The 72,089-nt window shown below is 40.7% G+C and overlaps 3 protein-coding genes across 4 annotated transcripts; all 3 read left to right on the forward strand.

Moving 5' to 3' along the window:
- The first annotated feature begins 3,913 nt into the window (after nucleotides 1–3,913).
- On the forward strand, nucleotides 3,914–5,692 carry LOC120574836 (phosphoinositide-interacting protein-like). 2 transcript variants are annotated; one of them, XM_039825283.1, is made up of 3 exons: nucleotides 3,914–4,263; nucleotides 4,361–4,447; nucleotides 4,847–5,692. In XM_039825283.1, exons 2-3 carry the CDS (start codon nucleotides 4,398–4,400, stop codon nucleotides 5,268–5,270), a joined length of 474 nt encoding a protein of 157 aa, XP_039681217.1. In that variant the 5' UTR covers nucleotides 3,914–4,263; nucleotides 4,361–4,397; the 3' UTR covers nucleotides 5,271–5,692. The 2 variants fall into 2 exon arrangements, with proteins under 2 accessions (XP_039681217.1, XP_039681219.1); XM_039825285.1 differs by lacking the exon at nucleotides 4,361–4,447 and having other exon boundaries at nucleotides 3,914–4,205.
- A 1,584-nt stretch (nucleotides 5,693–7,276) lies between these two features.
- Nucleotides 7,277–9,167, forward strand: LOC120573812 (transmembrane protein 238-like). Its single transcript, XM_039823657.1, has one exon. It carries the CDS (start codon nucleotides 8,360–8,362, stop codon nucleotides 8,849–8,851), a length of 492 nt encoding a protein of 163 aa, XP_039679591.1. The 5' UTR covers nucleotides 7,277–8,359; the 3' UTR covers nucleotides 8,852–9,167.
- Nucleotides 9,168–17,106: 7,939 nt separating this feature from the next.
- On the forward strand, nucleotides 17,107–33,966 carry foxk2b (forkhead box K2b). The gene is made up of 9 exons (XM_039824970.1): nucleotides 17,107–17,682; nucleotides 23,064–23,258; nucleotides 26,227–26,380; nucleotides 26,958–27,104; nucleotides 27,281–27,474; nucleotides 28,197–28,399; nucleotides 29,972–30,217; nucleotides 31,435–31,635; nucleotides 32,262–33,966. The coding sequence occupies exons 1-9, from the start codon at nucleotides 17,390–17,392 to the stop codon at nucleotides 32,459–32,461; spliced, it is 1,833 nt and encodes a 610-aa protein (XP_039680904.1). The 5' UTR covers nucleotides 17,107–17,389; the 3' UTR covers nucleotides 32,462–33,966.
- Nucleotides 33,967–72,089: the final 38,123 nt, after the last annotated feature.

Here is a 72,089-nt window from a genome sequence, read left to right on the forward strand (position 1 = left end):
CACCTTAACATATTCTCTCGGCCAGAAAAATCAATGAATGTTCTGTTTCTCACACTTCATGTAAAGCACATTATAATGCCACATTATTTATTCCAAAGTCCATAATGGTATTGTTATTACTCTGCCCCCTTCCTTTTTAGTGAAAAGGTATAAAATGAAGGATATTTCTAAAAAACAATGTATAGACTAATACAAAAAGTAATCCCTCTTATTCATCACTTATGACCCACTAGAAGTCTGTGTATCTGCAGAGACCCTGCACTCTGCCTGCATTTCTTATTTTGCTGTGTTCTGGACATTTTTGGGCATCAATCTCTACAAAAAAAAACGTAGCGATCAGGTGTTGTAAGCACACATCCAAGGGGAAGCTAAGAAAATGCAATGCTGAACGGCATTTTTTAAGTCTTAAGGTGTTGAGACCAAGACCGGTCTCGGGTACTACAACACTGGTGGATACCTTTTGGCACAGACATGCCCCAGTTTGACTGTAGCTATTTTTGTCATAAATGCCCTTTGAAAAGGAGGATGATGTCTCATATTTAATGATGAGCACATGAAAACATAGTCAAAGAAAAGTAGGTGTTTGCACGTTAAGGGCAACTTTCACGGACCTGCACTATGGCCAGAAGCCTTCAGACTTTTTGCTGTTTATGTAACTATTTTAGACCATGTGACAGTATTTCTTTAGTTTCTTGATGATTTGGTGTTTTGGGGTTTTCTGTTCCTTGTTTCATTCATTGTTTGAGTTTGAGTTTTCTGTGCTTGTGCTTACGTATGTGTCCCAGTAGCCTTGCCCTGTACATCTTCCCTTGTACACCTGTTTTGTGTCTCGCCAGCCTGCCTTTGTGTTGTCTTGTTACCACTGCCACGATCCTGGGTTTTGTTTAGTTTCCTGTTATATTTTGAAGTCTCTGTTCCTGCCTTGTGTGTTCCTAGTTACTACCCTCACTGCCTTGTGGATTTAGTCTGTGTGCTCCCTTTGTCTGGTGTCAGATCGCCATCTCTCTCTGTGTAATCTCTTTCTTGTGGCTTAGCTTTTCTAGTGTTTCCAGTGTTGGATTTTCTGATAGATCTTCTAGTTACTTTTGCATGATTACCTGCCTGCCTCAGGATACCTTCTGTTGAAGCTGTTTTTTTGTTAATAAATCTTGAAGTTCTTTCTGCTGCTGCCTCCTCATCTCTACAGTCTGCATTTTGGGTCCAAACCTGATATTTCCAAATCATGAAAGTAACCTTAGGAAAAACTGACAGACCAGTGGTATTGAGCAGAGTAAAAGTATCAATGTTTTCCTCTTAGAGTCATAGTTTGAGGGCTAAAAGAGAACTATGAGCATCACACATCTCTCTGCATTTCCATGGGTCAAAGAACCTTTATGCTATGGTTGACTGCATGATTTTCCCCCTGGGATTACGCAACAAAAAAGCTGTAAATATGCAAAGCAGATTAATTAGTTTCTCAAAGTCACCTGTACAGAAAAGGGCTCCATGCGTTAATATGTGATTTGTCTGCAGACGGGTGAATATCTGCAGATGAGTTGCTGCACGGATTGTATTGATATTTGCTCAGGAGTTAACGAGGCTCTGTGCGAGGCTTCATTTGGCCAAAAAGTATTTCTGTTTAATCCACCGCCTCGAAAAACCGCAAAGGTTGGAGTTGTTAGAGCATCTTAGTTCTGGTGGCTTTAACCGGAGGGTGTGCTCACTGCACCTCAAAGTCCACAGTTCATTTGAATCCGGTCTTAAACCCCTGCCAACCCAACAAACTCAGCATGCCGACTCAAGACGAGGCTTATTAGCTCTAATCCCTGGCAACCCTCTGTGTTTGTATTATCAAATAGGATTAAACTGATACGTGTATGTCCATTTACCAATATATTGGCTCCACTTTTAACTTTATAACTCTGACAAGTCAAATAATCCACCTGTGATGTAAAAGCTTTTTTTCTCTTTGACTACATCTGTGAAACATACAACTGCATTTTAATTGACTTTGCACATAGTTTTTACATTTTTAACAGTATTATTTAAAAAAAAAAAAAAAAGACTTATTGTATGTTAGACTTTGTCCTGACCATTTAGTAGATGATAAGGGATAGTGAATTGAATAAATGAGCATAAAATATCAACAACGAGATGGCTTCAAAAATATCAATATTATTATTATTATTATTATATTATTGTCTTCTTATTAGGGCATCAATAACATTTTTGTTTTCATTATTGAATGATTCATCTTTTGGTCACTTAAACTATAGGTATCAGCCACAGTTTCCTAAAGCACAATGTTTAGTCATGAAAGTCTTAGTATTTTATAATCACAGACAGAAGACAGAAAAGTGTCAAATCCTCATAACTGAGTAGATGAAACGTGGAAATATTTCACCTTTGCTGTCCATCGTCTGGTCACTTAATCGACACATTGTTTGAGCCCTTCTTTAAATCGCCATATCAATCAAACCTTATAGTGCATGTGTCACGTTTAAGGTAGCCTACAAAATGGTGTCCTGCATGTTACCAAAAATGCTTCAATGTATTTATAAGTCTTTCCCCTGATGTAACACCACATGTCTGATGTCTATGTCTGATCTGGATCAAACACACATTTATATGGAGTTCTGCAGCTCCACCTCATCCTTTAGCGGGTTTACTCAGCAGTATTAAATACCCTCAGATGACTATGATAAAGTGAATGGGATAGAACCCACTTAAATGGATCATTAAAGAGAATTAGGCACATCATAATCGCAAGATACTGCACCACATTACATGGAATGGTTAATTAATTTCTCACGTGGATGTAAAATAAAAGGCTTTAATCCATGAGGCACGTTAGAATGAACTGAAGTCTATGGTGATTACAAAAATACTGAAGTAACAGATTAATTAACTAATCCGGAAATATTTCAAAAGATAATGATACAACTTAACTGAATTAAATCGTTTGCCCACGCACCAAAACACATGCTGGTACTGCCCTCTGTTGGATTGAGTGACTCCTCGCAGGCAATAACAGGTTTTCATCATATCAGTGTTGCACCACAGGCAGAAGTACTCAGATCTTTTACTTAAGTAGAAGTAGTAATACTACAATGTAGAATACTCAGTTACAAGTAACAACCCTACATTCAAAATCTTATTCAAGTGAAAGTATTAAAGTATTAGCATCACAATTTACTTACAAAACGTCAAAGTACTCAATATGCAGAAGGGCCCATTTCAGAAAGTATATTAGCCTATATTATTGGATTATAATTATTTATGCATTAATGTGTGCTTGTAAAGGTGGAGCTAATTTAATTAGTTTATATACTGCTGGGTAACTTAACCCATAATAATACAAATGTATTTATAGTTACAGTCCACCGCTGACCACAGGATTGTACAGTGGTGCATTTTAAACATATACTGCAGTAAGGTAATGAGTTCATGCAGGATCTTGAGTGTTTACTAAGTAAGTACAAGTGGCAGTGCTGACGGGCCGAGTGTAATTGTGTTAAAGGGTGAGATCATGTTCAGATCAATGGCGACATACTGACACTTGTGTCTTCCCCAAAGAGCACACAAAGCAACACGAGACACAAATGTAATATCAGGGCTGTTTAATGGAAGCAGGAGTGTCACGTTGCAGAAACATCCCTCTTGTGTCTCTCCCCCCCCCCCACCCCGTGAATCTGAAGCATGACATTTTAGAATCTGAATAACAAAATACAATTTGACCAAAATTCTATATGACTTCCTTCACTTTCTGAGGGTTAATTATGCTGCACGCATTTCATTGATCTCATGTTCAGCGGACAAAACTACAACTTGCAGATAATTGCTCCGGGGTACTTTGGGATCAATACTGTTCCAACATATCAGGCTGTATTGGAAAGTCTCTGTATGGGTGATTGCTTGCTACATCAATCCGGCTATAACAGAGAGCCATTTCCTAGTTGCTGCCCTGCCCTGCTGCTCTTTGTGTGGGAAGAGTACAAGCCAATTGAGGCAGAAATTTCCCTTTCGTTGTCCAGTCCTTTCAGGCATTTTTTAAACAAATGCAACACCCAAGCTGTTGGTAGAAGTTTTTTGAAAATCCTTTCACAGGCCAATGAAGGCTTCAGCCTGTGTGGTTTGGGCTGTTTGGTTACCCTCTGGGGACCGGAAGGCAAGCTTCTTGCCATGGATGCAACATCAGGAGTGAGCGCCTGTGATGGTAGATGATGGTAAGGGAACGGTGGTGGTCACAGGATTCTCTTGAGGAGGTGGAGATAGCAAAGGAGGGTGGGTAGATGGTTGTTTAGTGGGAATCTGTAGCACTGCATTTGAGTGGTTTCTCTGGTTGCACGGTGGGCGGAAATCTTTGTCGCGTCTCTTTCAGATTTCTGGATGTTTTCTGATGGTTAGATGTAAACTTAATGTTGATTCTCTTCAAAAATTCAGACAGAAACTTGATCCAGATTCAAAGGTGGGTGTTTGTCTACTTGTTTACTTCTATTTGTCTGGTTTGAATGGTTTTCCAGTGGAAGTAGCTGCAATTTCTGTTGGAGCTAGGTGCTTCAGGAAAACTAACAAATGCAGCCCTGACTTTATCAGATAGAAAATGTGTTATTCAATAATGCTGATTTGAGGGGAAAAAGTCCCCATTTTAAAAACACTAATTTGGAAATATTTTTTGTCCTTTTAACATCAGTATGACTAAAGTGTTAAAAATTGTCTTCCTGACCACAGTTTTGCACTTTTTATGACATATTTCACTCTATTTACAGAAAAGGATTGTATCCATTAGTACTTTCTGGATTAGAAATAGAGACCTCAGAGAGGCATGTCTTCTCTGATAGATTATTATTCCACGTTGCTTTCACAGAGTCATCCTGGAGGCCATGCACGGCAGCCCAGAGAACATCCCCCTGGGAGAGTGCACCCTCTCCCAGTCCAGGGACCAGCTGACGCCCCCGAGCCGCACAGAGAGCACCGTGTTCAGCCTGTCCCGCAGCGAGTCCCTATGGACCGCAGAGACCCCTCGCAGCAAGTGTGAAGAATTCTGGTTCGCCATCCACCTCATGTCCACCGGGGGCAGCTTCCTGGCATGCGGCATCATCATCAGCGGCATGTACTTCGCGGGCCACTGCAGGATGTGGACCAATATCCTGGGACCGGCCCTAGTGTCCATTGGGCTGATGGTTTTTGTGGTGGGCTTGGTCCTGGTCCCCATCACCAAGGAGAACAGGCAGCAGTCGAATAAGAAGAAGCCTCTCAGCAACTACAGGCCTCCGATGTTCAACCTGTGATCACAAAACGTCATTGTTTGGAAGTAATTTATCATGAGAAATTTTTAAGTTTTCAGAGCACACTGGATTGAAATGAACCTTTTCAGCATGGGAGTGAATTATTAAAAAGACTCTGCGTGGTGACATTTATTTTTGTTTTTACGAGGATTGCCAACACTAAGCTCTTATCTCAGTCTCAAGTGTGCATGACGACATTTGCATTTATGGCCATGGCTGTGGAAAAAGAAGGTGAGAGCACAAGGACAACAATGTGCTGTATAAATTGCAATTATCCACACACAATTTAGCGAGAAGGATACTAGAAAGCAAACTGTCCTCATGAATGTTCATGACGGTTAAGTAGACAAGGGGGATTTCCTAATGCTGTGTGGTACAGTATATGCCAATTCATGAATAATTAAAGGTTGTGAGAGCTTATAATTGTCAGTTCCCGGGGTTTACTTTGTTTCGTTGCATTCGCTGAAGTCCTGCATGCGGAAGGAGACTTTGAATCTGCATTCATCCTCAAATATATGTAAAGAACAAACATTTGACTGCTGTGACCTGAAAACACATTTTCATAGGATTTAAATATTATGTGGCACAACATTTTTAATTCACCCCTTCAGACCCAGCGTCTATATTAAAATGGACAGGAAATATTTATTGCCATTGAATATGCAATTAAAATTAGACTTTGGCCAAGCAACTAAGCAGCTTGTATTTAAAGTTAAAGCAGCTAAAATAATCAGTATGTAATGCATCACATGAACTTGTGTCTCAAATTCAAATAAGCTTTATTCGCATGAATGTTAAAGTTAATGAAAGATTATTGTTGAATTAGACTACATATTGTTGGATTATTACATTTTACACAAGAAAACTAAATAACAGAACAAAGCAGAGCTAAAAGGAGAGTTATTTGACTTACATGCATCAGGTGGACACAAACATGATGCTAAATCAATGCAAATGTTGCTCTGTATCTGCTAGATGTGTAATTAGGCAACTGTCAACTTAATATGTCAGTGTTGGTGTTTAAAGCTTGTTTCTCCGGCCCCCAAGTGGCCAAAAAAAAAAAGTTTATGCAGATTTAAGTAAATGTTAGTCTATATCCATGATGTTCCATTCTGGGATTGCTCTCGTTCTGCCGGAAATTTTGCCCTATGTTCGTTTTTGGATGTCCCGTTACCTTCCGCTTTCTTTGTGTTGGCATTCTAAACTCTGGTGGATTTATGAGGACTATGGTTAACTGCTCCTCAGATCTCTGCAGGGTAAATCTAGACAGCTAGCTAGACTATCTGTCAAATCTGAGTTTTCTGTTGCACGACTAAAACAACCTTTATGTACAAGTTCCTTCCCGAGGCTATTTTGCAGCGGCTCCATGGCTCCACTCGGCGCTTAGCGCATCTCAAAACGATTGTGATTGGTTTAAAGAAATGCCAATAAACTAGAGCACATTTTTCTCCCATCCCGGAATGCTGTGTGGACTAGCCAGACCCTCCTTTGCAGCGCTGTGGAGGAAGGTCTGGCAATGCGAGACAAGTAAATGTAAAGTAGTGAGGTGACACAACACCAGCAACTTTTTAACCTTCATATCAACAAACTGTAGGCAGGAGAAAAGAAATTTACTGCACACTGTCCTTTTGCTTGCATTAACTTTATTGAGAAATAAAACATTTATTGCAAGTACAAGGACAGTGTGTGTGAATTCTCTCTTCTCTTGTCTTCTCATGGACATTTCCTCCTATACACACTTGTCTACTGTATAAGAAGTGTGTGCATGAGCATACACAGTCAATATCGACTAATTAAACCCATCATATTAAAAACGTTTTATATGGAGAACACAAGATTATTTTTTTAAATTGAATGTCCATTCCCATGGACATCAGGATATGATATTGGCTTATGACAACTGTAATCTGTTTTAATGTTTCAAGTTAGTTTTTTTTAACATGAAATACAAATGTTAGATTATGTCAAGTCAATATTCAATTGTTTTTAGGTATAGAATGTTACATAAATCAGGCTGTGAATGATATATGAGCAAAGCCTGTTGCAAATACGTTCAGAATATAGATAAGAATGAAACTGGAAGGTGTGTTGTATGTAAGTGCTACTGAAGTGGAGATTTCTGGCTCAGAGTATGAGAAAGTATGAGGAAAAAACGTTTGAAAACAGCCTATAAATACATGAATTGTAAAATTCCGTACACTTTGCTAGACATTACAATAAGACAATTATTCTAGAAATGTGTATATTTATTAATGCAAATGAGGCATCATCTAAATTTAGGACAAATCTACAGACGCAAATAGACAAAGAGTAGTAAAATAAACTATAAAATAACATCCAGAACATCCAAAATGTTTTCACTAGTCTGAAAGCAAAATCCAAAAACTCAAAATTGAAAAATTATGTTTTTGCCTGTTCTGTCTCCCCTTAAGACGTGTGACAGCCTCAGTCAAAACATCCATTTGAGTGGGCATGCAATAAAAGGAAAACATGTAATAAAGACACAAGTTTATATAGAAATGTTGATTAAGCCTCAATTGAAAAATAGAAGAAATAGAAGAAAGAAAGTTAAAAGAAAATCTTTAAAGTGGAAAATAAAACGGTTAAGCTCCCAAATAACCATCAATTAACAAATAAAGAGTTGTTTATAAGAGCCTATAGTTGTCTGAACAAACAGAATAAAGGCATCACATAAACAAACAAAAAAGGCTGAGTCATGATGAGCTGAGCTCTGTTCACCTAAATATAAGTTTGAATGGCAAATTATATGTTAAAAGATCCTGCAAGTTCTGTATCCTTTGCATTATGGCAGCCAGAGCATTACGGTGGACTTTAGCTTGAGTTGTGGGACGGTCCGGTTGTTTTTAAAGAAGGACAACACAATAATGACACGACAGTCAGGGTGTGTACACTGTACACTGTAGCCTACACTGGATACCACGCCTGGGGAAATAGGCGACATTGTTTATCTTCACTTTAGGGGTGGGGCGTTTCTCTACAGGTGCGCTCCCTCAGCTCAGGTAGCCTACAAAGAATAAAGCATCATCCTCCCGTTATACAAGCTTAAAGCAAGCAGCTGTAATGTTCCCACCATGGAGCTGAAAAGGTGTATAGGAGGATGCGTGACTCCATTTCTGATCGGCTTTCTATTTGATGTCCTCGGTCTGATTCTGCTTTTCGTCGGCATATTCGCCAACGTGCGCATCGGCGACCGCTTTTACGGCGACTTCTTGATCTACTCCGGCTCTCTGATCATTTTCTTCAGCCTGGCCTTCTGGTTAATGTGGTACGTGGGGAACGTCCAGGTGTCGGAGGACGACGAGGGCGACTGGAAGAAGAGCAGCAGTATCGTGCAGCTGGCCAGGAAACTATCCGAGAGGTTAAGCCAGAAACTGAAAGGAGAGCCACGCGTAAAATGTGTTGAGGATGATGAGGACGGCAGCCAGGTGGGACCGCACAAAGCCAGCCGGGTGACATGGGGCCGGTCCACAGCATACCACAATAAAGGCTACGACGACTGCCTGGACTCCCCTTCTATGGAGAAGAAAGTGGAGCTAGAACCAGAGGAGAAAACAGAGATGTGAACTTCCACCTGATGCCACGAATGGGTACCTTAAACAAATAGTTTTGTGGTCATGTCTGCTGTGATACATTTCAGAAATTGGAGGTGTGCATGAGCCTGCACAGTCAATATCAACAAACTAAACCAATCATATTTAAAGTAAATTTGAACGTTTTTTTTATGTGGAGAAAATATGTATATCTCTATGAACATCAGGATTTAAAATTAGGTTATGACCACTGTAATCGTTTTTAATATTTCAACTTAGCACATTCATTTAAGTAGTACATTTTGGGTTGTGGGTAGCATACCAAAATAAAGGCTATGAAGACTGCCTGGACCCCTTCTATAGAGAAGAAAGTGAAGATAGGACCAGAGGAAAAAACAGAGATGTGAACTTCCACCTGATGCCACCTTAGTATAAAAAAATAGTTTAAAATGTGGTCATGTCAGCTGTAATATATTTCATTATTTGCTGCAGCAGGGACTTTATGGATGATATACTGCAAATAATATTATGGGTGTGGGCAGCTTTCTCGGCCAAAACTAAATGGATAAAGAAGTGCACTCTGATATAACGTTAGAAAAGGTGTTCATAGGCTGGAGACCAGGGGTTTCAAACTCAAATGAAAATCACAACATGTGTATAGTTTATTGACATGCTTTTATCTAAGCAAAAAGTAAAATATCTTTGACTGTATTACTGTATGTCTCATATAGTCTCCTCACTTACAGATTGGTCGACATAAAGCCCATCAAAGAGTTGAGCAAATCAAGCAAAATAATGATTACATTTTCTTTAAAGCAGGCTACCACACAGCCGACTCACAACAGCCTGTTTCACAGCCTAAATATTCAAACTCTCTGGTTCTGTGGGAAATTCTGCTCTGGGTGTCGCGTAATTGCAGTTTGAAAACAGTTTTCTGTCTTTTTGATTTGGCGAACAACTAGATGGGCCGAAATTTATTGTAAATCTAAATTGATATGTGAGCCGGATCAAGATTTGCGAGGGGCCAGGTTTGGCCTGCGGACCTTGAGTTTGACACGTGCTGTAGACTGTATAATACTGAGGTCCAAGGCACCTTAATGCACTCCCCACACCCCTCAGGACATTTGGAGCTGACACGAAAAATAAGCTCTCTACATTTCTGTAATTGTTTTCATTTTCAGTAACACTTTGTCTCACAGATCTGTACATTTCTTGGAAAGTGTGGTAGCCTACTGATAGGAAAAACAAATAGAGAGTTCTCTCTATCTCAATGACTCATTTCCTATTAAGTGTTAGTCAGTTCGCAACAGGTCACCTCAGCATGCAAAAATGTGAAATTGGTCCACAGACAAACATACAATGCAACACACATTAACAATTTTAATACGTTTCCATTAACAACTATATTTGAATGAATATTTTCTGTTTTAAATGGAGCAGTTGAGGAAATTCTCTTTTCCCTTAAATTACAACCACATTTCATAGTTCTCTCTAAGAAACTTTAGAAAGTATGCACCTGAAAAAAAGCATCACTATTTTTTGTATTTTATTGTATTTATTGAACTGTTTAGTTGTATTTTATGAATATTTTATTTCCAAACATCAATTTCCAAATGATTTCAAGGCTGGGTTACCAACCAGATTAGCAAAATGGGCGATTGGAGCCCCAGACTCTTAAATGTCCAGGTTATTTCATTAATTGCAAATACAGTTAATATAGTACTTTCCACTGAAGCACATTCTAAACTTTAATGAGAAGGAACTAAAGGCAACACCTTCATTACTACCTAAACATGAGGTCATATTTTAAAGGAGTCCCAGGTTAAAACCTAGTTTCATGGCTTTAATTGTTTCAGTTTGTATTGTGCTTATGTGGTGCATGTAACTTAAATCATTTCTAAATACAAACCCAAACAACGAGAATGGGAGAAAAATGGGGTCAGAAGCTTTTTGTCAGCGCAGGGCTAGTTGATCCTAGCCTGGCTCCGCCCTCCTATGTACTTCTGCTCAATTTTCATTTTCCTTCAGTACTCCATCTGGGTTTGCAGTATATTCTTGGGTTTTCTCCGACCAAATGTTTGGCAGTCCAATCAGCGAACAGAGGGAGTGGCTGAGAACGATGACGTTGAGGTCGTGACGTGCACTAGTTTGAGTTATAGTTCCGTAATGGCGGTGGAGAAAGATGCGGTCCATTGTGGCAACACTGCCGAAAATCCAGAAGTTAAAGCCCGAACGGGGCAGATCCAATAGTTTTTTAAACTTCAACAGAGTAGCCGCCTTCAAGGAAGTTAACACTTGTCAATGGAGAGTGGCCGGACTCTCTGTACAAATGAAATGTACCAGAGTCTGGTAGGACCAGGCTAGGTTGATCCGGCCATGCTGCAGGAATATAATTCCACATACTGTCGCTTTTATTTCATTTTTCTTGGGTCCAAACGTATATTGATATATAATGAATCAACAAAATAGTTTGCCTTCTCAAAAAGTCTCTTTTGTCCATCCAACAAGGTGAAATGTCCCTGTGTTAATTATCCTCCATTATTATATATTATTATAGTTTTATGTATTTTTGCCACATTCCAAAGACATTTAACTTTATATTGTATACAAGTTGTAGCTGCTACTAGAGTAAAGTGATTTGCTGTCAAAGCAACATAAACACCGGTCAAACTGGTTTGTCTTAGTGGTGTGGTGTTGGTTAAACAAACCTGAAAATCCTTAACAGAGTATTGTGTGTGACTGGGGACCCTGTGTAACATACTGCATACCCAAAGAGATGTACATAGTGTCTACTAACCTCATTTGGTAAACATTAGCCTCAGGGACTGATCCACAACTTGGAGTCCCAATAATGCCACACCTTATGCAAATGTCACGGCTCAGAACGGGTTTTATTTTTTTGAAACTGAAACAGCATTTGAATGAATGACTGACAGCTTAAAGCACTTTAATCAAACTCACGACAATGTTACAGTCAATAAAACATCCTTCATCCTGTGCTGTGTACACCTGCTATATGACAGGCCAGACAGTACTTTAAAGCTGCAGAGCAGAGACAAATAGTGGCAGCATGACTGGTCAAACAAGCTGCTCACTAAGAATATTCCATTGCATGTATTTCCTCTTTGGGACAGTCGCTCTCACAATAGGTGTCATTATCATAGAGATGCACGAACCGTGGATTATCAAATATTTAGGGTAGGCTTGAATGCAATGTATCCACCCTTTTGTGAGATACCTGGATGTTAGCTCTGTAATATAGTGTAATGTAATTTTGTTATATAGATATTTTATTCTTGGGTTTTGTTTCCTTGTTTTGTTTTATACTTGTTAGAGTGCATTATGTTCATTTTATTTTCCTGTATGTGTCATGAAATGTTGTAATTTTGTCTGATTTAATATTGTCCAATTTAATGTTGTTTTGGACCCCAGGAAGACTAGCTGGTCGTCAAGGCATCAGCTAATGGGGATCCTTATAATAAACTTAAACTAAAGGCCTAAAGAGCTGCTCCCAAGTTAAATATGAAGGGTGAATGGGGTAAATCTCTGAAGATGCAACACACTGAATCAGCCCCAAATCAAGTTCACATTCAATTAATTATAGCAGGCTTATCGCTGTGTGTGCTCAGTGTCGGCTGATTATGAAGTATATGTGCATAGACAATGGGTTGATGTGTCACATTAATGGCATGAAAGTTGTAGAACCAGTCAGCTGTGCAAAGGAATGAAGATGGACTGTGGGGCTTTTCAGCTGCTGCTAATGAGCAGCACAACCCATTGTTGTGGTTGGATACCAGTCTTTCCACCAAGTCGTGTGCTATGAAAGAAATGTAAGGTGTGCTGAGGTGAAACACACAATTATCCAGAAGACAGGAATCACTTTTCTGGAGAGACTTGCTGCCAATCCTGTCAGACCTTCAGCCGACAGCCACCTGTCCGTCTCACCCAGCCCCGACTATGGAGCAAAGGAAGAACACCATCGTCTTCCTGACGCTGGCTGTGGTTTTTGACATCGTCGGCCTCATTCTCTTCTTCCTCGGGATCTTCGCACCTTTGAGTTTCTGGGACTTTTTTGTGCTGTCCGGACCTTTGCTGATTTTCTTCAGCCTGGTGTTCTGGATATTCTGGTACATGGGGAATCTCGTTGTGCCTGAGGAGGAGCTGAACCTGACTAAACAAGACGTACTGTAACTACAGTATGAGGGACGCTGGACTGGAGTCAGCGCTTGGCCGAGCTACTGGACTCCTTCAACCCAGCAACATGGTGATGGGGAGGGGACTGGCAGGACAGATTGCAGAAGCTTCATCAAAAATCATGAATTTGTGAATCTGTGGCTCTCCTTGGGGTTTTGCCTCAGTGACGGATATGTGATTAGACCAAATCCGGGCACGACCAGGAACACATTTGACTAATCCTAGGAGATAAAAAAAACACTTTTCCACCCTTCCACCCAGGGTGAAAACAACTTGTTATGTTGTATATGGACAGCAGTGATTCCTGGATGTTGTTGAAGTGGAAAATGTATTTCACAGCACTTTAATTTGGAGGAAGCTTTAAAAAAATAAAAGCACCATCATGATACTGTAAGCCTTATTTAAGTCGTTATTATCACACATGGACATTATGAGTTGTTATTTTTGTTTCACCATGTCGATGCACGTCCGTGTAAAGATGGAAATAAGTTTTGAAATAAGTGACTAAACATGTTTTAAAATGACTCTTGTTGTGTTCTTTGTGAAGCCTCAATAGAAAACTGGCCAAACAGGTACTGTGGGCTATTTTAGTAAGATCCACCCATTGCAGAGTTCAACAGGAAGAATATGCATCACTCTCATGCAGGCAAAACAACTGAGATATGTAGCGAGACGGAAAACCTGTTCCTTTCCCAAAACAATGAAGCTCCGGGACCTAATGTGCTAAAGATTTTTGCTAATTAGCAGTTTTTTCCTCAAAAAGGAAGTGCTATGCGATCGGTTCTTCAGTTTGTTCACCACAACAGCCAGCGAGGAGAATGAAACTAATACTCCTCCTCCACGCCCAATTCTTCCCAGGCTTAATCAGCACTCAAGGCACCATTAGCTCCCTCAGACATGGGGAGTCTTATTAATGTGTCCATTTGGTTTCTGCCCCTGAGAGAGGAAATGAGGCGTATGGTGCTTTTTTTTTTTTTTTTTTTTTTTTTTTTTTTTTTTTTTTTTTTTTTTTTCTCTCTCTCTCTCTCTCTCTCTCTCTCTCTCTCTCTCTCTCTCTCTGCAATGAGATGAAACCCTACTGCTAAGCCTCTCTTCCCCCCCCCCCTTTCTTTTCTTTTTGGATTTCCCAACCTCACTTTGTTTTGTTGTTATATTTTAAAATAATAAAAAAAAACACTTTTCTTTTTTCCAAAAACCATTTTCTTTGAAAAAAGCAGATTTTTAAAGGGGGTGTTTTTAGAGCATGTTTTAGTGATTTTCACGCCAGGCTCGAACATAGCCTACATCCTGGTTGGTTGCTGCCTAAATCGAATAACACGGCAGCATGATGAAGCATATCCTCTTTTTGTAGGTAATGCTGAGCAGATATTAGGTTGTGTATCCCAATTATGTGGTTTGAGAGAGCTTTGGCTCATAATTTATTCCCATTAGCTGTGCCACAACGCTCACTACTCTAAATGGGACTGGCTGTCACAAGTGAGTGTCTACCACAAGTACACAGAAAATACAATAAGAAACACAGATAGAGAGAGAGAGAGAGAGAGAGAGAGAGAGATTTAAAAGTTTAAATATATCAGACGTGGCTTCATTAAATAATCTTGATATGACTTGTAGTATCATCAAATACCGGTACTTCTCAAAGCAATCAATCTAATGTATGTGTGAATGCATTCCCAGATAAAGATGGGTCCCATTAGGCGGTTCATATTGATATAATCTGCACTCTACAAATGCTGTTATTAATAACCAGATAAATGCTGGTACTTCTTATCATATCATATCTTTGACTGTGGGCAGATAAATCTGTCTTGAGGCAGGTGATGAAGTGATGATACTGTGTTCATTGTTTGTGAACACTTCAGCCTAAAAGCTTAAAATGGCTGCATGGTGCGTTCATGATGTCATGTTTGGAGAATTATGATGGTGCATGTCTCCCTCCAGTGGTTGGTAGAGTTGAAGTTAGAGCTTGATGTGACTGATTCTTATGGGCCATTCAACTATCCCCTATTAGAATATGCCAGAATGACCGATTTTGGACAGCATTTGCTTTTCTTATACTTTGCTTGCAATAAATGAGTTGTTAACAGTCGGTTTAAATTACAAGCAGAACTGTCTAATCTTCCGATATCAAGGCTCATATTCCTGTCCATTCAGTAGCACAGTCATCAAATGTGTGTTTTAAAGGAATCACCCTTTTAACAACATTGACAGCACTGTAGTTAAGTATTTTTTTAGGTTAAGTATTTCAATTTTATTTTACTAATACTTCTACTCCACATTTCAGAGGGAAATATTGTACTTTTTACTCCACTACATTTATCTGACAGCTGGAGTGGTCAGTTTACAAAATGTAGATTTTAAAAAACAAACATATGATTAGTTTAAAAAAATATAATAGTGTGCGATTAAACTATCCAGTATATAAAGTAGTTAAAATGTACTTCACCTCCACCAAATGCTACTTTTCTTCCAATAATATGATATATGTAATATAATAATATAACTCTCTGCCTAACAATTACTTTTACTTAAATCCTTTTAGTAAATGTTGCTGTTAATAGGCTACTTTCGGTTGGTTTTTTTACTTAAAGCGCCTGTCCTCGAAATACTGAAAAAAAAACGTGAGCTGGGATTGCCTCCACATGGCTCACACAAACTGTTCCCCATGAGAAATACTTACGTTTTATAACAGCCACATGCACTAACACACACGTGGCCGGACCGAGAAGCTCAGATTACAACACAGATTGATTGTGATTACTCCACTATATCTTTACATAGCAAATATTTGTTTGCTGCTATATTAATGTTGTGAATATTGAGTAGCCTACAGCCCTTTTTAGTGAAATATTGAATGCAGGACGTTTACTTAAAGAGTATTTTTACTGAGCGGTATTAATATTTTTTTGCTTAAGTAAAATATCTGAGTACTTTTTCCACCACTTTTAACAGGTGAGATGCTTTGTTTCAAAAAATAAAAAATAAAATAAGATGTAGTAATGTTAATAAGAATAAGATGCAATAAGAAAAAAAGGCTACGGAAATAAAATACAGAACAGGGAAAGATAAAATTTCGGTATTGTTTATTGAAAATTACAATAATGTATATGATTTGATAACTACGTATTATACACATTGTTGACCAATGATGATACATATTTAATCTTATATCAAACTTCATCAAGTTGATATATCTGTTTCTCGTGAAATGATCAGCAAGGATCATTGACGCACCATGTTTCAAATCTTTGCAGTTGTAAAGAAAGACTTCTGTATTTTCGCTCAATGCAATACAAACCTTTTGATCATTATTCTTATGTTAACTAACCTTGTTTTTACATCGATGCTGCATTCAATGAAAACAATCTGTTAACGCCTGATCATTACTTTACACCTTTGTTAGGGGTGTTATCAGAGGCCTGTTCGCAAGCGCGTGTACGCACGCGCACACCCACCACTTCCACAGTGTTTACAAACAAGTGGCCTACAGATGGCAGGGTCACTCACCCTGATGATAACAACGCTTGCAGACAGGACAGCACAGGATTACAAACCTGCAGCCCCAGCAGGGAAATATTAAGTCTGTCTGCCTGCCTGTCAAGGTAACACGATGTTGTTTGCACTGGTTACAGACTGTACGATGATCATTTAAAAGATAGCTACCTCATATTTACAAAGTAACAAGATGCTGCAAAGGGGGTAACGTGCCAAACCAGCCATGGATTCTGTAGTGGAGGAGGAAGACCATCGTGCACTGTGGCTTTGCGCTTCTTCGACGTGGAGTCAGAAGGGAGATGGATCCTGCAAAATGATCTCATACATGTGGTAGTTTATTGGTTTGGATACACGATATGTCGGTGATATCGATGCATGATCATGGATTATCGATAATCTTTCGCTGTAGTGATTATTGTGACTGATTGCACGTGTTCAAACCGGTTGCTCCACTCCTTTCCTGTGCGGTGCATAATGACCACTCCGCGTCTTACTTCTCACTAAACAGTATACGCGCTTATTGCTACCCACCAACCGACCTTGAAAGTGTCCTCGGATTAATTCTTACGCGTGATTGGTCGCAGTCGCGGAGCTGCATCGGCTTCCTGGTTTCTCATTGGTGGAGCGCGCTGTCTGTAAAGTCATATCCGCCTCTTGCTCTGTTTGGTTGGATCTATCTGCTACCCTTTCTCTCGGCGGTGGGTCGGAGCCGCTGTCCCTGGCCTCGCATGTTCCCCTCTAAATTCCTGTTTTGAATTCGATGCCCCTATTGTAGATTTGATCCGTTTACACGCCTCTGTAAGGCCACAGTCAGGCGTCCATACACCGGTGTTTTATTTGTCCCAGTAACGTTATTTGTCGTTTAAAGACTTTAACCCGAACATGGCTGTGGTGAGCGGATCGTCTGGGCCGGTTGCCCGGCTTGAGGGCCGTGAATTCGAATACATGATGAAAAAGCGCTCGGTGACCATCGGCCGGAACTCGTCTCAGGGCTCCGTGGACGTGAGTATGGGCCACTCCAGCTTCATCTCCCGGAGGCATCTGGAGATATTCACCGCCAGCGACGACGGAACCGGTAGCGGGGATTTCTACCTGAGGTGTCTCGGTAAAAACGGGGTGTTTGTAGATGGAGTGTTCCTCAGACGGGGCGCCCCTCCTCTGCAGCTACCACGAATGTAAGTTTCCCCTCTCGGTGAACATGTGGATGCTAGCGCTAAAGCGCTAACAGTCAACAACATTGGGTTAATAGTGGCTGGCTAGCAGGGTTGAGAGGACCACGTGTTTTAGCATGTTAGCAAGAACTCCGCATCCTGTTCTCTATGCCATTTTCTTTGTTGACATTCGTGTTAGCAACAGTGTTAATTATCCGCCTGCCTTCACTCCACATTCCCTCCGTTGGTTATCTTAGCGTTAGCTGCAGTCCACCGTGTCTGTATTGGAGCTACTTAGCCAAAATAACAAAGTTAGCTCATAGCTATGGTGACGCTATTATTGTTGATATTGACAAGGCAGTTTTTCTTTCACGTGGACACTCTTATGTCAGAAATATAAATCTGGTGATACTGTAAACATTGTCCTTATTGACATGCAAAAATGTTAGCTAGCAGGTAGCTGCAACTTCTGTATAGTTGTGAATGGAGCTCTTCTCGACCCCTAAACGTAAACAAACCAGCCCATCCCCGCCCTACCGGCTCACAACAGCAGAGCCTGCGGGACCTACTCTCAATTCAAATCAGCCGAAGGCATACTAGCCGATGTATTTCACTAATAATTTGCTAATATTGACCAATAAACAAGAATTTGACCCTCATACTTAATTTTAAAATGAAACAAGACGTTTCTGTAATGGAGGTTGTTCGAGCTTTTAAGAAAGTTTTGTTGTGCAGGTTGTAGCCTGCACCGATGAACAGAAAACCAATCTACCATTTTAATAATCAATTTATCATTTAAATTTAAAAGGCAAACCTTATCTTGTCCCAACTTCTCAAATATTAAGATTTGCTGTTTTATACCATTGTAAACCAAATGTCTCTGTTGGTTGAAAAAGCAATTTGAAGTAGAGTGAAAACAAGTATTCTATTAATTGTTTAGCTTATGGACAGGAAGTTTATCAACAATTTTGCTAATTCATTTAAGTCATTCATCAAACAAAAAAGTCAAACGTGATACTTTACCCATTTACATCATTGTACATGGAGTATTTTTAGGGTTTCGGTCTTTAGGTTGTATACAACAGGAAATTAGATGATGTCAGTGTGGCCAGTGAAATGAAACATACGACGTTGAATTTATTGCCAGGTACGTAACACTTTCAAGGAATTTGCCTTGGTGGTTGTTGCATACAAAAGAAATAAACAAAGAAAAGTGCTGCAACAGACAAGAACATAAACAATAGAGTAGAAATATTACAAAAATAACTTATGTAAAATATACAATAGCCTAGAATAAATATGTACAATATAACAGTTTAACAATCAGAAAAGAAATTGTAATTGACATGGACTAACAATGAAAATATGTCTTAATCCCACGTCCAGAATTGAAACTACAAAACCAGAATGGGAAGATCATCTCTGGATGAAAAAATAAAACCTCTTGTTTACATTTTGTACTTTTGGGATTTTTAGCATGCCAAAAAGTGGTTGCAGTTTATTCACTAAAGTGACTTGTAATGTAAACAAACCTACCAGCCTCTGCCAACACTGGCAATTCTTCCCACACTGCTCTCAGCTATTGTGCAATCTCTCAATGTGAAAACATGTTTTTTTTTGTACTGCACAAAGAAAAAGCTTGTTGTGACTTGGTGCAATTTCTGCACCACTAAATTGTCCTTTTGCACAAAAATATTGTCTGCATCTGAACATGTTTTTGTTTAGAGGTTGATAATTAAATCAATTTCTGCATGGCTGTTAGCCACATCATGCATATACCAATGCATTTAATTAGTAGGCAGCACAAGGAAAGAGCAGCAGTGGTTTCAAGTTCTCATATTGATCAGGCCGACTGCCATTAAAGATCTTTTCATCAGCAGCAGTCTTCACAACATGGTTTAATAATTAAGACACCTAGCCCGGGCCCACATGGTTTACTGTAATCCTCAAACTGGAGAAGACACTTAGACAACCCTCACTGTCCACAATAAGACCGCTAAAGAAGCAGATTGACAGCATTAGCGAACTCGCAGAGCTGTGGCCCAGGGGACAGGTCGGTTGTATTCCAGGGATTCCTCTTTGGTGATGTAAACAGACTGAACAGAAAGGCACAGCTACCCCCTTTTCTCCCTCCCCTCCCTGTCCTCTCCCACACCCGCAAATCCTCTCCAAGTTGGTGCTCTTTCCTGTCTTGCTGTCTTCTTTTGTTTACATTCTTTTTTGCAGTGTGGGTGGGGATGAAAAACAAGCTTTGTTTGTTGCCGTCCTTACAGCCTAGCAGCATAGCAACTGTGCATGTGAGTTTTCGGAGTTCAGGCCTCATTGTTCATCCAGGAGAAAAATAGGGTAGATAAAGAGACTTCAATGAATGCATGCTTTGAGGGGGATCCTCAACAACGTGGACACAGTTTCCCACACCGTGGAGCCCCACTCACTTATAATTAAAAATGACTAATTATTATGCATGTAGTGCTGAAACTGTTTGTTAATCAAGCAATTACATGATGGTAAGGCTACATAAGGAACCTATTTGCCTTGTATTGAAAGTTGGCATTGAATCCCTGGTCAGATTGGAGTTTTTTTTAATTCGCTCATTGATCAGATATTTCCTAAATTAAGCTCTTTTGACCACAGTATGTCGGACTATTCCCTATATATGTAAATATTTTGGCAATGACAAGTTAAAAAAAAAAAAGCATGTCTGTCTTCTTGGAATTAACATCTAATATGTTCAGTTATCAATACTCGGCCACATGGTCGAACAATTTTGTTGTTCAAATGCAAAAATGCAGAACATTGCTGGTCCACGCTTCTCAAAAGAGAGGTTCTGTATGATCAATTCAATCTCTTTGGGTTTTGAGCTGTTGGTCGGACATTTATAGACTAATTTATAGACTGTAATGATTAATTGGAAAAACAACCAACCTGTTGATGATCTGGGTGGGCTACAATGTTTGCCAAACAATGTCCGGTCAAAACGGACCAAATATCTCAGGTGTGAAAGCGTCCTAATATACTGTACACAGTCATCATTATTCAATACTCCCTGTTCAAAGTTAGGGCGCTAATGGTTTACAGCTCAATAAAAGCACGGTGAAATACAGACAAGAACATAAAGGAACAGGATTGTTTGATATTTTGTTATTTGTTGATATATTTAGATATCAATGTCCCCACTCTGTCAGCTCTCCACGGCTGCTACATATTGAGAAGTGCTCTGATGTTATTTAAGGATCTTCCATAACTTTGTCTGATCCACAGTGGAGTGTCTAGGCTTCCTGAAAGGGTGTTGAGAGGGAACATGCACAATGAAAATGGTCTCCCCTCACCAGTCTGGCTCCAGGAAGTGTTTCATTCTCCTCCTGTGAGCGGCAAAGCTAATTTGAGATGTAGGTGTCAGGGATACAGTTCTCTCAGCAGATGCCAGCTCTGTGAGGACCTGGCGAAAAAAGTGCTGTGCCTGGCACTCTTTAACTAGATGAAAACCAATGTGTGTCTGCTCCGTCTCCACGGTGTTGCGCCGCCTGAGCCAAACAGTGATTCAGAAGAGTAACTTCTATTCACTGTTGTCTGTGAACGTTTGAAGATTTCCGGTGACAGTTTCCCCTTCATCCATCATAAATAAAAGTACACCAACGATGGGTTTGTTTTAATCAAATACGAAATATTTTAATTACAAATAATCTGCCCTAAAGCGTGCTCAGTTTCTGTTGGCAGTGTCCCTGCATTCCTGAGTCCATTTTGTTGGTTGTTGTAGTTTTTTATTTTTTTTATTTTTTTTTTTGTTATTCCACTGCATAGCAAATGGAGAAGCAATAATAGAAATGTCTCACTCGTTTAAAACAAGTAATTACCGTAAGTAACATGTAATTCTATGAGAGAGAGCGGTCACCTTTTTAAAAAAATAAAAAAATAAAAAAACAGAAGAAGACTGAATGAGAACTGACACACAATTCATTCAAATGAGTTTAAACCCAGCTCATGTCTCCCAGACCTGTACATTGTGCTGTAGAAATGGCGTGGTTTGGTTCCTTTTGACAAGCTAATAAGTGACTTGTATAGGCAAAGAGATAATGGATGTTTGAGGCACATACCAATATCAATGTTTTGAGTTTTTACATCTTTCCAGTCGTATGTCTTGTTATTTATCAGCCAACGTATACGCCGTTACTACATATCAGTGATTAACTTTATTGGCCTAACACTGACCTATTGACCCAGCTCCAAGATGCATTGTGGTTATGTTTCTGTTAGGCTTTTATTGAATGCACCTTTTATCCACGAGTTATTACTTCTCGGATTGTTTGGTGTCGTGACTATCAGCACGGTTCGCTAGTTTCCTCAATTTTGCAACAATGATGAGAGCAATAATCATTTAGTTTACTGAGGGCAACAGGACATGCAGTAGATACGCCCTAGAGACAGCAGAGATGCCACATTTTGTTGCAGGCCACTTCGTTGGACCATATTTCAATGCAGCAACAAGGCATGTTGCATGTAAAGGAAAATGGAACAAGTCCTTACCCTATTTTCTGCAGTGTGCTGAAAGTCGCTGTGGAAAATGTGGAAAATGTTCCAAGGATACTTGGTACATCAGAAGAGTAAAATACGTTTCACAGTGGTTTGGGTCTTAAATAACAGCTTTGATTTCAAGATTATTTTCATTATAAATTAATAGCCACCCAATTATATTTGATGTATAATTTTGCCTACAACTGTCCGATAATGGCAAAAAGAAGGACCATTACCTAAAGTTAATCAATTCACAATGATATTAAACAAAAATTCATCACATTAAAGAGCTGGAAGTGGTGCATATTTACCACTTTATAATCGATAAATCACTGTAATAATTAAAAATTATTGTCAGTTCATTTTCTGGAACAGATACTGTACATTGACTGACACATTTTTTTTTAAGCACTAATGATCACAGAAGAGAAGTGTCCATTGCCAATGGCTGCATCTTTTCTTATAGTTGACGTGGTGCTGAGACCTGTGCATGTCTTTATATTTACCACTCGGCCTAATTTAGGCTTGTCCCCCGGTGAGGCCACCGCTCCCCCCAGAACAGTCGCAGCAGAGCAGCTTCAGTCCTCTGCAGTGTAATATCGCAGAGCTATCTGTGATAATGCTCTGGTTTTTGCTCCTTCCAACATAGATTTTCAGGCAGTGTGGTGAAGGGAGGCGCTTCATCGAGCCTTTGCATCAGTATTTAAGTTTAACTTATTTGTTGTCTCTCTCGGCTAATTAAAGTCGGCCAGAGAATCTACCACTGCTGGGGTTTATGTGTTGTTAACGAGTGCCCAGTAATTTGATTTGCCTTTAACAACAACAAAAAAATGCTTATTTCATTGACGGTTGCCTTTTCACTTTTTCACAAAAAAAACTGTTTTCTTTTGCAGGTGCACTTTCAGGTTCCCCAGCACAAACATCAAGATCACTTTCACAGCGCTGTCCAGTGGGAAGAAAGTGAAGCGCGAAGCTCCCGAGTCCCCAGTGAAACCAGTACAGCCCCAGATCTCCCCCCTGACCATCAACATTCCAGACAACATCGCTCACCTAATGAGCCCCCTGCCATCGCCCACTGGCACCATTAGGTACTTACTTCTGCTGCAAAGTAATATGCATTCACTGGCTTGAAGCAGGCCGGAGGTGACTTTATTTCCTTGTGTGTGCTACAGGGATTATTTCTCTCAACACATTAGTATCTAAAAACTATCCTCACCTGTGATGGTTCCTCATGCTGCAAAGTTTATATTTAAGATGTATTGGAATTTAGCATTCATTTACCCCTCTGGCTTTGGGCTAGTTTTGAAGATGAATCCATCAATTGGATCAGGTTGGAGTTAGTTTTAGTTATTTCAACCTAAATTGTAATTTCCGGAAGAAAAGTAGCAACTTTTATGTAAACCACGATAAACCAGAGAACTGGGCTTCATCAATAATAACAGTACCTGCCTTAATGTGTCAAAAATTATATCAATATTATATCAACATTGATATGAGGCTAGATATCATCTCAGATTTAGGATATCATAATATTGTGATATGAGTGTTAAGTGCTACATTACAGTAAAGTGTTACAGTCATTTTCTTAATTTAGCAGACTGTTCTAGCTGTTCTATTATAGTCATTATATCCACATTACTGATGTGGATTATGTATCATAAAGCTCATTGTGTAACTATTTTGTGAAAGCACCAATTGTCAACCGACTATATCTCCGCAATATCGATATTGAGGTATTTGGTCAAAAGTATTGTGATATTTGATTTTCTCAGTTTTCGCCCAGCCCTAATTTGCGTTAACGCAATCATGCGTTTACTTTTGACAGCCCTACCATTAACCAAACCAAATATCAAAAGTATTGCTGTATTACTTTAACTTTTGCGGGAAAAGGAAATGCTAAGTTAAGGACTTAGGATATTTCCATCCGTTCTTTTAAACGTACAGTTTTCTGAATCGGAGATCCCTCATCAGTGCAGGGTGGGAGGAAAACTCCCACAATGCCTCCAGCTGACCTTGACGTGTCAGCGGACCTTCACATGGCCTCTAAAGGGTGATCAGCTTAGGCTTAGTTCAGCGGCTGCACAGCTCAGAGAGGGAGGCGCCTCCATCTCAGACTCTTAGATCCTCTCACCTCTGATCTCAGCCAGATGGCTCCAAAGCAACCAGGTTTTCTTCTAGGGCTGCACAATATATTCATTTTTTTTATCGTCCTCGCGATGTCAACTGGCGCAATTAACACCAGAGCTGGGACGATGTGCTTTTTGTCCCAATTCAATTCTTTCAGGATGCATGGGGTGCCGATTAGATTTGTATTGCGATATTTCATTTACTGCGATTCTAGAAGTATTGCTATTAGATAATATTGAGTATTCTTTTCCTTTTTTTTAACAACAACAAAAGTTGAATAATATACCTCTAGAGACATTTCTAAAAGCAAATAGTTTTCTAAGAAGAATGCCCATCACATGTCAGTCAGTCGGTGTGACATTTATTTCATTTATTTATAATTTATTATATTCATTAATTTATTTATTTAGAAGTACATAACATGGATTTTCTGCTTTGGGTCTGTTTTGCCGGAAACAGATATGATGTAGTCGTAAAATATTTAGGCGGGTCGTTGGTAAAAATGTATACAAAAATATTGATTCTAGGGAAAAGAATCGATTTGAAAAAGTAATCCCAAAAAAAATTACGATACATGCGATTTTTCAATATTTTCCCCTCCACCCCTAATAAACACAGCACGAAATGCTGCCACATATTGCGAGAGACACTCTGAGTTTTTTGTTCAAAAGGGGGTCCGGGACCACTAGGGGGTCCTCAGAGTTACTGAAGGGGGGGGGGCCTCCAACTTATTGATAATTTTTGGAAAGTTTTTTTCAAAAATGTCTTAACATGAATGCAACATGTTATTAGCAAATATAAATCCCCACTGATGATATGCTTACTGGCCTATAGGTAAGGTAGTCACTAAGGCAGCCATCCACAGATACAGTTAATCCTAAGGATTCACTGTGCCACATGTATGTTTAACAATAAAAGATGATTTATGAAATCATGCCGACAATTATTATTTTAATAGCTTTGTATTCCATGCAAAAAAGGTATGTATAAAGGCTTAGGCTTCCCACACGTTATTGTAGTCCCAGTTTAATATGCAACTTAATTGTATACAATATAGTAGGGGGGTCCCTGCTCGTCTCTCTTTCAGTTTAGGGGTCCTAGGCCTAAAAAAACGTTGAAGACCCCTGCTTTAAAATATAACTGTCATTTATTTTTAGTGGTGCCTTTTTATATTCAATTCAGTGTTCAATTTATTTAATAGAAGAATGTTGGAAATTATTTCCTTTCGTTTTAAATTAAACAAGCAATTTGTATTTTCGAAGAATACTGAAAGCAGCAGTAAGGCAGAACTGAGTACACTTTAATATCTTTTTATTTATCGCAAGTAATGTCGTTGACGCGATATTCAACACCCTTATTGCATATTTTCCTCATATGGTGCAGCCCTAGTTTCCTCTGTCATACAGGTCCCGTTTGAATGTTCTATGATAAAATGTGTTTGCAAATAAACAGTCCGCATAATGAAAGAAGCAGCAGGTGTAGCTTCTTTGTTTGTTTGTGTGGTTTACCAACAACGAGTCCCCCGAGTACCGAGAGACATTAAATATGGAAATCCTCCTTTACGATAAGTCTCTCTTCATCACCCGGTTATTCAAGTCCATTACATGGATAAATAGACCTGATTCAAGATTTGAATGTGTTGTTACTTTAGGCCTGAAAATGGCTCCTAAAGCGACTGCAGTATTTCCAGACAGTCTGGGAGGTAGGGCTATTTGCATAGACGTCTGCCAAAAGCGTGTCACTGCAGCACAGACTGCGGAGAAGTGAGCCAGGCAACCCATCACGCCCCTTTCTGGGAAATGCCAGGCTAGTTATGTTTTAGTGTAAGCACCTAATCCAAACCTATTGTTTATGTGTTGCTGTAGTGTAAATGATGTTTACAGTAAGTTTCCTGGCAGCTGACGGTCATGTTGTCGTGTTGTCCTGCAGTGCTGCTAACTCGTGCCCCTCCAGCCCGCGGGGCGCCGGCTCTTCAAGCTACAGGATGGGCGGGCGCATGGTCAGCTCTGCAGAGCTGCAGCTCATGAATGACAACTCCCAGCCTGAGAACGACAAAGACGCCTCTGGAGGAGACAGTCCCAAGGTGAGAGCAGGACTAAAGTCCAGGCGCCCTACCTTCAAAACTGGCCCTTAGTTTATGATTCTGTTCAGCATTTCGTTAGTTATTTTACTTCCCCTGTATCACGGCCCTCTAAAACACACCCACAGGGCACTGAGTTCTTTCCAGTAAATCCCACCCAAATTGGTTCATAATGTGTGTTAAATATTGCTGTTGGAAGTATATTGAAAGATAGTTGGAAAATACGCCTTTTTCTACTGGTTAATATCATTAAAATCCAACTCCCACACACTAATATATGCTACATTTTGTCATTTCTTTTAGTAAAACCTTAACGCCTGAAGGTTGTCGGACTAAAACTTAACACAATGGATATTTTTCTGTTTTTATATCCCCTAAAGCATGTTTTTTTTAATCTCCACAGATGCTCTTATGTTATTCATGTAAAAAATAAAAAAAACAGTTTTGCGGTGCTCTGGCATAGTTCTGGCAGTTTGATTCCGTGTCAATTGACAGCTTGAAAGATGTCGTGAAGACTTTTTGTTTTCTGGGTGTAGCCGGGACCCGATTCATAAATATGCATTTCTCCTCTGCTCCACAGGATGACTCAAAACCTCCGTACTCCTATGCACAGCTGATAGTCCAGGCCATAACGCTGGCTCCGGACAAGCAGCTCACACTAAATGGCATCTACAATCACATCACAAAAAACTACCCCTACTACAGGACCGCAGACAAGGGCTGGCAGGTGAGTTCTGGCCTCATGTTCGTCTGTCAGAGCGCACTTTGACTGTCACCGTGATGGTACAAAGATGGCAGACGTGCTAAAGAGTCTCTGCACCAAAACGGTCACAGAAATAACCATTTAAAACCTCAGTAATACATTCACAACACCCTTAACCACTCGTCTCTCCCATGTCGTAGAACTCGATCCGTCACAACCTGTCGTTGAACCGTTACTTCATCAAAGTGGCGCGGTCGCAGGAGGAGCCAGGCAAAGGCTCGTTCTGGAGGATAGACCCGTCCTCGGAGGGCAAGCTCATCGAGCAGGCCTTCAGGAAACGAAGGCCCCGGGGCGTGCCCTGCTTCCGGACCCCACACGGACCCCTCTCCTCCAGGTCTGCTTCCATCCTACTGTCACACACTGCTGCCTTGATTCATACAGAGTCGTTCAAATTAACACCGTTTTACCACAGCCTCCCAGATTGTCTTGTTTATTTTTGCACGAATGAGCTCATACACACTATAGATTTCAACAGCCTGTCAACTATAGAGTTTTTTTGATTTACCGACATGACTGTTAATGTATCCCTTAATGGTTGTATAATTTTGGTCTTTAGCAGCACTTGCAGTCATTTATATTTCTCAAATATAAGAGCGCCACATGTGCATTGGTTGCATTTATGCCGGCAATGTTTTGATCCTACTGGGGGATCTGTAGGGCCGAAATATCATAAAATGAGAATGGGCAAGAAACTGAAGATAAAAACATGCTCAAGATACATTACATTAAGCATTAGTTGAGGCATTTAAACATGTCAAAAAACAGCCTAATATGACAACATTGTACAAGATTCAGGACTCCATTCAAAACCAGTTCCTTGAAAAACCAAGAAAGGAACCACAAACTGATCCCAATAACAAATATTGCTCTAATTTCTTGCAGTGGATGACCTGTTTCTTCATTATGTTTGACTGCAAAACACATTATTTTTGACTCTCAGCCCTCAAATCATTGATGTTCATTCAGTCACGGACACAATTCTTTTCAATATTTAATCAACTTGAATACCAATCTTGCCATTGGTGAGTTAACCCGACTTGTCTGTCCGGCCCTCAGGAGTGCCCCGGCGTCTCCCAATCACTCTGGGGTTCTCTCCGCTCACTCCAGTGGCGTCCAGACCCCCGACAGCCTATCACGAGAGGGCTCCCCGGTTCCCCTGGAGCTGGAGACCTCCTCGGCTCCTGCCCCGGCGTCCACCACGGTGGTCCAGCCCAAACTGGCAGTCATCCAGGAAGCACGCTTTGCACAAAACACACCAGGTATGACACCCTCCCTCTCGGCTTTGTATTCAGGGTTTGTAGATTTCAGTCTAGCTGCTTCAGCCTCTGTGGCTCTTGATCCTGGCTTCTGTCCCAAGTCTCTGCCACAACATGCTCTTCTTTTTTTCAAGTTGATTCTAGTCTGCTATTCTTTTAAGGGGCACTCCCATTTGAGGTTATCAGATTGGTTTGGAAGTTAGTTTTTAAAAGTATTAACATAAGATTTTTTTTTTTTTTAATGGGATCAATTAAAAAGTAGAGATGCACCGATCCGACTTTTTCAGTACCAATGCCTGGGCTTTGTGTATCTGCCGATACCGTTGTATTGAATTCTTATTTATTTCTACACTCAACTCTTCCAGCATGCGACACACGTGCGACAGAGGGGGAAAAAAACTAATAAAACTGGATCTGCCCGTGGATCTGTTAATTTTTCCAATCCCCGATCCAGCTATTTTGTCAATATCGGGACCGATATCCGATCTCAACCCTTGTGTGGTGTTCATATTTTTGTTACGCAGCCAATGTTCCTGGGTCTTGTGGACCCACCCACATTATTAGGCTTTTAAATCAATACCAGCCATAACAATTTATTTAAAAATACTTAATAGATGTTTACTTTAGCTCAATTACCATTGATATATACATAATTTATGGTTCATATTTGCCATTTACCACTGTAAGATCACATTTATGATCATTTTTGGTTTTTGTGAGAAAATAAGGAAATTCAATTAGAAAAAAAATAGAAACAAGAATTTTGATCATTATTGGTGCTTATTTCTTGGAACTTAATCAGAACAGGTGAAAGTGCTTGAAATGTAACAATTTTGTAACTTTGTGTGGGAATAGCGGTTTCAGAAAGACAACCTAGTTTCATAGCACCTACATTTAAATACATTTGGGCCCAGTAGACCCGAACACCTCATACGTAATAGTTATGTGTAGGTGGGGTGTACCATGTGCTGTCATTAAAAATAATTTGTATGCTCTTCACAGAAAATGAGCCAAGGCCAGTGAGTTTGAGTTAGAATAAATAATAAATAGCATATTTTTTCTTTTTAGTAAACCTTGAAAATGGCTCCCGCAGACCCGAACACCACACAAGGGTTAATATCGGATCGGTGCACCCCTATTTAAAAAGTCACAAATGGAAGTTGTACGTCACAAGTCTCATCAGTAGATTTCCCTATCGTTAACATTTTATTGCCACTCACATTATTTGTAGGAACACTTTATTGTGTTCAGTTAAAACCATTACAGGCCTTGTTAAACTATCTGGTTTGTGGCCAGTTTCTGAACAGCAGAGAAGCCTAATTTGATAGTATTGACTTTGAAAAAGGCCTCGACCATTTCATTACCTGGCATTAATGGAAGTTCAGATAGATCCTGCTGTCATTTCAACACGCTGTTGCAAATCCTCTGCACAACCTGAATGCCCAAGAAAATGTCCGTATATTTCACATTTGTCATGTTTCTATTATCAAGAGGATAATAATAATGAATAAACCTGCACCATTCCTAACGTCTTATGTTCTTTATATATAAATATCCCTGTGTGCTCTGTTCCAGGCTCGCCTGTTAACAACCAGCCGGTACTCATAGCAGTCCAGCGTCAGTTACCTCAAAACATGAAGCCAGTGACCTACACCATGGCCTCCCCAGTGAGCACCAGCACCTCCCAGCCTGCTGTCCAGACGGTCCACGTCCTGCAGCAGATCCCGGCCGGGTCCCTCAGCTCGGCCGCCGTCATCGCCCAGCCAGCCGCCATCATCAAGAGCGAGCCACAGGAGAACGGAGAGCGCACAGGGCTCAAAGGTGAGGCAGGGAGCATGGGAAAAATCTTGTTAGGGGTGCAACGGATTACAAAACTTGCGGTTTCTGATCGGATCACGGTTTTAGGTCACGGATCGGATACATTTTCGGATCAGCACAAGGGGGGGCGGGTGTTTGTATTATTTTAAATGCTTTCCATTTATTACTTGAACTGAAAACTCAACAAGCCGGGGAGCAGAGTTAGCTCGAAGGTCTTTCACCCAGGAAATGCTTGTTCCTTGGGAGAGTTTTTAATCCAAACTTGATCTTTTTCCTAAACTTGGCGTTTTGGTTTATAAACTATACTGTCGGGGCGACCTCTAGCTCACCCAGTAAGAGCGTGCGCCCCATGTAGACTGAGTCCTTTGCAGCAGCCCGGGTTTGAATCCGACCTGCGGCCCTTTAGTGCGTGTCGTCCCCCATCTCTCTCCCACCTTTCCTGTCTATCCACTGTCACTGTCAAATAAAGGGAAAAGTAATCGCTCACTTTTTGTAGCCTAAACTTAATAGTGACATAATGTCACAACCGGCAGCTCGCAGTGCCCTGTACCCGGCTCAAAGCCCCCTATTCTCGGGTAACTCAACTGCCGCTGATACGACGGAGCTGTAGCCAGCGTCACGGCTTTTTGAGTTCTTCCGCTCCTCCAGTAGCCACGACCGTCTGTCAACTGATTTTAACATGCCCCGTTCACGTGGACAGTTGCGATGCCTGTATCTTACACTATTATGGTTAAACTTTGCAATGAATCCGCGGTTCACATGCATTTGGAATCTTAAGTGTTGATCCGTATGGACCATGGATCAACTTTGGTCCGTTGCGCCACTATTTGTTATCCATCATCAAGGGCATCAAAACCTTTTTGATTACCGTCCAAAATGCATAGCACATAAATGAGTATTGTAAATTGGCATCGAATGCTTGACCAGTTCTTGGTCTGTTACTGGCAAAGTATTGTATCCAGTATCAAGGCTCTCATATTTTATTGGTGCATCAGTCGTACTGGCATCAGTAGCGTTCAGAATTATTGGTTATTGCAGTTTTAGTTAATTGTCGTCATTTTTGAACTGATCAGACCATGCCTGATTTCATTACCCTCAATTTATCATCATATTGTTGTGTAGTAGGCATAAGTCTTTTTATTTTTATTTATTTATTTATTTATTTATTTATTTATTTTTCCCCCACTGAAGTCATTGTTGAAATGTTTGTGTCCTCTCAGTCAAAGTGGAGACGGTTCCCACCATCACCTCTATAGGCGGCTCCAGTCGCATCATCCAGACCTCCCAGTCTGGCACCGCCCTGCAGACTGTTACCATAGTGCAGCAGGCGCCCATGGGTCAGCACCAGCTGCCTATAAAGGCCATCACACAGAACGGCACCCACAGCATCACCACTGCCATCCATGGACCCGCCAGCTCAGGTGAGAAGCACAGGAACCGAATGAAAAGCAGGCCTGTAACCCAGTCGTTCTCCAGTGAGGGAAAACAATGTTTTAAGTCCAACAATAATGGACCAAAAGTGGAACAATGTGGCGGTTGTCACATTTCAAATATTAATGATGTTCATTGTCATCAACATTTGTTTTTATGCATTATACTGGAATAACTCCTTGTGTTTGCAAAACTGCAATAACTATGCTTTTTGATGATTAAATTTAGGGCCGCAGCTAAAAAATATTTTGTAATGGATTAATGTGCTGATTTTCTCGATCAGACAATGGTAATCCTCACCATTTCCCAAATCCCAAGGTGATGTCTTCATATTCCTTGTTTTGTCCTACCAACGCTCAAATTCAAAGAAATTCAATTTACAATCATAGAAGACGAAGAAAAGCAGCAAACCTTCACATTTGAGAAGCTGGAAACGGAGGTTGTTTTGTAATTATTGCATGCAAATGTATTTGAAATGATATTCAAAATTGTTGCAGAAGAACTAATTGATGAATGGACTACTCGTTTCGCTTCACTCATTGCTAGCCCAAACGATTCAAGTGAAGCACAAGTTCTCTGCTAACCCGTCTATTCCCCCCCCCCTGTGTCCCTCCAGCTGTGGCGAGCCCCCTCCACCTGCTGGCAGCCCACGCCTCGGCCTCGGCCTCCCTCCCCACCAAGCGACAGAACGGGGACCAGGCGGCCAGCGAACAGCCCGACGCCAAGCGCATCAAATCAGAGGAGGAGGCGGCGTCGATCCCTGTCACCGCGGCGGACTCGGACTCGCCGGCAGCTAACGACCCAGGCCTCAACTAGTCTGTACAACCACACACCACACAACCCTGCCCCCACCACCACCACCACCTTCTCCTCCCCCCACAGTTTTTCTCTCTCTCTCTCACTTCCCCCGGTTGTTTCTTTTGTTTCTCCTCCTTCCTACCACTGACTCCTGAGGTGCCAAACGGAGAGGATTCTTTTTAGTTTTTTCAGTTTGGATTTATCGGTTCTAGAACAACACAAGAAAATGAAAATAATGTCCACCCCTTTAAAGACTGGAATGTGGGTTGAGAACAAAATAAAGCAACGGGACAAAGATGAACTTGAAGGTGTCCCCTGTGAGCCACTAAAACAGGAGAGTGACTAAAAAAAAAAAACCAAGACCACAGGAAGCCTTAACAACAATTAACCCTTAAGAGCTGACCGTTATCGGGGAGAGGCGCTGCCTCGGCTCGGGCCGGGCGCCAACCTTTCTGTCGTATCTACCTCAGCAGATAGGAAACTCTGGCAGCCGCCGCGCCCCCACCCCCGGACCTGTCGGGACGGCTCTGGACGATGTGACCAACCGGGCAACGAATACGTAGAGCATTCAACGGTTAAAATAAACGACAACAAAAAAAAAATCAAATAAAACCAACGGTCAACGCATTCAGAAAAGGGATCAACTCGGAGCCAATATTCCTGAAACTCTGGCAGCTAGCCTCTCACAATACTGACCTTCCTTTATCGCAGCTGTACGTAGATATGCAGTATTTTGTTGTTCAAATGTGGAGCATAGGATTCATTCTTTTTTTTTTCTTTTTTTTTTTTTAAATGTATTTTCACTTATCTAGATAAGTAATAATTTAATTAAAAGGAAGCGTACAAAATAATGAGGTCGATGACATTTCGGTAACTAAGTTAGAATTCTCACCTTTTTTTTTATGTGGACTTCCTTTTCTGTTCGGTGATAATAGTTTTTCGTAATATTTGTTTCTCTTCCCCTCGTTCTGACATATCCGTATGAAATTTGCTTAGTTATACCTACATATTTTAATACTTGCACAGATAACCGATATAAGCATATGAAATCTCCATGTGTAGTTCCAGATGTTGACCTTGCATGTATCCGACAACACAGGAGTTGTTAACTGTAAATTGAACAGAGGGAAAAATAGACCCGCTTTGTCCAAACCAGACCTGCACTTGATTAAATGTTTGTGTTTTCATTTCCCTTCTTTTTTTTCCCACCCTTCTTCTTCTTCTTCTTCTTCTTTTTTCCCCACCCTTCTTCTTTTTTTCCCCCCCACCCTTCTTCTTCTTCTTCTTCTTCTTCTTCTTCTTCTTCTTCTTCTTCTTCTTCTCGTCCCTCCCGGCTTTGTTGACGTTGTGGTGTTGGCAGACCTCCCCTTTGCTTGATTATTTTACTCTGTTCTGGCAACCTGGCGAGTCTGTTTTCTGATTGTACACGTTCCAAACAATAGCAAAAGAAGAAAAAATAATCGATGTTTGTTCTGCTTCAGTGGAGAAATGCTTTTTTTTTAAATAAATTAATTTAAAGCCCTTTTCTGTATCTGTACATTTTGCTTCAGTATCAAACTGTCAGTGTAAACACTGGTTGTAGTTCCACCCTTGTCCACAGGGGGGCAGTATAGGAGCCTGATAGAGGCTCTCGGACGGTTAGAAAAGCAGCAGATTAACTTTGCTCTTTAACACAAGATGCCTTCATCTTAACACACGAGTGGATTTTTTTTTTCTTCAGGTAGTAGGAGATAGATCTTCATTACACATTCATTTCACATAGTCCATCTGTTTTCATACAAACAAACGTTGCCTCTTATTGTTAGGGATGCACCGATTCAAACTTTTTCAGTCCTGCTACCTGGGCTTAGGGGGCGGGGGAAGCGAGAAAAATGCAGTACAGAAATGCAAAAAATATGTTTGAGGTCATTTAGAAAGTGTCTACGTTACAGATTATCTCCCGAGAAAGTACTGGCTGTTTGTCTATGAATATCTGAATTGGCCTCACTGATCCAGTATCGCTCGGGCTATAATGAGCATGTCTGATATAGCAAATAAGTGTTTTAATATTTCTGCTGCAGCTGCAAAAAAAAGACAAAAAAAAAAAGCTCCATTATATTTACATTTCTGAGGTAAAAAATCAATAATGGGAGTAAATAATCAAACAAGTAACTTAATTCTTCAGCACAGAACATTGCAGGGATCTTGACCTTTTAGTATTAATAATTGATGCTGAGGAGTTTCCATCTACATCCTCCATCAGTTATCTAGCTGCAGTGTGACAGAACGGGCGGGGAATGAGCCAGCACAGCCTGTAAAAGGTGTTTCTCAGCGTTGATGTTTTAATGTGTTTTGGGATAAACAGACGCCCAGCAACAGTGAAACAAATACCTAGTTTGCACCCTGCCGAGGTCCAACATTCCTCCTTTTGTGTTGGAGGAGCTAAATAAAGCTGCTGTGTTGAGGTGTTTCCTCATTTCCGCTGCCACAGAAGATTCAGTTACAGCTGTGAGGCAGTGTTGCAGTACTTGAGACCGGTCTTGGTCTTAAAGGTCCAGTGTGTAACGTTTTTAGTTGTTCATTATCAAAATCTGTGTTGCCTGTTCACAAACTTGTCCTTTTTCATGAATGTTTACCACCACCATCAATTCCAAATATTCCTTTTGGCTTGAAATTTTACGTTTGCGTTGGCATGAACTTAGGTAGACGCTCCATATTCATGCGCCATCTTGAAACACGTTAGCCGGTAAGGGACATACTGCTCCGCCTTTCGCGTTTTCGCTGTCACATGATAAACTCACAGGGTGCTGCTAACGCTGCTAATGGGTATCGTAGCTTCCTGGCCCCGGCAAGTTTGAAGAAGGAAACGTGGAAGACCACACGTATTCAAAATCCAAATTTCAGGAACAGGAGTCTTCTTCTTCGCAGGGAAAAAGAAAAAGGACATTGAAAAGAGCAAGAGACCGGCTTTTTGAAGCGTGAAGGCTACCGTAGCTGTAATCCGTGCTTTTGAACTGCGTGGCGCGAGAGATTTGATTGCGATATAAGATCTCAACGCTAGATGGGAGAAATACCTACACACTGGACCTTTAAAGCCCGAGACACACCAAGCCGATAATCGGCCGTTGGACAGTCTGGCGAGATCAGTGACTCGAGTCTGTTCGGTGTGTTCCGTCCGTCGCCCATCCGATTGGCCGTCGGTCTTCATTTTGGCCGATTTGACATGTATAATCGACAGGACGGGCACTGCCGGCAGTTGGACTCAAATGAGTCATCTCATTTGTAGAGTGCTAACCCTGAAACGGGCGGGACCAGAGTCTCTCAAAATCTGACAAATCTTTTGAACTGAGTTGGTCGATCTGAAATGAAACCGATCCACAAAGTTGAAAACAGATTCAGCAACTGCACGGCCTATTTCTCGCTTAAAATGTTTTCAGAAACACGTTTCGGTGAACTATTTTAGTACACCGTGAGATCTTATTCTGAACAAGCCGCCATGACAGTCTGTCTTTGAATTTCCAGAGAAACCATGCTAATTACCTTAATGATCCTTGGGGGGGAAAACTAAGCAGAAGAGAGAAAGCACTTATACAGTAGCAGACCGTTAGTTAAAGTCTCCTGGGAATAACACTAAATATAAATAAACATAAAGCATCTTTTGCTGACATTAACAGGGCGGCAGCTCATTAGCAAGTGTTTACTCAGGTACTACAAAAACAATATCAGAGTATAGACAAGAAATATAAATTGTTTTATATTAATTGCAAATAAATTATACTTAAATTGGTTATCCTGCTTTCCATAATTATGTTAGTATACCAAAAATCTCACATTATAATGCAATAACCCAATCACCTATTATTTAATTTATTTTTACCTATTATTACAAATAGTTTTAGGGGAATTCTCTGTAAGTAAGCTAAATTATGTTTTTTTACTTGATAATGTAGAGGAGTTGGAAGACTATTATTATTTATTTTTTTAAACTCCTGAGTGTGCAGTCTTCCTCCCAAGCTGCACACCGCCCCTACAACTTCCACCAAGATGGTAAGGCAGATTGTATGTTGCCTGGGAAACAAAGTGTGGGGCAAAAAAGGCTGTACGACGTGGTTTAGGTCTTTTAGTGAATGACTCAAAGTGAAACTGTAAAAGTAAAGGAACGAGTGCATGTGCCACAGTGTCTTCTGTGATATGACCTTTCTTTTTGCTGTTGGTAAGATAATATTGAGCAATTTGAAGAAATCACCAGAAAACAATACTGTTTTACAATACCTTTTATATTGAGAAATAACATGTTTTCTAACAAAATACTAAATTTATTTAAAGTGCTCATATTATGCTTTTTGGCTTTTCCTCTTTCCTTTATCGTGTTATATATCTTTTTTTATGCACGTTATAGGTTTGCAAAGTGAAAAAGCCCAAAGTCCACCCCAGAGGGACTTACCATCTCCAACAGAAAACACTGTTCACAAACTGCTCCAAACAGCTCTATTGTAGTCCAGCCTTTACTTTGGTGAGGAACTTTGTACACACGTTATAATGCTCACCTAGCTGCTAGCGTAGCACTCCCTCATGCTCTGCGACTGACAAGCCAGCAGTACTTACTGCGCATGTGCGACTCCCAACAAAGATTTAACAGAAGAGAGATGTCTCACTCTGTAGCTAAAACAGAGAGCTCAACACACAGGGTGAAAAGAGGAGCCGCAGCAATGTGCAATACAACAAATATATGGTGTTTTCTGAAAATTAAACCACGTAAACCTATTCTGGTACAACCTCTAAATACAATTATGAACCTGAAAATGAGCATAATATGAGCACTTTAACAAATTAAGCTCAACACAAGTTGCTGTACCTAACTGCGAAATTATGATTTAACTAATCAAAGAGTAAGCGTACAAGATTGCCAGAGGTTTGATGTCGGCTTTCAGTACTTGACAGTTTTTGATCCTCTGTGACGGGGCTCTGACCTCCGGGTCCGGGAGAGCTCCTCTGTATGGAAGCACACACACACACACACACACACACACACACACACACACACACACACAGTACAAAATGTTTCTGCACACACATCAGTTGTACTCATAGACACCAGTGGAAAGGGACTAACAGTGGGAAGAAGCAGCAGCAGAATGAAAAACACTGGAAGAGACGGGGAGGGGAGGGGGAGATGGGCTTTTATGAACACACTGTGTAGGCGGAGTCTCCATAGAAACCAGTAGCCTGTTGTTGTGACTGCCTGGATTGAATGTTGCTTCTCTGGAAGCTGGTTCAGAGAGATAATGAAGAGTGTGCTGTCTACCCAAGAAAAATCTGCTCTGCATGATTTGTTCTCCTTCAAATGGTTCTCAGAATGATCCCTTCTTTTCAAGAACGAAAGAGCTAACCATTGAAAGACACCCAAAACCTGCGCCTTATGTCCTTTATTAACCCGTCTCCCGGGTCATGAGGCTGCTTGCTGTTTGTATTCACAGAGGGAAACTCATCCAGGACACTAATCCATCCTGATAATATCTGCTCTCTGCATGCTGACCTGCTGCTCCTTAATGCTGCGGGTTTTTTACATTACCACAAGAAAAAGAGCGCCGAAGCTTAATTCTGGTTACACAAAATCTCCACGTGGATTTTCTCTTGTGATACAGCTATTTTCAGAGACTAAATCGAGTTATTTGGTAACTATTGCCATCCCTATCAAACAACAAGCCTTTCAGTCTTTCAGCATCACAGCACCATGTTTTTAGTGTTTGTAGTACTTTATGTTGGCCTGGTTTTTCTACTGATGCTCTTTCAGCTGTTTTCTTGAAGGACAACACAAGGTTTAAGTGGATAATTTAAAGGTTCTTATTTTTCTGACTTTGGTGGAAAGCATTGTTGCGTTGCATGGACTGATTCTTGTGAAGGACTCATGCAGGGTAAACACACCACTTTATGTGTTCTGGGGGGATTTTTCAGAATAAAGACCTTCCTATCCCTGAGCAGCAGATAGAAAAGCAATCAAAAACTGTCCACAGAATAAATTATGTATACTTACAACAAATACTTTTGTGTTACAGAAAATAACAAGTTCTTGGACTCTAAAATCCACCACAATTAGTCATCAAAAGTAGAAAACTGACTTTTGATTGACATGAAAAGTGCTGCGGATGATCAATTTAATCATCTGCTGTAAGGCTTCAGTCCTCCTACTGACCAAATGATGGCAGTGCATAGCAAAGCATGCAAAATAGCACATCTACAAACACCCCACAACATAATCACAAGTGATGCACCTGAACACACTGCAGTGCGTTCACAACAGTGAACAAGTGCCACCTATATCTATGACTTAAGTTTTTTTTTTTTATCACCGTCTCAGATTCTCAAAGGGCCTGGCAGCCATTAATGTAAGCAGCAGAAAGGGAAATGAGGACAGAGGGATGAGAGCACGATGAAGACAGTGAAAGAGAGACAGGGAGAAAGAGAGAGACGTGGGTGGTAGCAGGAAGAGAGGAAAGATGCTCCACTCTGGGAGGCTGTGTGGACGTTTGTGTCACAGGCAACACTGCAGCTCACTGCTAACACTCTGTGGAGGCTGTAACCTTGGGTAACAGCTGCTCCACACCGGATCCCATAGACCCCAAACATGCAGGACTCCCACTGATCTGAGCGCTTTTAAAACCCCTCTCACAGCAGCAATAGGATGCTAAGAGCACTCAGAGGCATTTGACTGAGGCTTCGCATTTCTAGGGCTTCACAAACGCGTCTGGCGGACTGTGAGGGTGCAATTTTATGTTTAATGTTGCCACATGATGTTTATTCAATCAATCAAACTTTATTTAAAGAGCACTTTAAAACCAAATTGCTGTACAGAAGAATAAGTAAAAGACAATGTACATGACTCCCACAGGCATAAAATACAAATTCAGAGACATAAAACATGAGAAGACATCCATACGATAAAACAATAAAATCAAAAATGGTCAGGTGTCAAAGGCATATGTGTGTTTGCAGGTTACTAATTAGAGTAACTCAGCTCACCTGGGTCCCTGAATACCCACACAGGTGTATTCAGTTAATCTGGCTGATTAGACCCCCTTCCTAGGACTGTTTGGGTGTTTAAACTGATTGACTGACATCTTCCTGAGCCTCTTGTTATCTTTGTTGCATCAGTCATCCATCCATCCATCCATCTTAGTCCGCTTATCCGGTTTTGGGCCGTGGGGGGAGGAGCAGCTGCAGCAGGGGACCCCAAACTTCCCTTTCCCAAGCCACATTAACAGCTCTGACTGGGGGAACCCGAGGCGTTCCCAGGCCAGGTTGGAGATATAATCCCTCCACCTAGTCCTGGGTCTTCCCCGAGGCCTCCTCCCAGCTGGACGTCCCTGGAATACCTCCAGGTATAGGAGGCCCAGCACCCGCGGCGCTACCATTGGGTCTGGGTGGGCCTGGGCTGCTTTGCTATGCACTGCCATCATTTGGTCAGTAGGAGGACTGAAGTCTTACAGCAGATGATTAAATTGATCATCTGCAGCACTTTTCATGCCTGCATCAGTCAGGGCACGACAAATGACAGCTTTTTTCATTCTTATTGGTAGAAAAGATTTGTGACCTAAAAAGGTCCAATCTAATGCTGCGTTCCAGGCAACCCGTAACTTGTGTTTTCACAACCTTCTACCCGTGAAAGTGCCCTGGAACGGCAGTCAAACCCGTAACTTAGTACCCGTGAACTGGTACCAGGACCCCTGTTAATGCTGTACAGACTTAAATAGACATAAATAGGCAACTTAAAGTAATTCCGCACATTGTAATCAAAACGATACACATAACGATTGTGTACTACTACAAGTTATGTTTATTAAATGAAGCCCAAAATATGTCGCCGACTAGAAATCGCTAGTATCAGCTAGCGCTAGCTAATGTCAACGTTAGGTAGCTGCTGGCACAATGTTTAGCTAGCCAGCTCGTGACTTTGCCTGGAACGCTACCAAGTCGTGAATCGTGACTTGAAGTCGTAACTTACGGGCTAAAAATTGTGTCTGGAATAGAGGATGGATACCCAAACCGAGCCTGTCGGGACCCGTCGGGACGGGCCAGGTTCGGACATATAGAAATGATGTTCGGGTTCGGGTTGGGCTCGGTCACATCAGCGTGATAAGGCATTGAACATTTCAAATTAAACAGCTTATTAACGTGCGCTTTTTTTCCCCCCATGTGTTCTGATGCGCTCATCTGTTGACATTTCCGAATGCCTTCCTACAGTTGCTTAATTAAAGCGGACTTTCCACACAAACAAATGTACATGTGTCATTAGTATGAGAAAAAAAAATTTGATTTTAACTGTGTCTGGCTCGGGTCGGGCTTGGACATAAATATCTTAATGCCTGACGGGCTCGGGCCGGGCTCGGTTACTGCTCTGTCGGACGCGGGCCGGGCTCGGATATAAAAATGCCGATCCGCACTCTAGTCTGGAACACAGCATAAGCTTCGGCTTCAACCTTAGCCAAGGTCTAATCAGCCACAATAACTGAAATCACCTGTGTGGGTGTTCAGAGTCTTTAAGCTGCAGTATCCCCTCTCTCTCTCTCTCTCTCTCTCTCTCTTCCCCTTTGTCTCCCCTCTGTCTCCACAGGCACACCAAGGTTTGGTTAGGTTATGTTTGGTTATGTTGTCGTAGGTTTGCCTTTTGCTGAGTTTAAACTTTACAACACCAACACACACTCACTCATGCACACCCTACACCACTGTCTTCCACATCCCATTCTGTATATAGTTAATTTAGTCTAATTTGGTTCAATTTGATTGATAAAGTATTGTTTAAACATTTAACATGGTGTAGGCTCACTGTTTGTTATGACCACTTGAGCCTGGCTCTGTCTCTATGGCCAAGACTTTGACAAAATATGAGCACATAAAAATAAAACTGTTTCAACTGATCTACATTTTTCTGTTATGACCTGTGTTGATAGAAAAAAAACTTCAGAGAGGTCCTGCCAGTCCCTCCTTCATTTTGTAAAAAGTTGCCAGCCTTGTCTCAATACATTTCATTTGCAAGGGCTTCATCATCACCCCACCAACCCAAATATAATTATGCTGCTTTTATTCTGTTTTTAACTCTCTTGTGTATGCATTTGCATTGTATTTATTTATTTATTTATTAATTATGGGGAACTGTGTGGTGTATATGAATGTGTGTTTATGTGTGTGCTGCTGGATACTCAAATTTCCCCATGGGGATGAATAAAGTATCTATCTATCTATCTATCTATCTATCTATCTATCTATCTATATATCTATCTATCATAACAGGCTCCATCATAACAACACCACTGTTATGTTATAATATGATATAAAAGACCTGCTGAAGAGGCATTTTTTCCTTTCCTTCTTGTCTTTTGTTTGTGGTTAGAGGCCTGTGTGTTTCTTTAATCACAGTAGTTTACAAAACGCGATGATAGCAGCTTTAAATGTCTTTGGATGTGTGCATTTCACAGTTTATTATTATTTTTGTGCTTTAGGTTTGAAGTTATTATGGTAATTACCATCCACAATAAAAGTACTGGTCACAAGTCAAATGAATCCAAAAGGAACAACTGCTGGTGAAGACTGATTAAGGGAGGCAGGTGTTTACATAGATATACAACTGTTTTATATCTATGGGCGTTTATTTCGTCAACATTTAACTAAGCAGAACACTTGATCTCATGTCTACTTGGCCTCTTTACAATAATCCATGAAACCAGAACACTGTATCTCAGTAACATCAAGTATTACCATTAGTGAGTGATGTTTCCTTTGAGAATAACCAATCTGATTCCAACACCCAAAATGAAAACATTTGCACTGCTTTGACCTGGAAACCTGCATGCTGTATGTGCGTGTTCAGCTTGTTTCCAAATCAAAATATTCAAATCAATAACTCAAACTTCAGGACCACAAGATAGAGCAAAGGGTTTTTTTTTTTTTTTCAGTGATGTACAGAAAAGCTTTGTATGTCTTTGGTTAAGGTTGGAAGGAGTCAATCGCATAATATTGAGTGTGTCCTTTTAGCATCTGAAATGTTCTGAACCTTTCTATAACTACCAATGGAAACATTCAAATTTTAATTTGTAAAGATATTAGATTATGATTAGATATTCATGGTTCCCAGAAGATGATTCATTAGGATTTTCTGGGACTCCATTATTGTTCTTCTAGTGCCAAAAAACACTTTGGTCCATGAGGATATAACAATAACTAATCACTAGATTCATATTCATGGTCCTCAGATGATAATACTTGTGTTTTTAGTTAATCCATTAACCTTTTATCCAGTGCCACAATCTGGACAAAATGTTCAGTTCTGCACAAACAAATGTCAAGAGCTAGTGAGTGGATTTCTGTGAAAGTTACCCAGCACGTAGTTGCTCCCCAGAGGATAAACCCTGCCTATTTTGGACACTCAATGAGCAGGACAAATGTGAAGATTTTAGAACACATTTTAAAAGCTAAAACTTGATGGATTTAAAATGAAATGTGCTGTGAATACTGGTTGTCCCCAGACGTATTGATTACCTGCTGACCTTTTTTTAGCACAGCCATTGCAGCAAAATCTAAAAATGCAAACAGGAAATCAATCCATTCACGGGGCAAAAAGCATCCACATTTACTGAGCACATTGACTCTTTCGCCAGAGAAGAATGTCTAAACTCAACCCCCTCCCAGAAAAGCCCAGTCTGCTCTTATTGGTAAGTGTTTCAGGGACTCCCGCATCTGCGCTATTGGCATCTCTGCATCATCATTGTAGTCGGGGAATGACTGTAATGGCACTGTAGCCATAGAGAGGCAAAATTCCCTCTCTTTCCGGTGGACCCCGTGGGACCTTATTTCGGAAAACATATGTATGACAGTGAACAGGGAGAAACAAATAATTTTTGGCTCCTGTTTAAATTGAGCCATGAGTTACATATATGATGTTTGTCAATATAAAAGATAATTTTGCAAGTGAAGAAAAAGACAAAGTTTGTCGTAGGTTTGTTGTAGTACTACTTTCACCCTGCTTTGTGTGAAACCACTCAGGGAACTACATACCTAGTCTCACACAATATAGGTCACCTTGATGCTCGGCCTGCTTGCTATCTAGCTAGCTTAGCTATGTTCCACAACACATGTAACGTTATCTTACCTGGTGTGTTTTATCCAGCGTCTTTTTATCAGCCGAGAAGCGAAAGAATGAGCAAGATCCGTTGCTTGTGTGAGTAACATTACATCCAGGTGCACACAGCATCATTGCTTCAGCGAGACATCATCGACATCACATGCGACTTTGAAGTGAGAAGTCTATATTTTTACAGTCCATTTTGATACTTTCACAGTATTATTACGGCACCTGGACTTCCTTTATAATACAAAACAAACGACATGACAATTTCACTTTATACAATATAGGACCTTTAAGGGCAGGGGAAGATCATGGTTATGGTTAACAAGAAAGTAAATGTTAATTGTCAATCCGTGACAGGAAGCAAACTCTGGCCTCCTGCGTAAAAGTCAGACTGAAAACATTCTTTGTTCATTCTTACTTTCTGCTTGGCAACTTAACGGTCACACCACTTTCTACTTTGGCACTTGACATACATTGTGAGGTTCAGAATTGTCCAAATAGTCAAAATAAATGTATTCCCGACTGGTTAGTTGCAATGAAATCCCAATACAGCTTTTCCATCAGCACCTTCATACAAGACAAACAAAATGGCTTGTATGTTTATTCCGTTTAACAGTTTTACGTCACCGTGTTTAATGAGTATTAAATCTTCCGGGCCACTAGCAAGGCTTTGGGCACTTTCTCTTGTGTTTGCTTTTCTATGCTGACGAAAGTACAGTAAGCCATTTCTGCAAACTCGTAAAATGTTAATAATTGATGTGTACATTCAGCTGTGTCAAATTAGATAACTAACGTTTTCAATGTGACACCTGTTTGTTCATTCAAATGATGATTTATGATCTTATATCATCTAACATTTGAAAAAAAGGTGATGTGTGCGCCAAAATATGACTTTATTTTATTTATTATAAACCAAGTGTCCCTTTTACCTAAATACATCATAAAAAGTCTAATTCCAAAACTCTAATTCAAGAAATAGACTTCAGTCCGACAGTAAGAAAGAAATCCCAAAACATGCCACGACTGCCAATTAAAAGAACATTATAAGAGAAATTCAAAGAAAATGTGATGAAGATGGGTGCACTTAATAATTTGCTGTCCTGCTTTGTAATTGCATTCTTCACTGAGATGACTGAAAAGGCTCTTGAGGATAATTCACCAAGGCCATGTGATGTGAGAGCAGCAGTAGCGGCGATGGCCCACTCGTCTCCTAATTGGTCAGTGTCATTCTCTCCCAGCACTCCGCTCAGAGATGGAAAGCCTCCTCTCAGTTCCCAAGGAAACAACTTTCACACTGCAGCAGTTTTTTCTTACAGCTCCTTCCAGCGTAGCATTTGTGGGCTTTCACATAGCCAACACTGTGTTTTAGTCAGTGATTCTTCTTTCTCAGTAATTCATTTGGTTTCGACTGAGCTGAATGCACTGCGGCTTCATGAAAACCATCATCGTCATCTTCCAGTTCTTGCAAAAGATCATATCTCATGCCGTTCCATTTCGTAACACTTACTTTACAACATGATATCAGCGCTCAGTTAAACCCACTGCATCATGTATCCAGGACTACAAATTCTCTAATAACAGAGCCTTTCATAACACACAAGACCACTCATATTTTCAAGGGAATACATACCTGCACTGCAACTGTGGCTGGCTGTAAACTGTGTGGGCAAAGCTCCACTGTTGTTCAAAAACTATTAAAAACACACGCATGAGCCAATCTGTTGCATGGGGTGACATGTCCATTCATTATCGTTAACAGACACACTGTAGTTTATTTTGAAACAATCCCACACACACCGTCCTGCTGCCCCAAATACTCACTAGAGCACCAAATGTGGATGAATCTGCCGCTGGAAATAGGCACAAACAAATGTGATCTTTCCTCCTGTTTGACTAACATTTGTTAGAGTGACCAGCCGATTTAAGACATGCTGTGCCTTTTTTGTTAAGATAAAAAAACTATCATTGTATTTGTGACCTGTTTTCTGAGACTTACGTATTCAGTAGAAACCAATTGGCTTGGAGCTGATCTAGTTTGATCCATTTCTAATCCAGTTGTTTATGCACACATTGGAAATGTGCATCAAACCAGGTGGATGGCAACGCACTTCAGTGTCCCTGCTGGGTTTTGGTGTGGGACAACATTTTAAGTGTTGAAGACGCTTTTAAACCAACCATGAAATATATGTTTTATACATATTTTATTATTTTTGACCAAGTCGAAGGAGAGAAAAACAGAAGAATATTACCATTCCACTAGCTGATGAGGACAGTGAGCTATTAAGTCAAGGGTTGATTAAGTGGTCCTTCTGAGTTAAGATTATTTTGATATGTAACGTTTTAATGTGAAATGTCTTCTGTGAAAACAGCCTATAATGGTTACTTCTTTATTTCTGGGACAACAGAAGCTGACCTGCTTGTGTACGTGCAGAGGGGGACTTACACAACCTCTTCAAGTCGACATATATACATCAAATGTGCACACAAACAGGTGAATGGAAACACACTTCAGCATCTCTGCTGGGTAAAACAACGTGTGGGACAACTTGTGTTTAAGATACTTTTAAACCAACCATGAAATAAAAAAATAAAAAATGTTCATGATTTATTATTTTTGACCAAGTCTAAAGAGAACAAAATGACCTACATTCTGGACTATACACCTGCCCATTGCACATACTTGATCTTTTTTTGCTCATTCTGCACACAATCCATTCAGCCTCTTTTTAAACAGCTATGTTGTATATATTTGTTTCTGTATTTATTGTCTATTTTATATTAATGTTCAATATGTTTGTTTGTTTGTTTGTTTATGCGTTTATACCAAGGTTTTTGGCTTTAAGGATACAGTGGTGGAATCAGTGTTGTAAAATCTGGTCTGAGTTATAAAGGTCTGTTTTGATGAGAATTCACTGTGTCTATAAAAGTTGTTTCTACTTTACCTATAAAAGTTGTTTCTACTTTACCTAAACAAATTTTGGTTGAACTGTTGATCCCTCTCAGAATTATGATCATGTAACATTTTCTGCAGGTTTCTGGGAATTGCCGCGGCTGGGTGGGGTTTTCCTATGGCTATAACGGTTTTGTACTTTAAATGTGCACCAACCACCAAGGCAAATTCCTTGTAAGTAATGTACTTACTTGGCAATAAACCTTTTTTTTCAGATTTTCAGAAAAGAATTTAACCATTTCACTAGCTGATGAAAATCAGTGAGCTATTAAGTGGTCCTTCTGAGTTGAGATTATTTTGACATGTAACGTTTCGATGTAAAATGTCTTCTGTGAAAACGGCCTATAGTGGTTACTTCTTTATTTCTGGGACATCAAAGGCTGACCTGCTTGTGTACGTGCAGAAGGTGACTTACACAACCAATTACGAGTCGACATGTAACATTACCGTGCCTGATAGCCCACAGCGACCACTAAAGACAAGAGGTCTCCTCAGAGCCGCTCCGATCAACACACTTCAGTGTCTTTTATTTTGATTGAATAATAGTGATTAGAAGCACAGAGTGTTTCCTTCCCTCGGTGTATGTAGGGCACATTACTGTCTGATCCAGACCTTCACTGGGGTTTTACTGACCATTGTTTTACAAAATGTTTAACAAGATGAGTTTTCTTGTTTTTTTTTAGCAGTTTGATTTGATTTTGTTTCTTGTTTCCAATGTCCTTACTTTTGAAGAAAAGTAGCATCAAATTCTTACCACCTTTAGTGTTAAATGGTGGCTTTAATGTGGTATGTGGTTGTATCCTCCAGCTTGGATTAATGTCTAAAGATAACAGAATAAACCTTTCTGAGATGTGTCTAATAATCTATGTTTTATATTATAGAAATAACTCTTGAAGTTGTGAAATACTAAAGCCAACCAAACCAAAACAGTCAGAGTGAACACGCCTATAAAACATATTCAACCACCCTGGAAGTTTTCACATTTTATTGTCTCATAACATTGAATCAGAACAGATTTAATACAGTTTTTTTTTTTTTACACTGATCAACAGAAAAGACCCTTTAATGTCAACGTGAAAACAGATCTCTACAAAGTCATCCAAATGAATTTCAAATATAAAAGTTTGCAGAAGTATTCACTCCCTTTTAATTGGACACACCGGACTCTTCACTGATACTGATAATTAGTTACATAGAGATCACCTGTGTGTAGTTAAGGGGTTTCAGTTGATTCTAGTATAAATACACCTTTTGCTACGTTTATACGTGGCCAGCTATTTTCATAAACGGACATTTCAATCTCTCAGTTTTCAAAAATAACATTGTGCACAGCTGTCAGTTTTCAGAACAGTGTTCTTCTATCAAGAGCATGCCAAACCTGTAGGTGGCAGTGTAACGAGAAGCTCAAGCCCACGTTAGCCCATCAGAATCCCAAAAATAGCAACAACAGCAACGAATCCCTTCCTCTCTCTTCTCTTTCCTCACTTCCTTGGCTGCCTAAACCTCCGTTTGTCTCAGTTTACATGCAAACGTGCAAACGAAGTTTTCCAAAATCTCCACTCCGGCCGGATGTTTTAGAAAAGACTCGTTTTCAGAGGCGAATTCTCCATTTGTGTGTAAACGACGGTCACAAACGTTATTTTGAATTTTTCAAAATAACCATGTACGTGTAAACAGGGCCTTTATCTGGAAGGCCCAGCTTTGGATGAGTCAGTATTGTGGCAAAACCTCCACCATAAAGACAAAAATTTGGAAAATGTTACCAAGGTATTCCTTTTTGTGTGTTGAGAGTTTAATTTGAGAATACATTCAATATATTTTTACATAAAGCCTTCAAAGATTCAGACTTTTCAAAGTAATGGACTTCATTTTGATCAGGTTGAAACACATTAAAGAGTTAGGGTTTCATTTGCCATCGGACAGTGCGCGGAGTGCCAAGCGCTGGAGCTGATGCGTTGCAATTTTTTGGATCACTTTCTCTGTCCACTATGTGGGGCTAGACAACACGCACTAAACATGCATTATGTTGCTCTATATCAAGTTAAGACAGCACAATGTCAAATGAATGTAAATCAGGCGCTATGAGTATCAGTCAACAGTGCATGTACATGTCCTCAAGCCTGGTCTCTGAAAAATGTCTCCGAAATTTAGGGCAGATTGGACGATGTACATTAGAGTTACAACAACTTCCTATTTCATGACGTAACGTCGTAATTCGCCATGGCCACGCCTTTCAAAGCAGGCTCACAACCTTCACAACAAAGCATCATCAAAGTATTAAGGCTTTTCTGAGCACTTTGGAGGTGGATCTGGTCAACCCGCTAGGAGGAGCACATTAAAGTATAGTGACTGTAACTTCCTGTTGCCAGTATGTGGCGCTATGACTGTGACTTAATATTGGCATGTAGATGTCCTCAGGCCTGGTCTCTCATTAGGCATGAGAAATTTGGGGCAGTCTAGTTACAAACCACTTCCAGTTTCATGGCAAAACATGGAAATGTGACGCCTTGCAATGCCCACACCGTTGGACGACCACTCAAAAGCTTAGCAGTTTAGCTTTGCAAACGTCTTTAAATTGTACTGACCAATTTTGAAGTCAATCGGGTAAAATTAGTAGGAGGAGTTTGTTAAAGTACAACGCCTGCAAATGGTCAAAAACATAAAGAACATGCACAGTACATTAAATATGGCTGACTTCCTGCTGGGTTTAGAGGATGGCTCCAATAGGCTTTTTTTTTATAAGTCTGGACATGATGCCTACCAAATTAAAAAAGTAAATCACTTGCAACGTATCAGAGGTGAAAGACCAAATTTGGTCCAATGTATTGACAAACCCCTGTCAACTTCAATAACTGAACTGATTTCAAAGCCGTTTAAGTTGGCATTAGTCACCATGACAACTGTCTTATTTAATTAGCAAAGACAAAGCTGAACGTGTTTCTATCCCAACTGCCCAGCCTGGCTGTTGACAGCAAGCGGTGACAAACTTGTGTTACTTGGAGCCTCGCAGCACTGTGAATTCATGTCTGTTTGCACTGATCTATTTTTACCAGCCAGTGAGGCCCACTTATACCTACTGCTGCTGTGTTGACCTAATGTCCCACATTTCCCTCATAGATATACCGTACATATACCTCTGTGCGCTGCTTAGCATGACCGACTCGATCTCACTGTCAAAGGAGAAGCAGGAGTGTCAGTGAGAGGAAACGCTCTCTGAGGCTGTCAGGGATGAAGAATAAAGACTTTATGACTTTGTTTGAAAAAATCCACACATGCAGGTTAATGGTTTAAACCAGGACAGTTAAAAAAGTAATTGTGTGCACATCCCACCTTCTGGCAGGTGCAGGACAAATGAAAAATACTAAAGTGAAAAAAAATGTAATGTCCGCAACACTGCTTTAAACTCCCATATTTAATACAAAAGCAACGTTTCGACCCTGCTGGGTCTTCTTCAGGCAAATGGTGGACACATTTGATGAAGGGCTATATGTAGGCCTTACAATCAGCTGATCCACCATATGACTTCTATTAGTTTGACGAGGTCTAAAAAGCCTAATAGCCCCACTCATGACTCAATTAAGAGAACACTTTCATACAGGTTTTTAACAGACTTATACATCTCAAAAGAGGGCTTTAAAATTCAATATCCCCAAAGGAGGACATAACATGAGCGGCGACGGGACTGCGCTCATCCCCTGTTCTAATGGTACTTCTGTGCTCACTGATTCTGGTCCGTAGCGCTCTCGTTGTTTTGCCCACATATGCTAAGCCACATGGGCAGCGAATTAGATAAATAACATATGTGGTGCTACATGTAATGACACCGCAAATGGATGTTGTCTTGCCAGTGTGTGGATGATTACAGCATTTGCATTTATGTGTGGACGAGCACTGGGCGCAACTGCATACTTAGAAAGAACGTAATGGGTTGCGGACGTGTATCATTTTTAACTAGGCGGTCTCTTAAGTTAGGGGCACACTTAAAAAACAGCTTGGGTTTTTCTGGAAAAACTATTAATTTTAGGGTCTGAATCAACAATGTGCCAATGTTTGTAGACAGATTTTCTGAATTCTGACACAAGTGGGGAATATTTTTACGCAACATAAAGGGGACTTATTTGGATCTTTTGTGCGCTTTTTTGATCGAAGACACTCCTGTTGTGTTGTCTGATCAAAACGTTTTTTGGCCGAATCAACCCAGTCTTGTTTATAACCTCAATTTAGGAATATTTTTGTCAAGTCTGCAGATGGCGTTGAGTAAGATGTATTGTCGCTGCATATTCTACGCACACGGTGAAAATGACTGATCAGAAGACTTTTGACCAATGGCCTGGGATATAAACTATCCCCATGCAATATAGTATTGCAATTCGTGGGCTTGCGAAAACGTTTTTATGGGCGTGCCATCTTTGTATACCTGAATATCCAGGAAACTGATGCGATGTTTATCGTATTCCAAAGTAAATTTCAAATGTTCATTACAAGAGTTAAGATAGTCATGGAAGCCCATTAATTCATCTACTGTGCAGTCAATAATCTTCAATAAACCACTTGTAGAATAAGATCTTAGGGTGAAATGGATTTCTCTGATGCAGCACAAATTGGTTTTGAGACCCATATATAAGCAGGCATAGTTAGGAGCCATTTTACTTCCCATGGCAGTGCCTTTCTTCTGTATATAGAACTCATATTGGAAACAAAAAAAGTTATTGGTCAAAACTATATTAGCTAAGTCTAATATGCACTCAGTGCTGGGTTTTGGCTCAGCCTCATTTAAAGAGAGAAAAGTGCTTCAAGGCCACCGTCATGTGGAATATTTGTGTACAAACTCTGAACATCAAAAGTAGCCAACAGCAAGATATCAGAGGTAACATCAAAGGTTTTCAATGAATTAATAAAATCGATAGAGTCATGTATATAAGAAGGAAGCGTGACCCCTTCTGATTTAATAAAATAGTCAACATAAGCAGATATATTTTCCGTTAGGCTGCCGATCCCACTGACAATAGGTCTTCCCTTCAGAGGGATATCTAAGTCCTTGTGTATTTTTGGGAGTGTATAAATTACAGGGATCACTGGATGTTCAACCTTAATAAACTCAAAGACATTTTTGTCAAACTCGCCATTGTTGAAATGATGCTCTAATTGGGAATGTACCCAGATCTTCAACCTCTTAGTAGGATTTTTTTCACTTAAACCAGGACAGAACATCAATAATCAGCCATCACCATGGCTAAAAAGTTGCAGTACCACTAACCAGAGATGCTCACAAGTCCCTGAGCTAGAGTCCAAGTCAAGTCTCAAGTCACTAACCAGAGATGCTCACAAGTCTCTGAGCTAGAGTCCAAGTCATGTCTCAAGTCACTAACCAGAGATGCTCACAAGTCTCTGAGCTAGAGTCCAAGTCATGTCTCAAGTCACTAACCAGAGATGCTCACAAGTCTCTGAGCTAGAGTCCAAGTCAAGTCTCAAGTCTCAGAGCTAGAGTCCAGGTCAAAGGGTACGTAAATCAACTACCACAAGTTTGGCAAACAAACAAACACTCATTCATCTTTTCATAAAATCTAGTGAATGACAGATGGAGTAGCTAAATCAAGAAGCAAGCTAACGTTAGATGGCCAATGCTGAGCTCTAACATGTTTGCAAACCTATCAAGGTGCGTGTTCAGGTGTCTGATAAAATGAGATGTTCTTTCGACTTTGGTGTGTTTATGAGCTTAAGTTGTAATGTGGAAACAATATGGATGCCACAAAAATGTGTTGCATGTTATTGCTCTGAGTGTTCCAGATTTGTTGCTGCACCAGTACATTCCCTAAAACTATTGAAATATTGCTTTACCTGATTACTTATCAGGGTTAATGCTAATAAATGTTCTGATAACTAATACACTTTTTTTAACTAATCTAGGTCATTTTACGTGGACAGCAACAAACGGTTACAAACTAATACCATATTACAAAGTACATGTGAGCAACAATTTGATATGCAATACGTGAATTAATAAAAAGCTTCTTACCATCCACCCAACATTTATCGTCCTCCATGTTTCAGCATAATATCACTTAGCAAAATTTACACAGACTTTCCGAATTGTTGTTCTGACATGTTCACATGTATTTTCCCAGTTGGAAACTCATTTTTGTGATTATTCCTACACTACATAAATGCCAGGTTTTGACAAGGAAGAAGAATGTGTAGAATAAAAAAGACAATATCTCTGGTTCTGCTGCACAGATTTATTTAACCTTTTGTTTATCTTTACCTCGGTAGTCCGTGCTTGGTGGTGCACCCTTTTTAATCTTAAAAAATCGGACAAATAGCGACAGGAAAACTGCAACAATATTAGAGATAAGCACGGATATCTGGATTGATGCAGCTAGTTAAGGGTGTTGAAAGTCAACTTTCTCTGAAATGTACTTTTCTTCAAACAACGTGAAAACATGTTAATTGCTCGTAGCACTTGATACCAGATTCTGTGTTGACGAAAAATTATACACTGGATGTATTGCACATTTTATGTGTTGTTTTCTTTTTGTATATTGTGAAATTGTATTATATGTTTGGTTGTAGTGTCTTATGGACACTATCATAAAGTTTGTTTCTGTTTGTTGTACCTGCAGGTGCAAGAACAATTTCCCTCAAAGACAAAATTGAAAGTTGAGTTAAGCCATGGGTCAGTGCTTCAATTAATGTCTGTCTACAGTATGTGGTTGGGCAACTTTTGCTGCAAGTTTGGGCTCCAAATGTCAGGAAAAGTCTGACAATGTTAAACTTTAGTACCCAAACAGAAGAAGAGTTCATGTTTACCGACCCAGAACAGTCAGTGATGACTAGGAGCAACAGATAAAGAGAAGCAAACTCTTGAATTTCCCCTTGGGGATCAAGAAAGTATCTATCTATCTATCTTCAACGGCAATTGTGGAGCAGTCCAACCTATAACACATTAGATTTTTTTTTTTTTTTGCAAATAAATGTATCTCTTTAATCCAGTGAGAAACTGTCTCTTGCCTAAAGGCAGAATTTATGTTTTCAGCCTAATAGACCGCCTCAGATGATTAAAAGTAAGGATGCACCGATACCAATGCCAGTATCGGGTATCGGTCCGACGCCGTGTGCATGTACTCATACTTGTAGTCATAAATTACTCTGATACTACCACACCTGATACCACCTCATAGCAATGTGATAATAACTTCTGCATCAAGCAGGTATAGGCGACGGAAGAGGAGCAGTGGCAGCCGTTTGGAGATTTTTGGCTGTAAAAAAAATAACTATGCTCTTTCCCAATACAGGACTGCACTTGACGACCAGCCATTGTCAGCCGTTAATAATACTGGGTTTCGATGTCTTCTCAGTGTATTAGAGCCGAGAGATTCCCAGCCGTCACCACAACACAGAAACCGTATTTCCAAAGCTGCTTTGTGAAAAAGCACATCAGCAGCATGTTGCCCGTAAACTTCACCACTGATATTTGGAGTTGCAGCATCAGTCCAATGTCTCTCAACAGCTTAACAGGCATACACATGAAGAAAAGCGACATTTCAATCTGCTCTGTCTGCATGCAGTTTCTATACAGCGCTGTTTTAACAACCACAGTGCTACTCTGTAAATAGCATTTGTTTTTCACAAACAAGCCAAAACGAAAGCTCTTGGTGTTTAGTCTAACTGTTTTAAATGTTATAGTTTGCCACAAGTCTTTAAATATGGACAAAATCTTGTGAACTTAGCTGCTGGCGTAAACAAACCATCCTCTCCGCTGGATCAGTAAATCCACATGGGTACTTAATATGCACGGGGCTAACGTCATTGGACTTTGCGTTATTCATTCTTTCTAAACTTCACTCAGTATTTTAATATCAGGAATTATATGATTTATTTTATTGACACTAGCCCGGGGAAATGTCCAGGCCCAGGCACTGAGCTTTGAATAGAAAAAAGGCATGGTACTTTGAAAATACTGCTTTGTTCTAATTGACAACAATATCAGAGAAGGCCAAAATCATCTGTGTCTGAAAACACCCTCGGACCCCAGAGGGATTATTAAGTACTCGTATCGATACTCGTTATCGGCCAGTAGTAGTAAGTACTTGTACTTGATCTTAAAAAAAGTGGTATCTTTGAATCCCTAATTAAAAGTCATTAGATGTTGACGTACTTATTAAAGGTGCACTGTGAGTTCCTGCATGACTTTATGACTTCATGAGCTACTTCTGTTGACGTTCCAAGTAAATACCAAACAAAACAGAGCAAGCTCGCCCCTCCCCCCATGTTTCCGTAACTGTCATGACTAACTGACAAACTCACTAACACCCACCCCCCTTTGTTGTATTTTGTTGCACAGCCTGTGCCCCTAGTGATTGGTGTCGTTTGACGCGTTTACGACCCCTGTGTTGTCTCCCGAGACCGGGCTTTTTCACACTGTATTTAGGGAGCAGGCAGCTAGCGGATCAAAGAGAGATGCCTACGATTTGAGACAAAAATGAAATCGCGCTGAAACCATGCAGGAACTCCTAGTGCACCTTTAATTACTCTCATTACAAAACATGACCAGCCCTGATCCACCTGTGATTAGCAACCATAATTGCTATGCGGGATATTTTAAATGTCTGTAGCAATAAATGAAGGCAATATGATGATTATGAATTTGGTTGAGACATTGAGGGGAAAAAATGGCTTGATTTTAAGTGTGTATTTAGGTTTCCTATGTGTCAGTTGTCCACATAAATGATGACGGAGAAGCAAAGAATGCCCTAACAAGTGCAGCACTACTTTATACCTGCAGCTCCAGACGAGATGAACTTACTAACAACAGGTAGAAAATAGCAGGAATGCAGAAGGGTGGTCACAGGGTCAGAAAGTGTACTCTGCCCCGATTGATGTTGTGACACGTGTGAGGCCCCGTTTCTATGAACTGCATTCCTTGTGCAGGGAGGCCTCCAGCATAGTGGCTTGCTGCAGTATATTTGTGCCTGCCCGTTTAATCACATTTACAGGAGGCCGCAAGTGGCGGCCGGGGACCGCCAGTCCGTCTGGACCGGACTCAGGAGCTCACATGGCACACCATGTTTACTGTTCCCGTCTGGTACGCACAGGCACGCCTCCTTACTCCCAAATCGTAACAAAAACCAATACCTAAACCCGTCAGTCAACGCTCCCCCCGCCTCCTGATCTGCCTTCCGCTCCTCCCTCAGTCCGCCTCCCTGCCGGATTCCACTCCAGGTCTTCTCTCTAGCTTGTTCCCTACTTCAAAAGTAGGTCACTGTTTGCTTTGTATTATTCAGCAACTGGAATGATTGTGCGGTGAGGGTTCTTGACTGTGATCTGGGTGACATGCAGCCAGCCAGTGGTGTGCAGAGCAAAAGAAAGAAAAAAGAGAGAGAGAGAGAGAGAGAGAGACAGAGAGAGAGAGAGAGAGAGAGAGAGAGAGAGAGAAAAAGAGAGAGAGGAACCGGCCAGGCAACACACCTCGCCCGGTTGATTAAGATCATGTTTGGCACTGGAAAGCAAAGTGAAACTTACCCATCGGTTTGGCACTCTCACGCTTAGACTGCAAACTGAGTGACCTGTCTGCCAACATGTCATGTCACAAAGGACACAGATGGATCCTCAATGAGCAGTCATGAGGAGGATGGCGAATAAACAGTAGCTGTGAGCTGAAGTGAAGGGAGGTCAAAGCAACAAGGGTTCATGAAATGCTTTAACATGGAAGAGCATTAAATGCAATCGAATGAGGATTCTGCAGAAACAGACACTCATATAGACCATATGAACTCACACTGAGTTCATTTCATCTCACCACAGCCTGCAGTACACTGATAGAATCTGGAAGAAGTTTGGTCTGTGTGTGTGTGTGTGTGTGTGTGTGTGTGTGTGTGTGTGTGTGTGTGTGTGTGTGTGTGTGTGTGTGTGTGTGTGTGTGTGTGTGTGTGTGTGTGTGTGTGTGTGCAGGTATACACAGCATATTTGTGCCCCTTTTTGATATGAAATATCTTTTGTTTTTTTGTGCTAAATGAATCCGTATTCAGTCCACAGGGGCATTAGCCTGGGCTGGGATCCTACATGGAATGCAGAGCTGTTACGCAAGACAGAGGACTTTGGATCATCTGTGATTGATGCACTTTGTGGCATGTTTTTTGGTACCAGCTCCATCTGACGATACAGCAGTGGCACACACGCACAAAAGAAGCACACATTTAAAAATTATTGGTGGCAGTGTTAAGCTGTGTGTAAAAAATTGTTTTTAAATCAGTGAACTTGTGAATTACCATCTGTTGATGCACAGATATGTTCTGAGAATGTATCAACTGTCATTCTCTAGTTAGGGAACGTACACAAGTGATTCTTTTTGCTGGAGAGAGGGTTGCCTGACATCTTTGAAAGAGCAGGGGGAGATCTTTTCAATTTTCTAACCCCAGATATATGTTTTTGATGTGCACAGAGCTGCTGCAGCTCTACCCAGCTTTACAGAGCTTTAAAGTGATTTTCAGCTCATTGTTTATCTGTCAGGCCCAGAGTCCAACTTTACTGTTTCGGTTCACTCGCACAGCTCTCATAGCGTCATTTTCAATGAAAAAGCTCTAAAAAACCACTGTACACTACCTGCCCAGCAGCAAACAGCAGACAGACAGAGACGAGCTGGTGAACATAGTGGAGCATTTAGCAGCTAAAGAGACAGAGATTTACCTCAAGAGTTGGTGGAGACCAAAAACAGAGCTAAGAGTGACCCATTGGGATCAGATGTCCTCTCCACCCCAATAATTGTCATACAGTTCCTTAGTTTCTCTTGTTCTTTCCCTCCTGATTCAATTTATTCTCATTTTGCTCAGGCTGAATAAATAACTGTCATGGTAACCACAGGTGATGTAAACTGTCATCACGTTAATGCCATGGACGAAAAGGCTGAATGCCTCTGAACACAAAGGCTGCAGGTTTCAAACTGATTACACGGCCAGAATAAAGACAGCATACAAGCAGGAAAACATCTCTTTGTTTCCTGCTGCAGTTCTGATAACCTTTTCCTTTCCTCAATACCACATGGAGATTACAGATTACAGATTTTTTTGAAGTCTGTCATGGTTTCATCTCAGCGTGATAAAAACCATCAAACCGGTTGTTGGATTGAACTGCCTCGCTGTTTGTCATCTTTGAAACTCATCTTTATTCATTTTAATAATTAGTATGAAAAATAGTCTGAGGTTCTGGTATCTTGGAGAAGAAGTGTAGCAGCTCATATTTATCCTGTGCTTCTGCAACATACAAAAGGGTCACAAAGATGCTTTTAGAAACAACAGAAAAGCAGTTTCCTCATGTCATGTCAAAGTTACGGGAACATCATTCTGTTTTTGTTGAGTGGTTTAAAAGGACAGATGCCTCACCCAAAAGGTGTGGAGGAGAACAGCGTGTCAAAAAAACAAACTGACAGGGGGTTTATTAGACTCTGAGGGTGACAGTCTTCAATTATCCTTTCACAGAACAATGTAATGCCGTGAGTAAAATGTCAAGAAAGGTTATAGTAGTAGTAGATTGAGTGTATCATTAAAGTCTCAAGACGTGTGAAGTTGTAAGTCCTGTAGAGGAAAAAGACAACAACAACTCTTTGACTTCAGCGGTGAGCCTTGAACTTAGTTTCAACCCCTTAAATCCCCTTACTGACACCCCTTAAAAATGTCAATAAGCAAAAGAAAGTGACGAAAAATGACTGGTCATTTGTTGAAATGGTTAAAGCCAGACTAAGGCCTTATTTACACTTTTCAGTGTTTCAAAATCCAGATGTGACATAATACACTCAGCCATATATTACCCAGATTACAAATCCAACTGCATCCCTCTTGGTTTTTCAGTACAGAGGGAAGTGGTAATGAACCTGAAGCTGTTTGGCTAAAACCACCACAACCACCATGGTTTGGGTTAAAAAAAGTACAATTGTTACGTAACTTAAGTTACATAGTTAAGGTGAAAAAAAAGGCAATGTTGACTTTTGGTCTTTTGGTTGGACGAACAGCGATCTCCTGGGTGAAAGTTTGTTTGACCCATCAATCCATCCACAGACAGGGCTGTGTTGAACCAGGGAATGTGTATGTCCACCACAACAAAGGATCCTAATTGAATTTCCATTGGCATTGTTTCTGTGGTGCCAGCACGTAATGCGGTGTTAAAAGGTCATGGTCAATTTAAATATTTCACTGAGATCAGGCTGCTTTTTTGCTATCAGATAGACATCTAACCTGCCCAAAATCCATAAAAGGAGTAAGGAGCCAAAAAGCTTAAGCTAAAACATAGTGTAACAATAGCTGAGTTTGCTAACATTAGCTAATATTAGCCACAATAAGATATGGGTTATACCAGACATGAGGGTACTGAAATGAGCAAATGTGCATTTTACTTCTTATGAATTTAATTGTTTTGTATTTGTAAAAGGAAGAATGGGTTGTTCAAAAGTTCCTTAGTTTTGCAGCTGAACAAAAATAAAGGCCATCCTTTCTCAGTAACAGAGGAAATAACTTCTGAACCATGTCGTTTTATTTGTCCAAATGTAACCAGACTGTAACTATAGAAATGGAAGATCCGAAAATGTAGCCTCAGAGCAACCTCTATCTCACCTGGTAGAGCGTGTGCCCTAAGTCCTTGGCAGCGAATCTGTGGGCTTTTTGCTGCATGTCATCTCCCCCCACCACTACCACCTTTCCTGTCTATCACTATCTCATAAAATAACCACCCGTACCTTCCCCAAAAAAAAATGGAATGGCGCCTGAACCTGCCAGTTAATGTGCCACAGTCAGAAGCTCCTATTACTCACCTCCTGAACATCAAACTGTGCCAAAAGCATCAGCAGGTTTAATCATCTTTAAAGGATTTTAATGCCAGTAGAAAAAAGGTTAAAGTGTGCATGAAATGACTCTCTTAAGTAAATCGTTTTCTACCTGCCACTACAAACATATGAAACAATCCTATTTGTGATAAAGAAATATGTTGGTATATGTTGTGTCCACAGTCTGCAGCTTGTGCTCATTTGACCAAAACTGCATTAAAATTCTTTCTGCATTTAAGCATTGCAGTAAATGCTTTCCAGGAAGCAACAAGGATAGTGCACCATATTAGCATTGTTTCAGTGGGAACATGCAGCCCACACAGCTGCCTGCTTGTCTCAGTGTGTCTTTGTTGCCTGGTTCAGTGGTGGGTTTATAGCTGGTACTGTTCTCTGCCTCGTCCTCTACAGGGAGCGACTCATCATCCAACATGTCCTGCAAAGATGGGGGACGCTGTCAGCTTCAAATGTACTCTGTATGGAGGTTAAAAAGGACCCAAATATTCAGCTCTATACTGCTTCTTGGATCTGGTGGTTATATTTTTTTTTTTAATTAGCTCCAACTGAAAGGCTTATGATATCCACATTTTCTTCAAGATAATTAAAAAAAATTAACACACAAAGATCCGGCCTTAAAGATATACAAACCAGAAGAGAGTCTTACCCTGTACAACCCCTGAGTCTGCTTTTATGAATGCTTACTAATCCTGCTTCTGCCTCGGGAGTCAATTCAATTCAATTCAATTTTATTTATAGTATCAAATCATAACAGAGTTATCTCGAGACACTTTACAGATAGAGTAGGTCTAGACCACACTCTATAATTTACAAAGACCAAACAATTACAGTAATTCCCTCAAGAGCAAGCATTAGCAGTGGCTATTGCGACAGTGGCGAGGAAAAACTCCCTTTTAGGAAGAAACCTCGGCAGACCCAGAATCATGGTAGGCGGTGTCTGGCGGGGCCGGTTGGGGGTGTGATGTCAAGCGGATAGAATTGAGGAGATCAATTCAAGTCAATTTTATTTATAGTATCAAATCATAACAAGAGTTACCTTAAGACACTTTACAGATAGAGTAGGTCTAGACCACACTATAATTTACAAAGATCCAACAATTCCAGTAATTCCCCCAAGAGCAAGCATTTAGTGCGACAGTGGCGAGGAAAAACTCCCTTTTAGACAGAAACCTCAAGTGGTGAGGGAAACTTCCTTTTTAGGGAGAAACCTCGGACAGACTGGGCACTGCAGGACATAGCAGGAAGATCAGTGTGTTCCAACAGTACTGCATTTTCACACATTCACAGTATTACATTAGGACTCCCTGTGTTGGATCAATAAAATCTCTATTAACTGCATATGAATGCAGAATCTGTAGGCAACGGAAAAAGATTTTGGTATCGGAAGCATTCCGGTTTGTGTTTGTAGTCCGAGTAGTATAGTCCAATCAAGTTTGAGAGGGCTTTGGTTGCATGCGGATAAAACATCTGTGTAGAGAGCAAAAGAGGCGGAAGACATTGACCAAAACCCATCGGATATCATTCGATATATCGATTTTGCTTTTTGTGAACATTTTGTTTTCAGCATTCATATGCAGATATCTGATAGATGGAGTCTCCCAACTCCAGTCTCTTGTCTCAAGTTGCTTATAGGACCTAGGACATTTTTGTGGTTCCCTGATTGGCACCACCTGTCTGTCAAAGGTGTCTCCATGTTCTTTGTTCAGCCAATATGGGTGGCTGCGGCTTGTTTTCTCTTTATTCAGTGTCTTTTCCTCCACACGGTGAGAGGTTTTCCAGGAAAAAGCTTTGCATGTTTTCAGAGAGGAAATGCAAAATTGTTCAAGTAAATCACCCGCAAAACAAACATTTGTCTGTTTTTTTAACGCCTCTGAAACAGCCATTGGGCACATTGGGAGAAACTATAAAGCTCAATTGAAAGCCATATTTATGTAAGTAAATGAATTAACAGCTCCTGGTGAGGCATGTTTTATTTCCAGACTGATACTCCTGCAGTGGCTGCTGAGAACCATCCTCCCACACAGTGCTGTGATTATTGTATTGGTCAGACATTAGACAATGACAGAAATAGCAGCATTATTGAAGTGGAGGTGGAGGTAGATGAGCACTGAGGGTTATACTGACTGTTCAGAGCTGCTATTGTCAATGCTGCAAGCAGAGGATGTAAAGATGGTCAGAGCAAGTTAAAGTAAGTACGTAAGAAAGCCATTCTAATTAAGAGGCGACTGGCTCAGAGGCGACCATGTTCGACTGAATAAGTAAAACTAGGTTGCTTTAACCAACATACGTAAGAGTGACAGCATGAACTCCCCTGACTGTGGTTCAAAGGATCAGAGAGTTTGTGTTGCCTAGAAACTGAGAAAATGCTTATTCTTCCGTTCTCCAAGGTTTCACATTGTTAATGTTGCACCATCATCACAACTCTTCAGTCTGTGTGATACTGCCGGCCGAAAGGCTGATACTTGTGTACAATATGGTGTTAATGCAATATTTTAGACAGGGAACTACATCAAAGCCGTTTTCTCATATGAACTCCGGACAATGTTTGACAAATCAGATGCAGACTTTGTCCGCAGTTTCCATTTCTCACATATAGCATACAACAGGAGATTGTCCGTGTCAGACGCGTTCTTACTTATTGGAAATCCTCTGTTTGGTTGAGGCGAGGGGTGGCGCCTGGGTAGAGCATGCAGGAGGCAGGACATGACACGGATTGCACCGTGGTCACATTGCTGTTCCTTGAATTTGTCTGAGGATTTCGGCGTCGGCCCTTACCGAAGTTTCCGAATCTCGTTGTCTCTTCGGTTGGACATTTTCATTGGCGCCTTTGTGTGAATGACACTTCTTGTTTGTTTTCTTTTGGATTTGTGCGCGACATAATAGCAACGTCATCAACACGCCCACTCGCTCGCTGTGACTTCACAATGAGCTGCTCTATGCACACATGGGCACAGTCAGTCGGCCAGACTTTGTACTAGGGAGCTGGCAGGTCTGTTTGAGGTCCGGTCCAACTGATTCAGACATTTGCATACTAATTTGCGTAATGTCTAGATAAGTTCAGGGGTTGCAGTGCATGTGTGAAAGGGGCTTAAGTCGCTTAAGCATTTGTTTTGTCTGAGTCACATGTATCAGCCATGATTTTCTTCTCCATGAGGTGACATGTAGGTTACGAGAACAAGGACTAATCCTTTATTCTTGATGCAGGGTTATTCAAGTGGGAGCTTTGGGCTTGAATGTGAAGCACGTGTCAGTCAAGCATTCACGTTGTACAGCAATAACACAACTGCACACTGCATTATACTAATGACAAATGATGTATGTGATCCTTTTTCCCTTCTGCTTCTGTGTAAATATAATGACAGAAAGTGCCCTCTGACACATTAAGGTGGCTTGTTAAGATTTTCAGGACACCAGAGGATTTACTTAGTAATCCTCGCATCAGCTGCTCAAAGCTAGCAGCTGACTATTTTTGTTCTTGTAATACTACACTGTGCTATTCCTGTCATATTTTAATCGTGGCTGACCCCGTCTGCAGGAATACAAGCTGTACTGTACAGCATGGGTTATCATGGGGTGACATTAGTGTTGACGACATTATTAGTTTGCATGTACACTAATATTCCCCTAATATTCCGAATGTGATAAAATATGGCTAATGTAACCAGCATATTCCGTTTGGATATTCCAAATAAGGCCTTTTTCCAAATATAGCATTCTCCAATTAGGACATGTGGGATAAGCTGGTATTATTCAGGTTTTAGAAGCATTCTTTGGACATGTTTACAGCTCACTCGGAACATGCGTCTCAATTGGGGGTTTTTGACCGCATTTTGCAAGAGTTTACGGCCTCTTGCCTGCTCTGTGCATTGCTATGGTTGTTATACACAAACCAACTATCCAACAGTTTTTGCAAGGCTGGGGTAGAGTTGCATGCCCAAAAGAAAAGAAGGAGAAACACACCTACTTTTAAACATTATGAAAGACTTGGATATCAACAGGTTCTTAGATATGCTCAAATATCACAACTCCAACCTTTTCAAGAAGGTGGTTGAAGAAATGAAAGAGGAGGCTTTGATCGCACACATATTTTCTACAATTTATCATACACTGATGCTTTTTTGGTATAGGACTGACAAAATAGGTAATCTGAAGCCATTTCTCACTACTTTCCGACACCAAAATGATTACCTGATCAATAATACAAACTAACTTTTACATTCTAAGAATGTAAAAGTTAGTTTGTATCAGTTGTTTTTAGTCATAGACTGCATGGTTTCAGCTAGTACTGAAGTCATTTCAGTGCCAGTTTACAAACCAAACCTCCAGCTTTTCAAAAAGGACACAAGTTGCTCATATTTCAGAGTGACAGGGCGCCTGCCTGTTATCTTCATAAGGTTACCAGAGGGAGATTATAAAGGTCAGAGCAAAAAGGCTAAAAGCAATGGAAATGGAAACACTAAAATAGCTCAGATACTTTATTTTTTAAATGACTTACATCCTGTTCTTTCCCTTTAAGTAGCTTTAAGTGTTACATGTGTTGTATTGCACTTGTCTGTCATTCATTACCACATATATTCATCTGATCTTACATTGAGGCTAGATGAAGATATATTCAAACCCAAGACTCAGTGTTTTTTATGGCAACTCCATTCCACCGAATGGAAACACTTTTACATGTTTTGTGCATCATTTATTACACATTTCCCCTAAATTCAGCCTCTCGTATTTGGTATGTTTGGAAGCTTTGGATCTACATTACATGAGACTTTACAAAAAAGTTTTGTAGGTTTGAAAAAACGTTTGAAGTCTGTAACCACCACCAGGTCAGCGTTAAGAGGTTAAAATATCACAGTGTAATTTGATATATACTCTTTGTTTATCTCTCTGTAACTTCAGACTGTTACTCCTTTACCTGTCCTGTAACTGCATTATTTTTAATTGATTGATTATTCTGCTGTGTTTCTGTGTGTTATTGTGTGTGTTTATTCCTCTGTATAACTTTTAACAGAGAATTGCTTTAAAAAACACATATGTGTCTCAACTGGTATCTAGGTTCATTGTTATGACCGGCTCACAGGCCACAACAAAAGAGGCAGATGTACAGCAAAGTTAATATTAATAAACTGTCATTTATTAAACAAACAAATGCAAACATAAAGACAATGAGGTGGGGCAGGATCAGTCTGGTATGAGGGTGTATGGATGCAATGAGCGATGTATGGTGCACGTTGTCAGCGTTTAACAAATAAAATAACTAAACAAAGGGGAACTAATGCTGGTGCTAGCTGAAGGGATTGCTGCACACTGGCCCCTGGGCAGGCAGGGTTAAATAGACTGGGAGGACTGGAGTTACCTCGCTATGACCTCAGCCACAGACCTGCAAGTGATTGACCAAAAGCAAAACAAGAGTACACAGGCTCTGAGCCATCCCACATGAAACGTAGTTGAGCCCCGTTCTTTAGGACTTCCTGTCCCCCACTTTGTGTATCACTGAGCAGATCTAGCTCCATAGCAACTAAATGCGTGATAGTTGTGAGTGCTATGACATTAGCGCCTGTGTGAATCACTTGGCCTGAAGGGTGGATGGCGAACCTCCAAGGGGCTTCCGTGACAACAGCCCCCCCCTCCAAAACACATACACTCATACAATCACACACACTACTCCAAAGCCTCGGCTGGCTCCTCAGACACTGGCTCTGCTCTGGCTGTCTGAAGGCAGGAGGACGGTACAGCCGGGGCAGCTGCTGTTGCCCTACCAACACTCGTACACCGGAAATAACAGACGGGCCAGACGAGTCTAAAGGATGGCGTGTGCCTTATCTATTCAGCAGTACAAACAGTGCATCAGTCTCTATATTTACCTGAGCGAATTCTCTTCTTAACTCATTTAACTAAACAAACCTGGTTCTATGTGCACGAGCGTAAACATTATCCTATTATGAGAACCCAAGTTAAGATACTTGGCTCACTCCCATATTAAACCTGTTCCTGTAGAATGGAAAGTTCTTTCACCTTCAGTTCTGCCCAAGAAGGACTTAAACTGGAGTTCTGCCAATAGATGCATGAACATGTCTCTGCAAGCACACAGGACATTCAGTCCTCTAAATGTGTGTCAATGGGCCTGTAAGTGCCAACATGCGTGATAACCCTGAGATAATCAGTTCAATCAGAATCACAAACGGCCAATGATGCGGCACAAGTTTTGACGAATTATCATTTTATGCAAAAATCTGACATTGGCAGCATTTAGTCCAGATGCAGGAAGTGGCATACAGATAAAACTGAGGGTGTGGCATTTAACACTGACATCCTGGTTAAACAGTTTTATTATTTGAACATGAACCCAGTCTTCCCCTTACCTGCCCCATAAGACTTTAGTGGCATAAACCTAAGGACCCACTGTGTAATTCTGTTGTAAACAGCACAATAATAAATTTCATATTTCACTGCTAGTGTTGGATAAAAACTCTACACCCTTTAGAGTTGAGTTATTTAGAATTGATCATCAATATAATTTGGGGGAATTATTGGGCCTTATAAATTTAGGGTGTGTACATTAAACCATTCAGTGCCTTAAAGATCCCATTTAATGGGGACTCAAATTTCTATAAATCAATCCTGATGTTGGGCGATAGGCCTGGATTGCATTCAGTGTTTCACTCAATCCCAAAAGGTGTTGGATGAGGTTAAAGTCAGGGCTCAGTGAATGCAAGTCTTCATCATCATCTTTGGCAAAGGAACGTTCCTTCATCCCGTCAATGGATGTCTCAAGCAGCATGCGGGTTGAAAAGGAAATTATAAGGATCAAACGGTTTTATGGTGCCAGTTTTAGCCACACTGGTGCACTGATAACAAGAGGTAGGACAAAAATATTGTTTTGTAAGTCACAAGTAAGTCTCAAGTCTTGGTTATGAAGTCCCAATTCAAGACCAATGATACCCTAGTCAAATCCAAGTCCTAAACTTTACAAGGACAACAAGCATGTCAACTGCACTGGCGGATACTGTGCCATTCATCAGAAGCTTTGCCTTCTTCATACAACAAGGCCCAGACAAAAGAAGCGCTGAATGCAAAATATGTGGTATCAAGATAAAGGATTCTGGCTCAACCTCAGCTGAAAATGCACCCTGATAGGTTTAGCTCAGCAATGGCCATCTAACGTTTGCTTTAGCTACAACCTACGGTTGTACGACAGTCGTTCGCTAGATGTTAATTAAATGAATGAGGGTTTGTTTGTTTGCCAAATTTGTGGTATGTGGTTGTGGCTGTGCATCACCCAGCAGTCTGCAAGAGAGGGTAGTTGTAACTAACACAACAGACTGTAGCACAATAGTTGGTTGGTAACTTTAAAGATGAAAGAGTCTTAGTCAAGTTAAGTCTCTTTGGATACATCTACACTACTACATTTTGTTTACGCCTCACACCCACTATGGCGTTTTCAGAGCCCCTAAAACGAAGACATTTGGAAACACTGCTGCCCCCGTTTTTATTTGAAAACTGCGGGCTTTGTAGTCTGGACGGCCACAAATGGAGACCTTTGGAAACGACTATGCACCGTCAGTCAGTCAGTCTTATCGGTTATGTAGGCTTATATACCTTTCAGTAACAGTTCCACCCTATTGTCAGTCCAAGCAAATTAATAATTGCTTTTCCTTTTGCTATTGTTGTTCTTTCGACAAAGTATTTTCTGTATATTCATCTTTAAACATCCATGATTTTCAACCGCGGAGTAACGTAGGACAATCTGCTTCCTGTTTACACCAGCATGCAAAATGGTCATGTGATATGCGTTGTCAGCAGTGTTGTGCCTGAACGTGTTCATTGAGTAGGCTCGTTCGAGATGAACTGCGCCTCGCCTATAAAGTGGACGAGAGCAGGCGGCAGCAGCCGGGGGCGGTGACAAAAATCCGCTCTCAAGTCGGACAGCTTTCCAGCTGATTCCAGCAGCTGTTCGATCAGCTGAGAGGCCAGCGTTTCCCAGCATGCACTGGGTCCGCCTGCGTCCGCCTGGCTCTTGCAGTTGGTGAAACGCAACTGCGCTACCTGCGTCTCAGAACTGCGGCCGCCTTGGTCTCGTGAGATTATCGTCCGAGCAAGTCGGGATCGACCGTGCGTTCATGCAAAGAACTTCTAATATATCTGTCGGTACACGATCCGTTCTGCACATGGGCGACACATGCGCGATCCGTTCTGCACATGCGCAAAATGTTCGCGCATGCGCTGTTGTACGAGGATTCACGACACTGCACGATCTGTTCCACGCTTCCGGTCGACAGCCAAGCTAACGTTACGCTTCCGGTCGACAGCCAAGCTAACGTTAGTTTAGCTAACAGCTAATTCGGCTAACCGCTAGCTGAGACAGCATGTAATAACTTTAAAAGACCCTCAAAATAAAACTTGAAAATAAACGTTAACATATATAACAGCTGTTACGTCAGTTCTACTGTACTTGTGCTCATTTCAAATACAATCACTCAATATTTGTCTTTATTGTTATTACTGTAAAGTCTTAATTTAGCTGTAGCCTGCTTCTCCCATTAAGTTTGACTTAACGTTGTTTTAGACTGAATCTAGCTGTCAGCTAGCGGTTAGCCGAATTAGCTGTTAGCTAAACTAACGTTAGCTTCCCGGTGGAGGGTAGCCATAGGCTAGCGTGGAACAGATCGTGCAGGTCGTATCCTCGGTAAAACAGTATTATCTTGCGCATGTGCAGAACGGATCGTGCAGGCAGAACGGATCGTGTACCGACAATATCAAGAAGTTCCACTCCCTCGTTACTTCCGGCTTCTGAACTAGTTGCAGTTCCACCAGAGTTCCATATAGGGGGCACTCACAGGCCAGTGCAGAATGAATGGGGTTCTATGGAGCTATACCCCTCAAAATCCACTTTTCTCAGGATATAATTTTTTGTCTAGTAATTTGAATGTTGCATTCGAAAGGGGAGGCTAAGAAAATACACACTGCTGGGTGTTAGATTTTTTTAAAGTCGTTTTTTTTGTTCTAAAAAGCCTTTTAAAATGTTAATGACGTCATACACATATACGGCCGGAGATACTGCTTTACGGCAAGCTCTGAGTCGCTTCCTTTTTTCTCTCGAGGCATCGACAACACAGCTAACAGGTTCGGCTCTCCCTGTTAATACACATGCTAGAAAGAGGTTTGCTGATGTTTTAAAGACTACGCCGAAATATTTACTCTGACATTCAGGCTCTGCTTCGGATGCCGTCAAGCGGGCTCTCCGATCGTAATCAGACCTTCACTGACCAATCAGCATTCATTAGCAGAATGCTAGTGTGTTATGGGCAACAACGACGCCCCCTGTAAGAAATCAAAAGGACATAAGTACTCGTTCATTCAATTTTCGACCTATAACCCATGTTGAACTTGCAAAAACTACAATCAAATCTGAGGTTTCTCAACAACAATCGGGTGAAAGAGACACATTTAGCCGTCTAGCTCCATAGAGTCCCATTCATTTTGCACTGGACCGTGATCACCCCCAGTGGAACTATGGTGGAACTGCAACCAAATTCGGTACAATGGGGCTGAATAGGGAGTGGAACGGCTTTCCGTAGACCGGCTTTGGTTCATGCCACCTCGGAATAACAGGCACCACCCCCCTGGTTACGTTGTTTTTCCGACTGGTAGCGTTCACATGGTCGGGATGCGTGTTCTTCTTCTTCTGTTATATTGGCGTTTGGCATAACAACTTTTTGCATGACTGCCACCAACGGTTGGCCGTAGCCGAGAGCATCAGGTGTGTGAAAACATGGAGGCCACAATAACAAAAGATTTTCTGCTGTTTTCTTATGCGAGCATCCAAACAGCACATCGCCAGGTGTTTGTTTGTGTTATCTGTAGGACAAAGAACGGGAAAAGACACGGATAATGTGGTTTTTTTTTTATACATAGGCCTATTTATGAATAATTTTAAACATATTTTGTCTGTGTATGTTTCTTGGCAGAGGCATTTGTCCACAATAAACAGTTTATTATCATTGAAATATGTTCAGTGAACCAAAGTCGCCTCCATCAAACATCAGTTGTCAACAACGCATCACCAACTCGAGTTTCCCACCTCTGATTCCCACAGGACGGTACGTGAATGGTGACGTTTTCACTCGGAAAAACGTTTTTCCGATGTCCATGAACGCACGGCAAGTCGGACACAAATCTAACCGGCATGCATTGGGCGGCAATCGCCGGTGATCAATTCTGCGCAAATCTGGCTCATCTCGAACGAGCCTAACGATAGTTCATGAACTCGTTCATATTTTGGGCGAACGTGAGCTGAACATACCGTATTACTGCCTGATGAACGTCACTGTGAACTCGTTCATTCTGGTGTCTGTGAACGGCACGCTCTCTCAGTTTAACTTCGTTCAATAGGGTGCCAGATTTCTATGGAGCCTTCCAGGCGAAAACCCGGCTTAAACACACTGTAAATGGGCCTTAATATGTAGCGGAAAAAACACCCAATCTGGCAACACCAGCCACCAGTGTCGCACCGCCGCATGAGTCATCAAAACAAAAAGCAGCATGTAGGCGACAAAGCAGCAAGGAGGCGTCGTATGATCATTTAAACGAGTTTTATGACAAGGTCTGTGAGGATGGGAAAAATCTTACATTTCTGTGCAAACTTTGTCTGCCGGCTTTCAAAAAGAAAATCCGCATTTCAGTCACATCCACAGAAAACCTGAAACGGCACATTGAACTGATATGAAGGTGAAATCTGACGCATAGTTTCAGTGTTAAAACTGATAAAACAATTGCTGTCTGTGGTTCTATAGGAGGTATTTTGCTCTTTGTTTTTTAATGATTGATGTTTTGTGTAAAGCACTTTGAGTTGCCTTGTGCTGAAATGTGCTATATAAATAAAATTGCCTTGCCTTGCCTATATGGGCTGCGGCAATAATTTTGAAAAATAATAGCTCGCAGCAACATATGGAAAAAAAGAACTATGAACTAGTTCATTTTTGGATCTGTGAACTTAGTTAAAAATTTTGAAAAGTATGAACTATGAACTGAACTAGTTCATTTTAATATTTGTAAACTGAACTTTGAACTAGTTCATGTAGAAAGTGAACTTTCCCAACACTGGTTGTCAGACCTGGTAATATGGACAGATGTTAGTTCTGCTACTGGAGCTAATACACTTGTGTGGACGGAGATTGTTTTTGTCTCAAAACGCCGCTTAAAAAGGAAAACGTAGTAGTGTAGATGTATCCTTTGATTTTGTGAAGTCTAAAGTCAGCAGGTTCATGACTCAAGTCAATGTGATGCAAGTCCACAGTTGTGTTGATAACCACTGCTATCATCCATGTACAGGAGTCTTTCGCACATGGATATATCTGCAGCATGGGATAAGCCAATAAAAGCCAACTCTTGTTAATTGTGGAGGATAATCATGTGTTCTCTGGTTGCAGCAGTCACTCCCTCACTAAGGGATGCCTGGGCTCAACACCAATAACTTCAATCAACTGAACATCAGAATGGGAGCAGACAGCAGTCGTTTAATGAGGCGCTCTGCTGTGTCCAAATTGTTTACGCTCTGTGTCATGGAAAAATGAGAGTGCTGAATTAAAATGGCCTGCTGTGCCGTGTGGACATTCTCTACCTGATTTCTGCTTTCTGATTCACACCGCTCTCCTAGGTATAAACACGGAAATACACTGGCACATACCATCAACACAACATGTTGTTTTGTTTACGAGATAGGAACAGAGGATCGGGATAGATGTAGGAAAAAGACAATCAAAAAAAGAAACAAAAGGAGACAAAACAAGGGGGAGACAAACAGAGAAGACATAGAGAGACAGAGGGCATGTGCTTGGAAACGTGTCTGTCCATGCTGACGGCATGTTACTCCAGTCTGAGAGCAGAGCACGGCAGGGGAGAAAGTGTGTGTGTGTGTGTGTGTGTGTGTGTGTGTGTGTGTGTGTGTGTGTGTGTGTGTGTGTGTGTGTGTGTGTGTGTGTGTGTGTGTGTGTGTTATTTCTCTCTGCATGTGTGTGCAGGCTTGCTTCAGCAGCTTCAAAACTGTCTTTGTTTTGCAGAATCACACAGACTGAAAGAAGTCTCATTAGACTGAGTGTACTTTACAATCAGTATGTAATCAAACTTATTAATTTAACATCAACATGGGACTAAATCATCTTGTATATTTACATAAACGTTCTATCAAAATGCACTGTCCCTATTTTAAATACATGCATCTCAAATCTCTATATCCATCATATCAGAGGAGAGGATGAGCCTGGTCCTTCTGTTTAATCCTCACAGGCACTGTTGTTTTGGCAGGATTATTGGTTTCTCTGTGTGATGTCGCCTCCCAGTAACCCCCCCTCCATACAGGAGGAAATAATGTGCTACGTGAAGGCTGGCGAGGTGACTAGGTGACAAAGGCAGGATGCATTAACAAAAGGAGATGATACGCATCAAGACTCGGCATGAAAGAAAAGAGGGAGAAAATAGACACACATGTTTGACAGTATGACAATACACAGCTCTTTTATTGAGGTGAAAGACATCTTTACTCATGGAGAGCAAATCTGCAAATATATAAGGATTACAGAAATACAAAAGTAAATGTAATAAAAAATACAAAATTTATACATACTATCATTTATTAAGGTATCCTTTTTGGTTGAAATTCAAATGTATATATCCTTCATTTATTGCAAACATTTATTTATTAATTTGCCGTGTCTCTTTTGGGTCCCCATTCCTATTAACCATAGTGCATATAAAACAAATGCTGCTGTTTTTTTAA

This window comes from Perca fluviatilis, chromosome 15 (assembly GCF_010015445.1).
Source record: "Perca fluviatilis chromosome 15, GENO_Pfluv_1.0, whole genome shotgun sequence".
NCBI lineage: Eukaryota > Metazoa > Chordata > Actinopteri > Perciformes > Percidae > Perca > Perca fluviatilis.

Coding starts and splice junctions, on each gene's coding strand:
- LOC120574836 (XM_039825283.1), top strand. CDS start 4,398: ATGTTGATTCTCTTCAAAAATTCAGACAGAAACTTGATCCAGATTCAA. Junction 4,448..4,846: donor AACTTGATCCAGATTCAAAG/GTGGGTGTTTGT, acceptor TTGCTTTCACAG/AGTCATCCTGGAGGCCATGC.
- foxk2b (XM_039824970.1), top strand. CDS start 17,390: ATGGCTGTGGTGAGCGGATCGTCTGGGCCGGTTGCCCGGCTTGAGGGC. Junction 17,683..23,063: donor CCTCTGCAGCTACCACGAAT/GTAAGTTTCCCC, acceptor TTTCTTTTGCAG/GTGCACTTTCAGGTTCCCCA. Junction 27,105..27,280: donor CCGCAGACAAGGGCTGGCAG/GTGAGTTCTGGC, acceptor CCCATGTCGTAG/AACTCGATCCGTCACAACCT.
- LOC120573812 (XM_039823657.1), top strand. CDS start 8,360: ATGGAGCTGAAAAGGTGTATAGGAGGATGCGTGACTCCATTTCTGATC.